This window comes from Stigmatopora nigra, chromosome 4 (genome assembly GCF_051989575.1).
Source record: "Stigmatopora nigra isolate UIUO_SnigA chromosome 4, RoL_Snig_1.1, whole genome shotgun sequence".
NCBI classification, from domain to species: domain Eukaryota; kingdom Metazoa; phylum Chordata; class Actinopteri; order Syngnathiformes; family Syngnathidae; genus Stigmatopora; species Stigmatopora nigra.
In genome coordinates, this window is record NC_135511.1 from 10,971,077 (window position 1) to 11,032,221 (window position 61,145).

General features: G+C 39.5%; 10 protein-coding genes across 15 annotated transcripts; 2 read left to right on the forward strand and 8 right to left on the reverse strand.

Annotated features, from left to right (window-relative positions):
* Positions 1–5,401: 5,401 nt before the first annotated feature.
* LOC144195302 (coiled-coil domain-containing protein 42-like) lies at positions 5,402–8,542 on the forward strand. Of its 2 annotated transcripts, none has more exons than XM_077714841.1 (7): positions 5,402–5,691; positions 5,760–5,922; positions 6,390–6,482; positions 6,851–7,042; positions 7,110–7,331; positions 7,399–7,557; positions 7,626–8,542. In XM_077714841.1, the coding sequence occupies exons 2-7, from the start codon at positions 5,806–5,808 to the stop codon at positions 7,710–7,712; spliced, it is 870 nt and encodes a 289-aa protein (XP_077570967.1). In that variant the 5' UTR covers positions 5,402–5,691; positions 5,760–5,805; the 3' UTR covers positions 7,713–8,542. The 2 variants fall into 2 exon arrangements, with proteins under 2 accessions (XP_077570967.1, XP_077570966.1); XM_077714840.1 differs by having other exon boundaries at positions 5,402–5,662.
* LOC144195300 (dynein regulatory complex protein 10-like) lies at positions 8,245–12,091 on the reverse strand. Of its 3 annotated transcripts, none has more exons than XM_077714839.1 (5): positions 11,970–12,091; positions 10,281–10,941; positions 9,843–10,064; positions 9,683–9,754; positions 8,245–9,042 (listed from the first exon to the last, which is right to left on the reverse strand). In XM_077714839.1, the coding sequence occupies exons 2-5, from the start codon at positions 10,932–10,934 to the stop codon at positions 8,752–8,754; spliced, it is 1,239 nt and encodes a 412-aa protein (XP_077570965.1). In that variant the 5' UTR covers positions 10,935–10,941; positions 11,970–12,091; the 3' UTR covers positions 8,245–8,751. The 3 variants fall into 3 exon arrangements, with proteins under 3 accessions (XP_077570965.1, XP_077570963.1, XP_077570964.1); XM_077714837.1 differs by lacking the exon at positions 11,970–12,091 and adding an exon at positions 11,616–11,770; XM_077714838.1 differs by lacking the exon at positions 11,970–12,091 and adding an exon at positions 11,121–11,574.
* LOC144195298 (two pore channel protein 1-like) lies at positions 11,320–20,070 on the forward strand. 2 transcript variants are annotated; one of them, XM_077714835.1, is made up of 27 exons: positions 11,320–11,586; positions 11,795–11,889; positions 13,469–13,605; positions 13,979–14,155; positions 14,238–14,351; positions 14,430–14,560; positions 14,868–14,956; positions 15,044–15,078; positions 15,178–15,236; positions 15,307–15,406; positions 15,552–15,668; positions 15,745–15,869; positions 16,451–16,499; positions 16,570–16,633; positions 16,699–16,743; positions 16,817–16,873; positions 17,082–17,135; positions 17,258–17,330; positions 17,421–17,528; positions 17,601–17,762; positions 17,857–17,972; positions 18,173–18,219; positions 18,284–18,352; positions 18,422–18,518; positions 18,589–18,722; positions 18,792–18,884; positions 19,482–20,070. In XM_077714835.1, exons 2-27 carry the CDS (start codon positions 11,796–11,798, stop codon positions 19,623–19,625), a joined length of 2,490 nt encoding a protein of 829 aa, XP_077570961.1. In that variant the 5' UTR covers positions 11,320–11,586; position 11,795; the 3' UTR covers positions 19,626–20,070. The 2 variants fall into 2 exon arrangements, with proteins under 2 accessions (XP_077570961.1, XP_077570960.1); XM_077714834.1 differs by lacking the exons at positions 11,320–11,586; positions 11,795–11,889 and adding an exon at positions 12,963–13,404.
* A 533-nt stretch (positions 20,071–20,603) lies between these two features.
* On the reverse strand, positions 20,604–28,345 carry LOC144195299 (mitochondrial sodium/calcium exchanger protein-like). Its single transcript, XM_077714836.1, has 15 exons — positions 27,888–28,345; positions 27,098–27,250; positions 26,691–26,743; positions 26,381–26,438; positions 26,189–26,294; positions 25,961–26,128; positions 25,448–25,561; positions 25,308–25,379; positions 24,391–24,521; positions 24,175–24,316; positions 23,802–23,923; positions 23,578–23,731; positions 23,414–23,494; positions 23,243–23,307; positions 20,604–20,796 (listed from the first exon to the last, which is right to left on the reverse strand). The coding sequence occupies exons 1-15, from the start codon at positions 28,050–28,052 to the stop codon at positions 20,614–20,616; spliced, it is 1,767 nt and encodes a 588-aa protein (XP_077570962.1). The 5' UTR covers positions 28,053–28,345; the 3' UTR covers positions 20,604–20,613.
* A 183-nt stretch (positions 28,346–28,528) lies between these two features.
* On the reverse strand, positions 28,529–32,069 carry LOC144195577 (acyl-CoA dehydrogenase family member 11-like). The gene is made up of 14 exons (XM_077715306.1): positions 31,789–32,069; positions 31,398–31,621; positions 31,202–31,301; positions 30,852–30,969; positions 30,630–30,772; positions 30,407–30,559; positions 30,209–30,303; positions 30,032–30,131; positions 29,792–29,932; positions 29,642–29,734; positions 29,405–29,512; positions 29,153–29,324; positions 29,025–29,091; positions 28,529–28,949 (listed from the first exon to the last, which is right to left on the reverse strand). Exons 1-14 carry the CDS (start codon positions 32,059–32,061, stop codon positions 28,829–28,831), a joined length of 1,908 nt encoding a protein of 635 aa, XP_077571432.1. The 5' UTR covers positions 32,062–32,069; the 3' UTR covers positions 28,529–28,828.
* A 1,522-nt stretch (positions 32,070–33,591) lies between these two features.
* Positions 33,592–41,565, reverse strand: LOC144195860 (ATPase MORC2-like). 2 transcript variants are annotated; one of them, XM_077715714.1, is made up of 28 exons: positions 41,496–41,565; positions 40,889–40,996; positions 40,454–40,507; positions 40,343–40,377; positions 40,198–40,266; positions 39,968–40,058; positions 39,737–39,845; positions 39,416–39,575; positions 39,111–39,222; positions 38,884–39,009; positions 38,732–38,811; positions 38,558–38,640; positions 38,367–38,452; positions 38,132–38,272; positions 37,888–38,042; positions 37,082–37,210; positions 36,903–37,008; positions 36,605–36,737; positions 36,435–36,521; positions 36,046–36,288; positions 35,711–35,968; positions 35,411–35,485; positions 35,064–35,169; positions 34,756–34,894; positions 34,504–34,671; positions 34,344–34,437; positions 33,813–34,001; positions 33,592–33,725 (listed from the first exon to the last, which is right to left on the reverse strand). In XM_077715714.1, the coding sequence occupies exons 2-28, from the start codon at positions 40,954–40,956 to the stop codon at positions 33,657–33,659; spliced, it is 3,165 nt and encodes a 1,054-aa protein (XP_077571840.1). In that variant the 5' UTR covers positions 40,957–40,996; positions 41,496–41,565; the 3' UTR covers positions 33,592–33,656. The 2 variants fall into 2 exon arrangements, with proteins under 2 accessions (XP_077571840.1, XP_077571841.1); XM_077715715.1 differs by lacking the exon at positions 35,411–35,485 and having other exon boundaries at positions 41,496–41,564.
* A 257-nt stretch (positions 41,566–41,822) lies between these two features.
* On the reverse strand, positions 41,823–44,131 carry LOC144195861 (transmembrane protein 248-like). The gene is made up of 7 exons (XM_077715716.1): positions 44,009–44,131; positions 43,493–43,659; positions 42,926–43,181; positions 42,747–42,840; positions 42,523–42,664; positions 42,309–42,449; positions 41,823–42,219 (listed from the first exon to the last, which is right to left on the reverse strand). The coding sequence occupies exons 2-7, from the start codon at positions 43,649–43,651 to the stop codon at positions 42,199–42,201; spliced, it is 813 nt and encodes a 270-aa protein (XP_077571842.1). The 5' UTR covers positions 43,652–43,659; positions 44,009–44,131; the 3' UTR covers positions 41,823–42,198.
* A 485-nt stretch (positions 44,132–44,616) lies between these two features.
* Positions 44,617–47,521, reverse strand: LOC144195436 (putative phospholipase B-like 2). The gene is made up of 12 exons (XM_077715075.1): positions 47,285–47,521; positions 47,108–47,201; positions 46,873–47,031; positions 46,682–46,782; positions 46,370–46,584; positions 46,086–46,180; positions 45,812–45,972; positions 45,613–45,708; positions 45,464–45,535; positions 45,236–45,388; positions 44,991–45,153; positions 44,617–44,906 (listed from the first exon to the last, which is right to left on the reverse strand). The coding sequence occupies exons 1-12, from the start codon at positions 47,494–47,496 to the stop codon at positions 44,736–44,738; spliced, it is 1,692 nt and encodes a 563-aa protein (XP_077571201.1). The 5' UTR covers positions 47,497–47,521; the 3' UTR covers positions 44,617–44,735.
* A 112-nt stretch (positions 47,522–47,633) lies between these two features.
* On the reverse strand, positions 47,634–53,374 carry LOC144195968 (putative RNA-binding protein 19). Its single transcript, XM_077715892.1, has 24 exons — positions 53,238–53,374; positions 52,591–52,773; positions 52,388–52,501; positions 52,270–52,299; positions 51,931–52,159; positions 51,567–51,814; positions 51,423–51,482; positions 51,237–51,315; positions 51,080–51,151; positions 50,816–51,022; positions 50,604–50,734; positions 50,364–50,485; positions 50,179–50,275; positions 49,976–50,086; positions 49,695–49,895; positions 49,557–49,626; positions 49,327–49,478; positions 49,188–49,248; positions 49,011–49,090; positions 48,865–48,920; positions 48,561–48,677; positions 48,369–48,474; positions 48,157–48,277; positions 47,634–48,082 (listed from the first exon to the last, which is right to left on the reverse strand). Exons 1-24 carry the CDS (start codon positions 53,271–53,273, stop codon positions 48,000–48,002), a joined length of 2,766 nt encoding a protein of 921 aa, XP_077572018.1. The 5' UTR covers positions 53,274–53,374; the 3' UTR covers positions 47,634–47,999.
* Positions 53,375–53,641: 267 nt separating this feature from the next.
* LOC144195440 (solute carrier family 2, facilitated glucose transporter member 11-like) lies at positions 53,642–60,591 on the reverse strand. Its single transcript, XM_077715083.1, has 13 exons — positions 60,477–60,591; positions 59,266–59,481; positions 58,706–58,804; positions 58,417–58,577; positions 58,009–58,133; positions 57,805–57,934; positions 57,169–57,317; positions 56,908–57,101; positions 56,349–56,459; positions 54,689–54,790; positions 54,519–54,594; positions 54,294–54,421; positions 53,642–53,973 (listed from the first exon to the last, which is right to left on the reverse strand). The coding sequence occupies exons 2-13, from the start codon at positions 59,347–59,349 to the stop codon at positions 53,785–53,787; spliced, it is 1,548 nt and encodes a 515-aa protein (XP_077571209.1). The 5' UTR covers positions 59,350–59,481; positions 60,477–60,591; the 3' UTR covers positions 53,642–53,784.
* Positions 60,592–61,145: the final 554 nt, after the last annotated feature.

A 61,145-nucleotide genomic window follows, 5' to 3' on the forward strand; every position in this document is an offset into this window, starting at 1 on the left:
ATTGGGAAAGTTTCAACTACGTTAAGATTGCGACCTGGTTTTCTAAATGGTGCATTGGGATTTTAGAATGTTTTTGGGAGGGCAAGTATATAATATAAAGAATAAAACCACACCAGTCCAGATGCGTGTTTGCATGTGTAATCAATCAGAGGATGACTTTCCCATAGACTTTGAACAGTAGATTGATGGACTTTGGCGATCAAAGCGCTTAAGTGGTGCTTATCGTTATCTCTCACTCTTGAACACACTCTTGAACACATGCACATATCCTTGCATTTTTTTTTCTAATGTATCCTTTTTTTCCTGTCTCCAAATTCACGAATGAAGAAATAAGCATATATTTTATACTATACTATAATATTTATAATATATGACATTTAACAGTGTTGGCACTTTTTTACTGTTTTTGCAAGATGGTATGTTATTTATTTATTTATTTTTGTTAGATTATTTATAATAATTATATTGAACTGGATATCTATCATTTTAGTGTAAATCCTTAACCTTAAATGTCATCCCATGACTTTTTAGTACGTAAGAATTCCAGTTTTTAATGTCAACTTTTCATTAAGAGACAAACTATAATACAAACGTTACTTGGACCTGATGTGACAAATACATAAATAATAATAACAATTATATTTTGAATTATTCGTTATATTTCCGTTTTAAGTCTCACAAAATGATACCAAAAATGTAACCTACAATGTAAATGATTACTATTGGCCATATAATTATGACAAGAAATTTCATTAAGAATAACTAACGTATTTGATTATAGACTAAAGTGTTGTCTGAATATATAGTAGTACATATTGATGGTTTAGCAGGCGGTAAAGGACTTTTGTGCACTGCCCCTCATTAATGATGTCATTTTGGGTAGAATAAGTGAGTCGAGATGGAGTGTAATTGCCAAAATTTCATTATGGTTCAGCATCCTCTGGTGACGGTCCTCTTTTGTCTGGGCGCAACAATACATGACTTTTGTATGCCGTCACAATGGAAAAACATTTGTGAGGATTATCATCTACAAATCCATGAGATGCCTCATGGGCCCAACCTGGAAAAGAAGGCATTTTTTGTTTGTCTTTTCTGTACAAGACCTTAAATATACAATAGTTTTACAGTGGATACATCTGCAATAACAATAAGCATGTCTCTAAAAAGAGGCTAGTTGATTAGAACAGTACAATCCATCCTTGCTAATATGTAAAAGCCACACAAACGGGCTAATGCTGTTAAGCGGAGCGCAGCCACAAGACTCTGAGGCAAACTAATTCCGCTCCCAAATGAGAGTTTATGGCTGAAATTGCCTGGAAATCAGCCACGTACATCTTAATATGAACATCGAGGCTGTCAAGGAAAAGAGCTCAAGAGGCACGTGTGTACGTCTTGTATCTGAGAGACGAAGGGTCAAGGGTTAAAGGTCAAACCAACAGCAGACGGGCCAGTGAAGGGTCAGAGTTCTTAGACTAACCTAATGACTAATGGACATTTATCTGCCTTATTGAGCCGCTTTATCGTCGTATCTCTCGCTGAACTCTCACTTTTCCATCCAGCCGGGCGGAGGCGTCGGCGTGTCGGATTTCTTCGAAGTCGCGATGTGGTGAGAGCGCACGGTTGATGGGCACGGGAATAATTGCTGGGGCTCCCAGCATACCGCCGAGGTCTACGACTGCTAGTCAAACTGGAATAACAGCGGAGGTGCTGCCTTCCTGGGTCGCGGTGGGGGTTGCGGGCCGTCGTGGAGCCAATGTCCCATCTGATTACGAGCAGAGGACTGGAGAGGCACGCTAATCCGTCGCATACACACATGCACGTCCACGCACGCACTCACACACACAAAGAAAGACAACCAAGGAGAGCGAGACATGGCTACTGGGACACCTACCACGTCGGCCCACATTTCCAGACAGCACATAATGATATCATAGCAGCAGGATGTCACTGTGCTCCTTACAATCCAGAGCAGCGTAATTAAGTGGGTTTTAGCTAGGAATCCGCACATTGTAAAAGCAGAAAATAAGTTCTTAGATTTATTTGATTCGCTTCATCACACATTGAAAAAAATGAGGCCTTGAAACTGTAATTCATTTTGTGTGACCTGTAAAAGTGAATCAAGTGGGTCTATTTGATGTTTTGTTCTATGATGGCAAAACCAGGGTTTCCACAGGTGATATTTAAGATTTTAAAAGACGGTATTAAAAATAATAATAGAGTTTCATGCCCCTACCAGGGAAAAGTTTTCAGACTACTGCACAAAAAAATCTGTAACTTCTCCAATGTCAGAATTTCATGCAATTGGAGGAATTTAAGAGCTACAAGATAAAATTAAACACATTTTTAAGACTCTTTATTAAGATTAGTATTGTTACTATTTAAGAAATGTAGATTGTCACAATTGAAAATGTTGGGCTGTTTCAAGATTTATTTTCTGATTTCCAAAACCAGGTCAAATCAAGTCACATTCTTTTACATAGTCTATAATTACAAACAATGTCTCAAAAGATTTCTCTATCATCTTGTGATTATGTCAAAATATAAGAAAATCAAACAGATTTTGCAGGCATGATGGCTATGTGAGGAGAAACTGATTTAAAACATTTTTTTCTGAAAATACAGCAAAGATCAACAATTACAGTAAGAGTTACACATGCGAATTCTTGCCATTGCTGTTACGATATCCCAAATTTTAATGTGCGACTGCTGCACATCCAGGGGTTATTATCCGACTTTCATTATAAGGAGTGAAGCCTCTCCAAGTTAGCCATTCCATTGTCATGAAAAAAAATAACATAACAGATGATACTTATGAATTTTGTGCTCATAACAATCCAGATGACTATTTTTCCTTTTGCAAAACATCTTTGATTTATAACATCAGTTCATTTCAGAAGATCTTGCATCTCCAGATTCTCTGAAACATTTGATATTATTGATTGTTGATGACAATTAGTAAATTTAGTTGATTTTTAGCTGTTAGACTTGTTTTTCGTGTTACAGTCAACTAAATGCGATATCAACATGTCAAAGTTACCTTTTCATCTCATTAAATTAATCATCCAGGCACTAACTGTTAATAAAAAGTTTTTTTTTTGTTCCATTTGTAACATCTATATTTATAAAGTCCTTGTTATTTTCTTCCGATACATGAAAACATAACACCATATGGTATTTAAGTGGAGCCTTTTGGGCCTGTTTTCAGGTTGACTTCCTTTTAGCGTGAAGCCCACCAAAAGAGCCTTGTACTAGCTCATGTTTCAACATGTTTGCAAACAGGCCAAACAAGCCCACTGCTGTGAGACAAATACAAAACACAAACATCAACACACAAACAAATGATTCTTCCTATTCTTACACTGCAATCCCTTGAGTGCACACCAAGCCCAATTTTATGGCTCTCACTCAGCTTGCTGTCAGCCTCCTTTGTTTTCCGGCGGCAACAATACATTTTGGGTCCCCACACTATGCATCTTTGCCAGTATAGCTCATTAATAAAAGATGGTGTCACGGACGCCTTGGCCTCTCTGTCTGACAATGCATTTGCATAAACATAGAGTTCCTCTCAATATCACTTTGCAACACACTGTTGACCATCAATTATTGATGCCTAAATATTTCCCGCACGTGTCTCTGTGACGTTTTCACCCTTGAATGAGAATCTCAAGGAAGCATTTCAATGGAGCGGCATGTTGGATGAGTGGATATGGCGCCGACTGCACGGTTCTGAGACCACAGGTTTGATCCCAGGTCTGCTTTTTGACTGTCAAACAATTACATTAAGAGTTTGATCTCGCACTATAAGAATGAAAGTGTCAACTGTGATGAATTAGGACTCTACCCTATAATTATACATCCGTTAAACCTGCGGTCCCTAACTTTTTGTTTTTTAACCTTTAATGTGTTTAGATTAGAGCCAGATTTGTTCTGTCAGGGTCATGTCCTACATGAAATTCTCTAATAATAGGACAAATGAATTTAATACAGCTGGGTTAGATGTTAGTCGGAAAGGGAAAGGGGATTTTCCGTGCTTTTATCGCCAAAATGTTTGATTATATGGAGTTCTATTGGGTTTCTTCCATAGATGCCTATGGAAATGATGTGTTGTCATATTTGCTGGCTGACAGTGTTCTCTTAAGACTCTTCAACAGAGTCAAAGGTTGGGCAAGCTTTTTTTGTGTGTTTCCTCTTTTTTAATTGACTCGTGATAATGCTCACTAAAACCTATGACAAACGTTTCCAACTACTGTAAATCTGTGACAAAGCTAGGCAAAGAAACAACCAATGCCTTTGAGACTTATTAAGGACTTTTCTTCGAATCCATTCAAGAATTTTTTTTGCGGTGCTTTATTTCCGAATCATATGTGGCTGATTAAAAAGTGCTTTTAAATATTAAACGACTCCATTTTTTTTCTAGTGAGGAGAAAACAGGGTAGATTTTATTATATATTTCAAACTAAGACTAGGTTATCAGTATTTCAAATTCTTCCAAACAGTTTGCATCAACATATAATATATTTTGACTTATCTTCTTTTCCCTTTCAGCACTTAAAAAGGTCTTCTGAGGTTGACACGGGTGTGATAGCACCACTTTCTCAGTTTCACACTTGGCCCATCACCTCACACAACATGCTTTTTATTATAATAGCATTCTCCTCCATTAGTATTAATAAAGTACATTCTATGAATTTCCCTGTGTGTAGTAAGTAGTAAGCTGTCCATTCATGAAATATAGATATAGAGGCATCTCAGTGTGTTTTTGTTTTTCCTCTTCATTGCTCTTTGCCCAAGCATGACTTATTTCTCCAGTGCATGTGTACATATTAAAATCATTTTAAGTCTGCAGATGCATTTTTCTGGTTCTTCTGTCTGCATCACCATCGCCGTGTCACCTGGTCATTATTATGGAAAAAGCTGCACATAACAATTCCATTATGTGTTTGAATGCAACATTTTTTTGTATGTTTGGAACCGTGTAACTGAGGTGAGTCGCATCACTCTGAGAGGTGAGTACAAATCTCAAAATTTATTTTAGACATACGTATATTATATTTTCTTATGGTTTTAATGCCCTCATTTTTTTGCAGGTGGTGGCCCGGCAGTGGAGTGGTTAGTGCATTGGCCTCACAGTCCCGGGATCCTGGGTTCGATCACAAGTCGGTCCTCCTGGGCAAAGTTTGCATGTTTTCCCGGGGCTTGCGTGGGTTTTCTTCGGGTACCACTCTAAAATGTCACTAGCTATGAGTGTGAGTGTGATTGGTTGTTGGTCTTCTTGTGCCCTGTGATTGGGTGGCCACTCAGGGTGTCCCCTGCCTGATGTCAGCTGGGATAGGCTCCAGCACCCCCAACGACCCTTGTGAGGTTCAGAAAAGCAATGAATGAATGAATGAATGATGGCAGGTTGTAAATATATTTTTTCCAGTGCAAAATGTAAAATCTCAATGGAAAATGCAATAACAAAAAAATCGTTCTCATCAGGTCCAAGTCGAGGTTTTTGTTTGCGTGAAAAACTTAGCGACCGTCTAATGGTTACCGTAACAACGAGCGGAAGCACCCCAGACTTGGAAAAGTGACGCCAATTCTGGCCAAAGTACACCATCAAGAGTCAACCCTCGAATTGATGATCATTACTTAAACATTGGACATCGTTTTTTAAACATATGTGAGCCTTCCAGAGGAGAACATTTCATTGTAAGTGATCTCGAAACTGAAACTCAGACACGCTTAACATTCTTTCAATGGCGTGTCGTTTGTTCAAGGGTGAAGTGCGAGCAACATGTCCGAGGGAAGAAACGCTGCTTTGTGATGGCGAGAAGGAGCGACTTTGAGGGGAACTACGGCGGGACCGATACGCTGTTTGAACTCATAAAGGCTCGCCTCGAGGAAGAACATCTAGTGGCCGCACTGGAGCAGCGCGCACAGGTGGTTCAATCCAAGTTCATCTCATTCACTCCAATCTCCCACTGTCATTGAATGCGGTCAGATGGAATTGGACGTTCATGCCGTCAATGGCATTCAATGAGTTGATACAAAAACACTCAATAGTATATTTTTATGTATATTATACAGATGACTGTATATGAATAAATGTCAAATTAACATAATATCAAAGCAAATATTCATCAATTTTGTTTTGCAAGTTGAATTGAATGTTTTTATTGTCATTATACAAGTATTGGATTGGATTGGATCATGAATTTAAAGCTTTCACCACATAGAGCACAAATAACAACAGACAGACAAATTCATAATAAATAAATAAGAAAATAAGACGTGGATTTTTACTGACAACTAAAGCTATCTATTGATATATATTTATATTTTTGTACATATCTATTATAAGAGCAAAGGTAATGACTCATGTAATGTGCCTTTTGTTTTCTATGTAGAAATTGGCCGATTTGCGACGGTGCGAAGATGAGCTACTGAATGAAAGGAAGAAGGCCAAGAATTTACTCTCAAACATTCATCATTCTCCAAAGGTACATTAGTCACACAAATGTTTTACCCAAGACGTTATCATAATGCTCAATATATAATATAATAACAATTGTGAATTTTTGGTGTTTTTTTCTTCTTGGGGCCCTAAATCAATTGCAAACGATACAATAGTATAATGACATTTGACCTCCATTTCACCCTTTCTATTTTTATGAGTTAAAACATTCTGTATCAATTCTTGGTCAGGTAAGCTATAAGAAAACCTTAACTGACAATTTAAGATCAGTATAGATTATCCTCCAAGAGCAAAGATAACAGTTGTTTGATTTACAATACACAGTACCAAAATCAATTTGTATTAACTCACTGTCATTTGTGGGTTTTGAATTACTACTGTCCCCCTGTTAAGGAACACGCTGCAAATGAAAATGTTCAAAAAGCAGAGAGAATGAGGAAAGAGGCAAACGAGAAAGAAGTGGAGGTGAAGATGCTTAAGGAAGAGTACGCTCGACTGCAGGACACAAAACAGGAACTCTTTCTTCACATGCACCGTCACGCAGTGCATCGGGACTTCCTGCGGCAGGTGGTGAAACTAACTCGGGTAAGTTGACCGAGTCACACAATGTGTTAGTTAGTTTTCTCTCTAACATGTTTGTGTACGTGAGCAGTTTGAAGATGAAGCCTCGCTGGCAGCTCATCTGGAGAATCTTCTGCGCATCAGAGAGCAGCTTTGTGAGAAGCAGAGGTTAGCAGATGATCAGGTGGACCAGCAGAGGAAAGCCCTGCTGACCATTAACAGCCAGCATGACTTGGCGCATCTGCACTGCAACAACCAGCTGTCACAGATGCACCACAAACTGGACAAGGCACAATCTGAAGTGGAACACTGGGTCTGATGTTCATGAACGGGGCCTCCATATTGAATGTTGTCTCATTTTTCTTTTGCTCATTGTCCAGGAGATAAAGTGGAAACACATTCAGAGCACTGCCGCCAAGGAAACGCTCCTGCTGGGATTGATCAAGATGGCAACTCTCAACCTCTACGAGTCGACGGGTGGTGACATGGACGGAGAGAAAGGCGTCCCTCTGAGTGACACCGACACGCAACTGGAGAAGGTGTGTACCCTGACGGGAGTTTTGGTAGCAGCAGATTAGATCGACGTGTTCATCTGTGTTTTCTGTAGATCAAGATGTTCATGCAGGACCACAAGGACATTGTCAGACAGCGTCAAAGTAGTTCACACAAGAATGATGCCGAGACCACTATTTGATTTGCACTTTTATTGCATTCATGTTTAGATCTTCTGCTAACAAGATTTCTTGTTTACATAAGAAATGGTGGAATCACATAATCTAATTATGAAAAATAATTCACTTTTTTTTTTTACAAGATATATCCATTTAACTTGCAATTTTATTAGAAAACAGCACTTCTATAGGACAGGGGGATTTTTTATTCATGTTTGATCTAAGTATGATCCTTCCAAATGAAAAAAATATACATCCAAAATAATCTTCTTTGTCTCACAAGTACACAATCTTCTTAGCAGATTACTGAATTCTAACGAAATCTCAGTTAATCGACAGTTAAGAGAAACAAATAGAAAAAGGAATTCAACATAACATTGTAAAGAACAATCCAGTCGCTTAAAACTACTTTCACAGATATACTTGAGTTTTCGCGATGAATTAACAGAAGAAATGCTGAAAATGTCTAAAGTGTGCCTCATTAATTGTAATAATGTAAATACTTTGAAGACAAACCATTCCGTAACATATATTCAAATTGAGTGACTTTTTAAATTCAAGCCATTTCTGATCATTTTAATCAAAATGCAGTGGCATAGACATTTTGATAGCATTTTAAAAGCTGTTCCAACTCTGGAGTTTTGCATCATATTTTAGGAGATTAACGTTGGATGTCACTAGTATTCGACAATCGCATACTGCCATCATGTGATTAAACAAGAAAACAGCAACTAATAGGCCAACTCTTGTTCCACCATTGATTCATTCATTTACCTATTTTATTCTAAAGCAACAAATGTAGTTTAGCCACATAAATCAACTAAAAAGTGTAATAACACTTGATAAAGGTGTTTTTTTTTCCACCCATTTCTGGAATCAGACTAAATTTTCCTGCTTTCCGTTCCTTACTATTACCAATATTTCCATTTACTTTATGGCCTGTGTAATAAAAACAGTTCATAAGGGCAAATTTTCCTGGGTTTAAAAAAAAAAAGTGGAAAAGTTGAGTGTGACTTTGTATCGCACAGTAAAATCAATAATGTCTTTTTAAAAAAATCTGGACTATTTCTTCTTCTTCCCTTTTCCTTTTTTGCCTTTGGCCTTGGGTTTCTTGGTCAGACAAGGTATGATGGGATTGGCCAACAACATCTTGCGACAACAGTAGCCCCTCCACCATTTCTGACAGTAGATGGCAATTTTGTTCTTAACCTCCATGAGTCTTTTCTCATCTGCAATCCGCCGCTTCTCCATAATGTGGTCGTATTCCTTCTCCAGGTCGGCGTAAGGCTCCTCCAACCTTTTACGTTCTCCTTCTTCCCTCTCAACGTCCATCTGACATAACTCCAGTTCAGCCTGGGAAACAAAGTGGATTTGATCACTTTGTGGTTTGTCCAAATTCAATGTCCAATTCCTTTCTAATTTAGTTTACGTAAGGCTACAGTTAACCCTTTCAGGCTCAATTTATGATTAAAAAAACACTACAGAACACTCATTGGCTGCCATGGATGGCGTTAGACATCCAATTTATTTTAACTGGAAGAGTCCTAGTCATAATGAAATGGACGTCTCCAACCGTCAATGGCAGTGAAGCATAGGCCTTAATAGTATTTTCTGGTTCAAATTACTTAAATAACTTTAGACTGCTTGGCTCAATTTTGCATGCATTTCTATTTTTAAATTTATTTTATTAATTACTTATTGTCACGTGGGTCTTGGTCATTCATTTTAGTTTTTAAATGGAGGTTTTCACATTGTATTAGTGTAATATTTATGTATAAATAATTATAAAACATTTACAAATACAATAGTTAATCAAAAAATATTGCTCATATACTTTTTAATGACCAAATTGCTCTGTAAGTGGTTAAAAAATTGATGGTAAAAAAGTTATTTTTAATAATCAGAAATAGTCATTTGCTCTTGAAAGGGTTAAGTGTCAACTTTTGAAAAGTTTTCTATTATAAGTAAATGTAAACAAAAATAGAGTTTTTACCTGGTGCTCTTCGATTTCATCATCAAACTTTTGGATCAAATACTCAATTTCCATTTCCACATTTTCATTTATCTGCCCGAGGAGGAAAAACAGGAGGGTCATTCAATCCCGGCCACATAAAATGATGTCATTAAAAGCCATAAAAAAAGCACACACACACCTCTTGGAGCGTTTTCTCCCCCTCTCTGAACTTAAGTGTCGAAGTGTGGATTCGGATGTTGAGTCGGTCTATTTCCTGCTGGATGCTGGCTTGCTTCACCTGCGAAGTCTTGATGATGGACTGGCACTCCTCGTCGGCGAGCAGCTGCCAATCTACCGGTTCGATCTGGTTCTCTTTCAGAAGACGCTCCAAAGTTTGGATGTCATCTGTCTTCTCGGAAATCTAAAAATCCAATCCAAGAGTTGGGAGAGGTCACGCAAGTGTTCTGAGTCACAGCAATTTATTGCTCCTTTTAACTCGGGTTGACTAAACAGTGGACACAACCCAGTTCAAATACTTTTTTCCCCAAATTCTCACATAAAATGCTCTGGATGAAAGGAACGCCGTTGCAAAACATTGTTTCTATGGCAACATTTGATCTTTTACACCATGGCTCACCTCCAAATCTTTTTGTATGATAGCTGCTGCCGTTTCTTCTAGTTTGACGATAAGTTCTGTGTCTGGTAACACTGTTTCAAGGGCTAACATAATTTCCTCTTCTGGGGTGATCTGCAACCTCTCTATCATATGCACATGAAATTTCTTCAGTCCCGCCACCAGCGTGGACTCGGTCTCCCCGACGTTAATGGCGACCTCGGGTCTCACACCCCAAATGGTATCGGGGTAATTGCGGAAAAAGCGGAAAAAGTCCCTGACGGAGTGCTTGAATTCCCTCTGGAGTTGTGCTTTCCTTTTCCTCCTGGCACTTTCTTCTCCCGCGGGCCCGCACGTGATCTCCTTGAAGTCAATTGAAGATTCCAACTTTTTGTTCAGCTCGTGATGCACATCGAGAAGTCTCGTGTACTCTTCTTCTGCATCCCCGGATGGACAGGCGAAGTGGGAGAAGGTAGGCAGGGATGTCGCTATCTCTATTTGACTGATGCAGTTCTCCACAATGTTTGAGACTGTTTGGGCCTCCAGGGAAAGGAGCCTCTGTTGGGGCACCTCACTGACGAGACCGCCTTCACCATCGTCGTCTTGCTGCAGACTGGGGGACACAAGCGGCGTGCTGTCCTTGTCTTTGTCCCTCTCCAGCAGCAGAACGTCAGACATGCTGTCACTGATGGAGAGAATTGAATGCTCTTATTGTCATTATACTACTATAGTGAGATTTAAAGCGTCACCACAAAGTGGAAAAATAACAACAAACAGACACAAATAATCAATACATAAATAAACAGTCAACATATCAACAAACAAGCAGATAATCAAGAATCAAAAATTTTACTTGCAACTTACATTGATGTGTTGGCCCCCAAACATACTGTTGCTAAGATACAATCAACAACAATGGCGACCAAATTAAATCCTCTAAATGTTCACCCATCAACCTAATTTTATAATCACATTTATTCACTGGAGCCCATTCAAATACATGAAGGAATCAAGTGTTTATATTATTTTTTTTTTTACTTTTATTTTGAAAACACGTTGCGAGCGCGTGCCGCAAATCACTGAAATTGTCGCAAAATCAAAACAACACCCCATAACAAAATCCAACGTGTATAAGGAACTCGGTTTATTTGCATTACGATCGTTGGCTTAGTTACATATAAGAAAAAAAACAATCTCGACATAAGTACGGAATCGGACTATTTTACGAGCCTTCTACATTGTGAAGATGCCACGATGGACACAAGAGGACAGCTTGGCTTTATGACACGAGGCCAATTGATTTCCTGCGTGATAGAACACGATCAACACTGTAAATAGCAAACAATTGTTCTTACTAACTTAATAGCCATTGCTTGTTTTTCCTTTAAGTTTCGCTCGGTAGATCTTGTTAGCTCTAGATTAGCGTTAACTGCGTAAAGAGTACTTTCCCATTGTACCCACGTAGCAAGCTAGCTTGATCGAAAAGTATATATGCCCAATTATTTGGCGGTACGTAATCCTTTTTTTTGTGTATTTAGAATGGAAGTCGACGACGATGACGTGCCTCTCATCCTCACTTGGGACGACGCAAACTGCGATTTACTACACGAGGAACCGGAGAGGGGCGACGAAAGTGAGTGTATTAAACACACAAATATTGGCCTTCTTCATCCTCCAATATACCCCCAGATTTTTCTAAATAACAAAAACTACCTGGATAGAATCAATTGGATCTTGATGATTTATACTGAAGGTTGATCCTATTTAAAGCAAGTGGCAATTTTCAGTAGTTGTGAAAACTAGATAAAATTACTAATGAATTAATTAAGTAAATTAACCCCCAGGGCGACCCGGTAGGGTGAGTGGTTAGCGTGTTGGGCTCACAGCTCTGGGGTCCTGGGTTCAAGTCCAGTCGTGGTTTTCCCCTGGGTACTCCAGTTTCCTCCCACATTCCAAAAACATGCATGACAGGCTGATTAGACACTCTGAATTGCCCTTAGGCATGCCCTGCGATTGGCTCCAGCACCCCCATGAAAAAAAGCGGCTCAAAAAAATAAAAAGATAACCCTATTAACATGGATTCGTTGGACGACTCATTCATATTTTTTTATATGGCAGGTTGATTTTTTTGTAATTTGGTTTTGCCAGTAAACTGTATAAGTAGAACACATTTCAAATAGTTATTTTTAGATTTCACATTGTGTTTAGATTTTTATTTACTTTTTGTGACATCTTAGTTAGGTAGTGCACTGTTCAATATTAGTCTTAATAAAGTGCTGGTTTAGTTCATTTTTTCCATCACATCCCAGCACCCGTGTTGCTGTCCTTAAAAGTTACATAGTGACTCATCAGAGGGGAAAAAAAAGTGTTCCTCAGCAGTATCGTCAGCCCCGCCTGTGTAGCATGTGTGTGAATTGATTCTGTGTGCAGTATGCAAAGTGTATTTTGGACAGGAAGAGGAACCGTTGTTTTGCAGAATTCCAAACACTGAAGAATGTCTGATTAAAACAAAACATTTTGTTAATGGGAACTGTCCTTGGGAGATCATCGCCGATCTAGAGAGGTCATGAAATTGGATTCCTTGAAAGAGACTGCAGTGCTTCCAAGTCATAAGACAGGTCACATGATACCATTTAGGGGTGGAGTTCAGGGATCATAGCTCTTGTTTGCCATTCCTTAGATCACTCACTGTTTTCTTCCAAATGCGATTGTTACCTGACAAATTATGGATTGAAAAAGCTCAAAGCGGACACTACTCGTAGTCCTTTCCGCATCAAGGCTGAAATGGAATTTGAGCTTCACACTGCAGTGTCACAAATGGACCACAAAAGGCGGTCGGTGCCTGCCTCTTTTAGATTGGTGTGTTTGATTGTGACAACATTTCAAGGCGTTACGCTTGAATCGTGGAAACAGTGAGCAGGCCTCCAGCTGGAGAAGAGCAGCATGTGTGTTTGTGGAATATGCGTGTTGGGAGGATGAAACTAGACTAGCACTGCAAATAACATGCTGTGGACTTCAACCATGGAGGCGCACACATGTACATTAATGGAGAACAACAATATCACTTCTTTGCAGCAAGATTTGAGAAGCAATGACATGCCTTTGGTGCTCTCCCCCTGTTTTTTACAGACACAGTTGGATTGTCCTGGTAGGAGCAACTTGGGTCTACAAATAGAACCTTGTTAACTCTGATTCTAAACTTTCTCTTCCAGATGGTGATGTGGGAAACAGTGACATAGCAAATAGTGGCGCGGTGTCGACAGCCGGGCCTCAAACGCACCGAACGCCCAATGCGACTTTACGGCAAAGCTGGGAGATGAACTACCAGGAGGCGGCCATTTATTTGCAGGTACAGTAATCCCTTGATCATGGCGTCTTCACTTACCGAGAATTCACTACTTCCCGATTTTTTCCGCTATTCATAATTTAAAAAAAAATAGTTTGCTTTATTATTAAGTTAATAAAAATGTGATTTTCCAGGCCGAGAGCAGAAGCCACTTTTGCTACGAAGAATTGTCAAAATTGTCTTTTATTTTTTAAGAGTTCAAGAATCAGTTCAGATGTTACAAATATGAAGACAGACTTTGTTAAAAGCCAAAATATGATTTGTCGTAACACGTTAAGTTGAGTCAGAATTATAAGCATTGAAATGCAATTATTGTCGTACTATGTATTTAAAATGGAATTATTTTTTTCTATTTTTTTGTGACGTTCGCTGCTAGGAGGGAGAGAACAACGACAAGTTCTTCACGCACCCTCGAAACACCAAGGCGCTGGCAGCGTATCTGTTTGCCCATAACCATCTCTTCTACGTGATGGAGCTGCTGACGGGCCTCTTGCTCATGACGCTGTCGCTATGCGAAGCTCCTGCGGTGCCTTCGCTGCGCCTGGATGTCTACGTAAGAGAAAACACACACACACGCACACGCATGCACGCCATTGTAAAACCATTTTCTGAGCACGTTGGATACCCCCGTGCAGATTCACGCCACGCTGGAGCTGCTCGCCTTGGTGATCGTGGCGTTTGAGCTGTGCATGAAGCTCCGCTGGCTGGGCTTCCACACCTTCATACGACACAAGAGGACCATGGTGAAGGTATGGAACTGATGGATTCTTAGTCTTGTTAAAAGTAGTACAAACGTTTCATCTTGCACCCCCCGTCTTTTTTCCCAGTCGTGTGTTTTGCTGCTGCAGTTTGTGGAGGCTATAGTGGTTTTGGTCCGACAGACGTCCCATATGCGAGTGACCCGAGCTCTCAGACCAATATTCCTGGTGGACTGCAGGTACTGCGGTGCTGTCCGCAGGTAAGATGGTTTTGATCTGTTTTGAATGGTTGTTAGGTTCACCCCCATTGTAACTTTTTCTTCAGTCCTAGTAGCAAAAGTGTCTTCCGCCAATGAGTTTTTTTTCATGGATTTTCACATTTTTACAAACTTAAAATAAATAAATAACATTTTAAAATAATTAAGAACGGGTAAAAAAAATTACGCTAAGTGAAGAAGATGTGATAATCAAGGGATTACTGTAATCGGCCCTGAGTTTTTCTAGCATTACCATCGGTCAAATGTTTTCCTCCAAAGGTAACAAACAACATTTCTCTCATCCAATCAGAAATTTGCGGCAAATCTTCCAGTCCCTCCCACCGTTTATTGACATCCTCCTTCTACTCCTCTTCTTCATGGTTATATTTGCTATCTTGGGTAAGTTTCAATCGATATCTACCCATACATTGACCTCATCACTCACACTCTTTAAAATATTCAACTGGTGTTTTGGTTTCAATCCAGGATTCTGCCTCTTTTCTACAAACGCAGCCGATCCGGTAATTTGGCCGTTTAATCTCTTTTGCCAATACGCTGGCTTCAAGATGTTAGTATGTATACAGTGGTCACATTCTGAGCGCTTTTTTTTGTCACCGTAGAACTTCAACACCTTGGAGAACAGCATGGTCAGTCTTTTTGTGCTGCTGACCACGGCAAAGTAAGCACTGAAGCATCACGTGAAAAGCAAATAAACAAAAAAACACAATCTATTGGCCTTTTCTTTGCAGTTTCCCAGATGTGATGATGCCAGCCTACTCCAAGAACCGCTGGTCTTGCGTCTTTTTCATCGTTTACCTCTCCATTGAACTCTACTTCATCATGAATCTGGTAGAGCCTTCTTTTAAGATGCAGAAGCGCAAAATGAGCCATAAAGTGAACCAGGAATATGAGAAATAGTTTGCTTTGCTCTACCATTAAAACACGTATATTTCACCAATGGTTTACCAAGTTTTATACCTGCTGGGTCTTCTAGCTCCTGGCAGTTGTGTTTGACACATTTAATGACGTGGAGAAAATGAAGTTCAAGTCCTTATTGCTTCACAAGCACTCTGCTGTTGACCACGCCTTCCAGCTCTTAGTCAGTCGCCAGGTATGATGATAGCAAGACATTATGTGCTCAGTACCAATAAATAACCTGCCTTTCTACTTTTTTTTTTTCAATTCAGAGGCCGACTGGCGTCTCCCTCAAACAGTTTGATGGCCTGATGCGTTATTACAGACCGAGGATGTCTGCAAGAGACCGTTTTCTCACCTATAAAGCTCTTAACACGTCTGGGGCGCCTATGTTAAGGTGAATGGATGACTCAACCTGCTTCACTCCAGATCAAATTTTTCAAATCTTTTACTTTTACTGTCATTGACAGCAATAGACAAACCAGTTTTGTTTCAAGAAAGATCTGATGTCAAATTCATAACAGCATAGATCTGGCATATTATCATTTACAACACTGAAACTAAGGAAATTGATCAAAAACTTTATGTTGCCCAGGCTTTAAAATTTGACAGTTTTTCATTATTTGAGATATATATATTTTAAGTATCAAGACAGCGGGCCAACCACTTGTCCACCGTACTGCCTGATGCTATGGGTTAGTGTCAAAAGTGTGTCAAAAATTCAAAAACGTGTATAAATTTAGCCTGTGATTGCCTGGCTCCATCTCCTGGCCAACTTAGAACTTACAGGCAACAATAAGTCTCAGACACAAGATAATTGAAATGGGGCTCTGTTAATTGATGCGCATATGTCCTGTAAATATACCTACCTACGAATCCCCCTTTCCCTTTAATTCTGATCTGTGTACCAATAATGGAGTTTAGATGGATTTACATCTATCTTTCTCAAAATGAATCAGATGTTTGTCTCTTTTGTAGTCTTCAAGACTTTTATAAGTTCTATGAGGTGACAGGCCTTACGTGGAAGGTAATAAGCCAACACACATTTAACTTTTCTGATTTTGTGGACGCGGATATAAAAACATTGTGTTTTTCAGGCACGGCGCAGTGGAGAACATTGGTTTGATGAACTCCCACACACAGCCTACATTATTCTGAAAGGTAAGCAAGTTCTTTCGTCCCTTTTATTAATGCTCACAGTCCTCCATTAATGTTCAGTTTTGCAGGTATCAACTTGCTGGTGAAATCTAAAGCCTTCCAATACACCATGTGTAAGTATGTAAGGATTTACGAGGCTTGAATTGATATTGTGGACGTGGCTCTCTTGACGCTTTCCCATTATAGATGTCGTCGTGGCTATCAATGGTGTGTGGATTCTCGTGGAGACATTTACTCTTAACAGTGAGTCACTTTTCTTAAAAGGGACAGTGGTCTCCTCAGATTTATTCAAAAAATAGTATTATTATACAATACATACCAGCAACATAATACTACTATCGGATGGCAAATGGTGGGCCGCAGGTTTGAGACCACTGGCCCAAATGAAATGACTTGATAAGAAATCCCAATTGGTACATAAAAGAAATGCATCTCTAAATTTCTCCTGCAGGCAGCTTCTCCTGGTCCAGATTGGTGCCATGGAGTTACATTGTCTTCCTTACAAGTGAGCAGAATCCACTGATGCTCTTCTAGTCATCAATTAAGATCATTCTCGAGGCTCTCACCTCATTTGTTTAGTTTTTTTTATCAATCCACCTTTTCTAACACTACTCATTCCACATGTAGTTTATGGTGTGGAGGTGCTATTGAAACTATCCGGTTTGGGACCAGTGGCTTATTTCAGTTCTGGATGGAATCTGTGAGTACTCAATCGTACAATCTGTGTCACTTTTGCAATTTAAAGCATGACTTTGAATTTGGATTGGTGTCTTTTTTTTTTTGTATCTAGCTTTGACTTCTCTGTTACCGTGTTTGCATTCCTGGGTCTGATCGCGCTGGCCTTCGACATGGAGCCTTTCTACTTTATCGTTGTACTGCGACCCCTTCAGCTGCTAAGGTGGGTGCTCGTCTATATTTTGCACGTGTGGAGAGACCTTTCGGACTAATTTCAACCGAGGTGTCACCGCAGGTTGTTTAAGATCAAGAAGAGATATCGCAACGTGTTGGACACCATGTTTGAGCTCTTTCCCAGGATGGCAAGTCTGGGTTTGACATTAATTATCTTCTACTACTCCTTTGCCATTGTGGGCATGGAATTATTCGCCGATGTCGTTTACCCAAACTGCTGCAAGTAAGTCGGTCAACTTGTATTAGTATGTTTTTCATTGAGATTGGTTTAGTGCCTTTTTAGGAAAGATGTTTGTAACGCGTGTTTTGATTGGCAGTACCAGCACGGTGGCCGACTCCTACAGGCAGATCAACGTTACACATGGCAACAAAACGGTGTTGGACGAAGGCTACTATTATCTCAACAACTTCAACAATATTCTCAGCAGTTTTGGTAACCATTTTTTTCATCTTCGCCGTATCACCACACTTTCAATGATCATCTTCAATGATTAAAGCTATATTTAAAAACTAAATTTTTAAATATACCTTTAATCAATTGGAGATAAAAATGACTTTTGAAAGGACATTTTCTAAATGGCACTACATGTGATAGAGCATAACACAAAATGAGCTGAATCATTGTTCCTCCAGTGACTCTTTTCGAGCTGACTGTGGTCAACAACTGGTACATCACAATGGTGAGAAATGGATCCCTTACCACTCAACCAATATGGCTACTTGACCACTGCCCTCCTTTTGCAGGAAGGCGTGACCTCCATGACGAGCCACTGGAGCCGTCTCTACTTCATGACCTTCTACATCGTCACCATGGTCCGCCTCCATCTTTCGCCTTTCACGTGACTTTCTTTTCACTCACGACATTGTCCCCCCCTCTTTTAGGTGGTCATGACCATCATTGTGGCCTTCATCCTAGATGCGTTTGTGTTCCGCATGAACTACAGCCGCAAGAACCGGGAAACCCTCGACAACCCTGGAGGTGAGACGTTTTTGATGGATCTTCCATATTTCCTTTCAAGGAGAAGATGCTTAACTGGCGTGCTTTGCAGATGAGAACGGAATCATGTTTGAAGTAGAAGTCAGCCGTGCGGAAGCTCTGTCCACTTTAGAGTTGTACAAGCAGACATGTCCGGCGTCGCTCGGCTCGCTGGTGGCGGTCATCCAAGTCATGGACCGCGTTGGGGTAAGCGGAAAAAGCACAGCCGTCACGTTTTCATCCGCGTGATTAAGCGCCCTTTATTTTCATTTTTAGAAGGAACAAGACTCGTCGTCTATGTTGTACCAAGGACGAAGGTCGAGGACAAAGTGTGACCTGAGCATGAAAATGTATGAGGAGGAGATGGAGGTAGGAACTGTCAAAACTTGTTTAGAGAATGTGATGATCACATATTTTTAAATGCCAGTGCGAGCCACCTGATTTTTTAGATCTGCTAATGTACAGTCCTGATCCAATACTTCAGAAATGTTAAAAAAAAGCAAGTCTTGCATTCCAAATTGTTCATTAGTGGTTATTTTGCCTACCCTGGGGAAGTTACTTAAGTTGTTCTCTAATATTGTACTACTTTATTAATCAAGATTCTTTATTCTAAGATGCACTTAAAACGAAAACAATTGAAATGCATAATAACAGAAATACATGGATCTCAATAACACTAAGTTGATTTATATTTTTCAATTTCATAGTATTTAACCCAAACCCACTGACAATAATAGCCATCCAAAATCAATTTACACTGGGAGAAATAACTGGACAAACACCCTCGAAATTTGATTATTTTCAGTATTTATTTTATTGACCAATGACAATTATGTCATATAATAATTACATTGAGTCAAAATTGATTGGTCAATGGCTTCCAATGAGTCAAGCGAGTTCCCCGCTACAGGTTCAATCCTGCATACTGTTGAACTTGCATTTCCTGACAAGTCGTTCTTCTCACAGGAATGGTATTCCGAGTATTCCAGGGAAAACCTGCCTCAGCCAGACCAAAGTCGAGAAGCCGACTCGGACAGTCCCACCTCCAATCCGCCTTTTGTGCCTGCGCCTCAGCTAAATTCACATTTTAGGCGTTACACTCTCAACTAACTCCATTACACCCCCACCTCCCACCCCTCATTTTGGGCCTTGCTGGAGTCTTTTGAACTGATAAGAGATGAGAACACTTTTCTGGACAGACGAGACCACCGCACACAGACTTGCAGGTGGTACGGTGGCTCAACATTTAACAAAATCCTTCTCTCCTAGTAGGCCGTGAAGGGAAATAACACAGGCGTATTTTTGTGAGTGCGCTCTGATCTCAACAAAGTTGTGCTGCTGTAGAAAATATCAATTCAAATAGAACTCATTTCTGAAAGATGTTAATGAATAATGATCTACTAGTGATGGTTTTCTAAGCGAGTCCAAATAGGATATCCGTTTAATGTAGTAATGCAGTAATTCTCTTAATGTGGAATTACTTGTCGTTAAATTGGTTTTGTATGGTAACTAAACAAATCTTTGTACTGTATTAAATTATATTATTTCTGTGTAACACTGCGCCTTTGAAATTGGTGATTATAAATCATTTATTTCATCCAAATGCCTTTATATTAGTGGCTTATGGAAATCACCACCAGGTATGAGTATCAACCCGTTTTCAGTCCACAAGCACTTACTGCAAAACATTCTTTTATAGAACAAGTTATTGGTTAAATCAGTAAAGAGATTTTAATCAGACCCATTTTTTTTTGGCTGGTGGTAAAATAAAAAGACAAAACAGTGGAAAACACATCACATGTTGTCCCGATACATAATTGTCACGTACAGTGCAGGCAGTGACTACAGACTTTAAAAGCAAAACTCCTGTATTGATTTGACCCATGTCCTTATTAACATTACCATTACAGCTTAAGACAAAAATATATATATTTATATAACTGGCTTTTTCCGGTAAACAGCGCTCATTTCAAAATTTATAGGCATAAAATAAGTGGAGTACAAAAACAATGCTTTTGTGCTTCCAGTGTGTCTATTTCACTTCCCTTGTGTGAGACTGGCCTCTACAGAAGGAGAGCCACCCCCCCCCCCCCCCAGCTTAGACCACGTGAAACTCAGCCAACAGGGCAACGGAGAGGAAGACGGCGTAGAAGATGAGGAGAAAGACGCCGTAAGGCCGACCCAGGTGGAAGCGGCTCAGTGGAACGATGAGGAAGGACAGAACCAAAGACAAACCCAGAGAACCCGCCAGGATCCATGTCAAAAGTCCCTCTGGTTCCATCTGAGGAGAACAAGCGACCATGAAGTCATTGGACCACAACAACCTGATTTTGTAGGTCAATGATTTTATACAATTTTATTTGGAATGACCTCTGATTTTCAGAGCTTGTGTAAAAATGATCCAAGTTTTTGAGTGTAACGTTTGCCATTCCTATCTTTTCAGGTTAAGGAAAGTATAGTAAGGCTTTTTTTTTGTAAAAAAAAAACGACATAGTATAGTAAGGTTTTTTTTCGTGAAGTAGTCAAGAACTCCCAATGATGACAAAAAGAAGAGTATAAAAATAATAATGTGTGAATATTAGTCAATTTTGCTAAGTTATTCAACGTCAAACTTTTCGCCCTCAGGTCCAAATGCCAAGTCCTAAGTCTGATCTGGGAGTGAAAAGAGACAAAACAACAGATACCACTGCTAAATCCTGTAGAGTAGTGGCTCAGTGGCTAAGTCATCAGTCTTCCACCTCATTGGTCTTGAGTTCAAATCCAAGTACATGCAAAGATTTTCCCAATATTATTCAGGTAAATGAATGAGACAAAAGTACAAGTACTACTGCTTTCTCTCACAGGGTGGTGGCCCAGTGGTTAAGTTATCAGTCTCCCACATCTGAGGACCTTGGTTCAAATCCAAGTGCATGCAAAGATTTTCCCATTATTTTCAGGTAAATGAATGAGACAAAACTACAAGTACTACCACTCTCTCTCACAGAGTGGTGGCCCAGTGGTTAAGTCATCAGTCTCCCACATCTGAGGACCTGGGTTCAAATCCCAGTGCAGACAAATATTTTCCCATTATTTTCAGGTAAATGAATGAGACAAAAGTACAAGTACTACCACTTTCTCTCACAGGGTGGTGGCCCAGTGGTTAAGTCATCAGTCTCCCATATCTGAGGACCTGGGTTCAAATCCCAGTGCAGGCAAAGATTTTCCCAAAATTGTTCAGTTAAAAGAATAAGTTCTAATGTCTAAGTGTCTAACTAAATAAGTATTCAGTGGTGGATGAAACATTTAGTCAAAAAAATGACTAAGTGTTTACGCCCATTTCCTTGGATAAAACGTTTCAACACCCATGTATAAGTGGGGCACGAGTTGGTGTAGTGGGTTGCACACTCGCCTTTGCACGGAGAGAACGTGAGTTCGCTTCCCGGTGTCGGCGGTTCACTGACCAAGCAAGCGGTCGAGGGTCGGCCGAAGGCCGACCCGAGAACGCCTTTCGCACAGACAGGTCCCTCCAACATTCTTCCGAACTGCCGAAGGCAGTTCGGAATATAACCTTTTGCTGAAAAGTATGACTAAGTGTTTAATATAAATTAAAAAGTTTTTTCTTTTTTTTTCTTCTTGTTCCATTTTTTCTTTTTTTTCTTCTTGTTCCATTCCATTTACCAAGTCTTCTTTCCAATTATTTTCAGCCAAAGGACGACAGCGAGAATCGAACCCAGGTCTCCCAGACGGGAGTCCAGTGATCTAACCTCTGCGCCAACCAAGTGACTACACTTTCCTTAGTAATCATTTGAGTGTCTTTCCAAGAAGTACACAGAAACAACTAAGTGAAAATGTGTGCCGACAGCGGGAATCGAACCCAGGTCTCCCAGGTGGGAGACCAGTAATCTAACCTCTGCGCCAACCAAGTGACTACACCTTTCTTTGTAATCATTTGAGTGTCTTGAGAATAAGTCCACAGAAACAACTAAGTGGAAAAAGTGTCACGACCGGGAATCGAACCCAGGTCTGCCGGTCGGGAGTCCAGTGAACTAACCTGTACGCCAAACAAGTGGCTACACTTTCCTTTGTCATCATTTGAGGTTCTTGATTACAAGAACACAGAAATAACTAAGTGAAAATGTGTCCCGACTGGGATTCGAACCCAGGCCTCCCAGACGAGAGACATGTGAGTTAACCACTAGGCCACAATTTGGCCACAATTTCCTTTGTCATTATTGAAATGTCTTGACTACAAATATATAGAAACAATTAAGGGAACTTGTTTCCTTACCAGGATTCGGACCCCAGTCTCCCACATGGGAGACAGGTGAGTTAACTTCTACATCACGAATTGGTCACAATTGGCCGGCAATAATGATTTACTTTCTTGGGCCGCTCAAAATGATGTGGCGGACCATATTTGGCCCCCGGGCTGCCACTTTGACACCAAAAGCAGTACATGGTGGTTTTTTAAAATCCTATTTGCAAAGCCACCACTTTTACAGCTGTGCAGTACACTGGCGGGAGGGGACCAACTGTCTTGTTGTCCCCGCTCCCTTCTAGTGTTAGAAGAGCAAGTGTGGAAACACACATTTCAGCCCTTTTCTTAAAATCTTTAGAGCTAAGTCCTAATTGTTTTGTAGTTGGTGCTTTCTTTGCAAAATTAGTGAAGAAACTTAGAGAAAACTGTATAAGTAAAACTTCAATTCTATCATTTCTACCTGTGGTTAGATGACCTGTGTGTGAGTTACCTGCACTTCCATGTGTGTTTTGATCCTCTGCACCAGACAGCCCAAACCCACCCCAAACAACATATCTGGTAGAGATGGAGTTAAGCATTTTTTCTCTAATCATTTTACCCATCTATTGTCTCCTAATCATCTTTTGACATCAAATTCCAAACTTGTGGACATAAAGGATACTGAAAATAATGCCTCCAAAGCAGGCGGATATGGCCATTCTGGGGTAACCCTGTCGGGCGAGGGTGATGTCTGAAAAACAGTCTAATTTGACAGCGCCAAAAAGGCTTAATTGGTGATTTAAAAACAAAACAAAAAAGAATCTTAGCGGCACGGCAAGTGCTCACCTCCGATGCTGTTCCCCCAGGCCAGGAGAGTCAAGCCCAGGACGGTGTTACTAAGACTAAGCACCACGCCCAGCATATGCAGGATACTGACCACTTCGGATGCCGCCGCGCTGATCAACACGGCGCTTACCACGAAGCCCAAAAGGGCAAAAATCTGTTGCAAAAAGTGCAATCTTAAATCTGTTCAGGTGGCGCAAAAAGCCCAGAAAAGGACACACACTCACCGGGTGATATTTGGGGGGGCACTCATTGGTGGTGCTGCAGAAGACGATAGCAGACAGGAAAAGTCCCAATAGAAAAGTCAGCAACCACACAGGAAACTGGCCCTCGATTAGATAATTCCCAACTAGACAAAGCAAAGAATGCTCAATGTTGAGATATGGACCAACAACAAAAAAAAGTCACTTGAAATTTTTTCAGCTAAAACATGCTGAATATTTGCAATACACCTCATTTTCTTTCATTTATCCCAGGTATAAAAAAAAAAAACATTGAAAAAACAGCCAACAAAAAGAATGGCTACTTTGGAGTAAGTCATATTTTTTTTTCATATTTTCTTTTTTTTTATAGTATTTACAAAGAGTTCATTGCACTTACGCATTCCCGACTGTAGGGCGAGGATGCACACGAGCGGCGCTGTGAGCAGATGAAAACAGTTGAGCGGCCGTCTCCAATTCTTGTCGTCCTTGTCGAGATCTACAACGGGAATGCACAGCAGCAGCATGACCTCCGCGGGGGTCTGAGAGGCCGAAACCGCCCCTTAATAGCGCGTTCACAGCGTTGCCACTTTTTCCGATCGTGTGGTTGGCGCACCTTCAACACTTTGACAGCTCGCCACTTCCAGTTTTTCCTCCTCCACTTCCTGTTGTCCACCGGGTTGATGGAGGTCAGAAAAATCTGCCAGGTGGACTCGGTGTACTGCAGGAGCGGCCTGTACTCAGACTCTAAAATACAAAAGATACGAACAAATATGTGACTGATAAAAAAAATGTTAAAATCCAATTTCAACAACTAAAGTCAGGCTATTTTGGAATTGTTTCTTGTATGTTATTTTGGTTGTGAGTTGAATCGATTCAGCCTTGCCGTGTAGACAAAAGCATTTGTCGGTGTTTATTGTCGTGCTGGCATGCTCTTTTGCTTTAAATAAATAGTGTTTGAACAGATTAGTTGTGTTTGTTTGCTTTGGAATCCACTATCAGCATTTTGGCCACCAGATGGGAAGTGGCCACTGGAGTCTTCTTAGTCATTGCAATTTTTCATGATTTAGCTCTCACCCGAAATAAACCAGTTTTTTTTTTCTAGCATATCAAGTCTATTTTTTAACAATATACTAATTTTCTCAAAAAACAAACGAGATATAGTTTGTTTTTGCACATGTACTAACAACAGTAAACAGTGAACTGAGGGAAAAAAAACTACAATATGTTACAGCTGAATTGCTTTAAATATATAATATTTGTTCCATGTAATAAAGCACCCATTTAAATGCACCTTTGGAGTATAAAACCTGAATTGATCTTTTTGTTGTTGAGAAATTACATTATGGTGATACATTTAAAAAGTATCCACCCCCAATTTTTTTTTTTAAATAAATAAAATAGAAAAAAAACTCTTTGGCTGCCAATGACGCCAATAGACATTCAATCCACTGAACCAGAAGGTTTCGAATGGATGGGACGTTTAAATGTATGCATTTATTTAAAGCTACGTGGTTGGACATTTTTCCCTACCATAATCCTGTTGGTCTGTCCCAGCGAAGAGAGAGGGAACATTATCGTACGAGTCCGTCGACTCAAACGCCTCTGCAAAAGGGGAAAAAAAAACTTTGAGTGAACTTGTCTCGTTGTCCGTGTAATTTGGACGTGTCGACCTTGAATATGCGGAATGCTGTCTATCGTGCCGTTTCGCAGGCGTTTTTGCCGGCTGTAGACATAGGCACTGATGATGACTGTCAACACGTAAACCACATACAGGGACAAGTATCCTGCCAACACCAAATAAACACAAAAATTATGGACGTCAAGTTCTGTGTGTTTTTGTAACGCTGCGCTCCGTTAAAAAGACGGCAACATTTTCTCATATATGTGGTGATCATTTTAGAATCACTTTTTGCAATAAGAATCACAATATTTAGCAATATTTATTTCTAAATAAGTGCTAAATCTAAACCGGATTGGATTTAATATATAAAATTTACATTTAAACTTACAATTTAGATTTAGCATTTATTAATGAAGTTCCAAAATATTGTAGTAAATGTGCAAAAAAAAGTAATTTTAAAAATTTCACACCACATATAAAAGATTGCATAGCGCTAAATATGAGAAAGAGTTGCCCATATTTTTAATCAAGCATAGCTTGACCAACCGTGCCCCTAAATTACCCAGCGTTTCTCCTAGCGTGGTGGTCCCCCTGTACAGGATGAGGTAGGTCCAGAACACAGCCACCATGTAGAAGATGACGTCACGCAGGAAAGGACGAGATGCCACAGTGAAAGGTTTGACCAGGGCCACGCCGCCCGCGACCACCGTGGTGACAAATATACCGGCACCTGGCAACGAGGCCAATCATTAGCACGGGTGAGTGTTCGGCTTCCGATCTCACAACTTACCGAACAAAGCTCCAACGGCCAGCCCGGCGGTGTGAGGGTGGGAGAATGCAGCGATGGCACTGAAGATGTCCGGAGCGCCGTTTCCAAGAGCCAGGAAGGTTACGCCCTTGGTACAAACATTAGTCAAGGAATATAGATTGAAGATAAAACCATTCAAGGGCGTTTTATTTTTTGATTTTGAGCAAAGGATACAGCTACGTTGTGAGTCAGACGTAGACTTGTGGAGATGGCCGACAGATTGGGACAGAAACTAGAGGGAAACACACAGAAAGGACTTTTAATATAGCAGCACGGTCAATGGCCTGACGTAGAAAATAAAGGAACAAAGTCCACTTTCATAATGACACATGTGAAGTGAAACAAATGAAAACATTACAGTCTAATGCTCATGTGACCCGAGCAGTGGTCAGACAATGAATGGGTCAATTCACAGGCTCTATGGCTGGACGGAATCAATATGGAATATCATATCTGGGGCCCAGAAACTTAAAGAGATACTTACAATTTAGATGCGATGAGGCCGAGTATGACGAACAAAAAGAGCAGCCACACAATCTGTGGAAAAATAAGAAGGAAGAAATATCAGACATGGTCGATTTTCTTTCCCAGGATGCAAACATTTGTACCGTATTTTCCGGACTATAAGCCGCAGTTTAAAAAAAAAAAAATCTTTAGCAGGATTTGTGACTTGTGTGAAATTCAATAAATTATTCATACATTATGTAATTTCACATTTATCTGTACAATGAATGGCAAGAAGGCGCTCCAAGCATCTGCTGATCATTTCAACACTTGCTTAGAGTTTGCCACAGGAATGACAAGATGGAGGAAAACCCCATTGTTGATAAACTGAAGTTCTCCAACTTGCTCAAATGTACCACACACACACACATATATGGGGGGGCTTACACAGAGGATGACTGTGAGTGGTGTAAGTTTTGGGGGAAGCAGACAGAAGACCAATTGAAGGTAGTTGATGAAGCCATCTTCTATGCTGCAGTCCGGTGTGTTCTTGACAAACGTGCAGCGCTCTGCAGCACTGACGTTCATCACTTTATCACACTAAAAACACAGATTAACACACACTGTAAATACCAATTTTGCTTTTTTTCTTCTTCAGACAATCTTGTCGTTGCAAGATATCATATTGTTATACATGAGTCTGCAAAGATGAGATTCAAGGAACTTTGAATGATTTATTACAAAATTATGAAAACTTAGCTGAAATTTACATGAAGCATAAAAAGTGCAATCAGTTTTAGTTTATTATTATGCTATTAATACAATTCAATAAATGTACTTTAACTGAATTTTTTTGCAAGGCAGATATTGATCTATTATTATTTTGAACCATTAAATTTTTATACTATACAATAGATTATCTAAAATGAATATCCACACACCTAAAGTGAGTTATATCTAATATTATAAAAAGATTATTACAGCAACCAATTCCTGGTATTTAGTGTACTTTGAATTTGGAGGTTTGTTTACCATTTTTTGCCAAATAATGTACAAATGGGTACATGATTTCAACAGTCGTTGCTCGTGCCTGCAAGTCATGTGACTAAAACCTGCTGACATTTTGGCATCAATTTAACACGGATGTTTTCCCTAAAGACAGTTAGGAGACATTTTCTCCCTATAATCTCCCACGAGGAGTGAGTGACAGTTCATGTGCACTTGTTATCTCACCCACCTCGTCGTTGTTTATCGGGGGAGACATGACGGCGAGTGAAGCGTTTAGGGACCCTCCGTTTACTTCAACACCTGTCCCACTCTTGTAGTACACAGTCAAGTTCGACGCGGCTTGCTGGAACAACGATGTCGCGATCAGAAGAAGCAACGGAGTAGTCACAAACATGACTATTTTTTTGGTATTGTTGTCGTCTTCGTCTTTTATCCAGGCGCCACGTCCATTCTGTTGACAGCTTACATGCAAGACGACAACAAACGTTCCAAACCTAAGCAGTTTTCAGCTAAAACTGAACCAAAGACAGTGTCGATCAACATTAAAATGACAAAAAATACCAATTTCCGTAAAAAGGAACATTCGCACGGAAATCTAGTTTGATTCTTTGACTGTCTTTACACACGCGACTGCTAAAAAAAAAAAAAAGGAAGAAAAAAGGTCCGGGAATTTGCTACGCTCGAAGGTCCGCCCATCACAACACCATCTACGTATGCTGCATTCAATGACCTCTTGTAATGTCCAACCTAGCTCGCTTCACTCACTGTACTTTCTATGTAGTATTCCATAGTATCTCTATAGTAACTATAGAATGATTACTTCTAACTCAGTACTGAAAGATTTTATGTTTTATTGTTGGTGATGAAAACATTGAGCAATATTTAATATGAAACAGTATATCATACAACAGTATATATACTGAAATACTTTCATTTATTGGCGGCTTTTACTATTTGCATGTTTTCAAGTTGTTGTTGTTTTTTTTTTTAGATATCATGGCTATGAATGAACATTACCATATAAATTAACCATGTCTCCTACAATACTAACTGCAATGATTTCCATTGGTTACGCAATTAAATATAGATTCCATTTGTCAGATGCGCCTTAAAAAAGGGGTGTGTGTATGTTAATTACCAAAATAGAAGAACAGCAGCCAACATTGTGTATCAGTTTCCGCCTTCCGTTTCCTGGTCATACACAAGAACTGAATCAACACCGAGTGAGGTGGCATCGTAGTGTCCTCTCGCATTATTTGATGCCACCACACAGAGATTTTGTTCACACCACCTGAAGAATCAACATAAAAAGATGACATATGCTTTAATCTTTCATTTAGTTGTATTTCTCACTTTTTGTTTTTACCTGAGCGCTGCATAGACATCAGCTGGAGACGCTTCATTCCAACTTGCGTGGTCAATGAGAAGGGCACCTACGATCAAGAAGGCAAAAGTTGTGATGTGAATGTATGATTGGATTTTGTGTATCTGTACCCATATAGATGCGAGCCAGGGTGTATGCCAAGTCTCTGGCTGCAAGTTCCAGGTAGCCTGGCATCTTGTTGGTTGCCTCCTGGACAAATCCTTCTAGTTGAATTAGAGCCCTGTGGACTGTTTTCACAGCTGGATTCAGAGAGGACACACTGGAGGCTCCTGCAAGCAGGGTCTACACACACAACACATTTTTGTCAGGTCGGTCCGGTTTGTCTAGTTTACAGATTTGTTGGTGCGTTTTTCCAATTTTACCTTGCAATGAGTGAAGTAAGCTGGCAGAACCATTCCTGAGCTTCGAGCCACACATCGCAGAACATCCAGGGATAAAACATTGGTCGTACCTTCCCATATGCTCAGTACCTAAAAACAAAAAAAGCATAACATTTGTTACATCTATGTTTGTGACATTTCTTTGATGATAGATGAAGATGATAGACTTTTTTCATTATACAGATTTATGTACATTTGAAGGTGAAAAAAAAGTGTTACCTGTGCGTCTCGAAGTAACACAGGTAGCCCGGTGTCCTCAATGTATCCCTGCCCACCAAAGCTCTCCAAACCCTCCGACACCACCGCAACCGCCTGAAATGAAACATGATATCAGGAGTCCTGATTCCCATTCAAGGAATAAATGCTCACCTGTTTGCCAGTGTAGAGTTTAACAACGGGCGTGAGCAGACGTAAGAGATGAGCATCGAGCTGAGTGGCGATGCCGCTCTCTTCTCGTCCCAGCAAACGGCACACGTCCATCACCAGGAGGAAAGCGCCACGAGTTTCGATCTGTGCGCGTGAATGGGAGCCATACCATAAGCCCTTGTGTTCTTCTTCTTGTGTGACCAAAGAATGATGGAGGATATTGCCAACTCATGGCCATCTTACCTCCATCCTAGCGAGGGTCTGCACGTGCAACGGGTGCTCTTTGAGCAGCTTTCCGAAGGCAGTGCGGCGAGTTGCGTAGTCACATGCTAATTGGACCACCCTGTCAGCAAATAAGCATCACAAATCAGTTCATTTGGAGTAAAAGAGAATCCGCTTGATTAATATGAGCGCTTGTGCCTTCTCATTGCCGCTGCTGCAGAGATGCTGTTGTGGATCCTCGTTATAGTCAGCATGTTCGCTATGGAGGCCACACCTCTTCCTTCTTCTGATAGCTGGTAGAATTTTTGGGGAAATAGATGGCAAAATGTTAATGGTTTTATTCAGGAAGGCGTAGCCTCCATTTGGATTCAATTTAGACCGCCGTCAGGATTTGACCTTGTGTGCTCGGAGGCCGTCCAGCAGCAGCTCGGCCGTGGGCATCTGTCTGGTTCCCAGTTTGTCCTTCAACTTCTGAACCTCAATCCCGCTGAGACGGCCATCGCGGTCTCGGCTAACCCCCGCGTAGAACAGGGACAAACCTCTGCTGCCCTGACAAAGACATAAGTGCAACCGTCAGTGAAATGTCGTCCATCACAGTCATGGTATGAGTTATACCGACCGGTGTGGTTCTTCCTGATTGGTCACATGCTCTTGCCAGTGTGAGAGTCACGTCTGCATCAGTGGCGGAGGTGAACCACTTGTAGCCATAAAGTTTGTAGCAACCGTCTGTTTGGGGAACTGCCACAGTTTCTGTTCCACGAGCTGAACACATACACATAATAATAAGCAACACAAAAGTGGATATGCCCACAAATTACCCAGCATTTTAACTTCAACTCACCTACATCAGAACCTCCTTGTCGCTCTGTCATCCACTGTCCCGATGTCCAAAAATGCTGAGGGTCACGGCTGGTTAGTCGGTTGAAGGCTTCTTCTACAGGCCAAGAAATGCCTAGAGACTTAACATAAACAAAATCAGATAGATTGACTTGGAATATTTTTTTTAGAGTGTACATAATGCAGCATAATAAAAATAGGTTCACAAAGGTACATTAATTGTAGTAAATAAATTTGGATGATTCAAGTGATTTTAAGCATGCAGCAATTCAACTTCCTTCTCAATTTCTACACGTTTTCACAATCCCTGAGCAACATTACAAATCTATCAATCAGGAAGAGATAGTAGTTCACCTGAATGACTTTGGCAGCTCCATCAGTCATGGCCAGAGGACATGTGTAGAGACCAGACGAGGGCGAGAACATATACAACTTGCTCATTTGATAAACACGACTGGGGAAGGAAAAAAAACACACTTGGATCAATTCATCCTGTCAATGACTATCCTACTTGTTATTCAATTAGCGCAAAAGCTCGGCGGTCAAAAACCTCCATTCTGCATACGGCCTCTCATAAGCGATCGCGACCAATCCCTCCTGCGCTGATAGAGCTTTCATGCGTTTCCATGCGGCAGAAGTCACGATGTGGTCCACTCTGCGTCCCCAAGGGTCAAAGTTCACTAATCGCGGGGGAGTGACCTCACATTCTCTTCCCCACGCATCCACCTCTGTCGCCAAATGCTCCCCAAAGGCGCATAAATCTGCAAACACTGCCTAGAAAACAAAAAGTACAAGTCTAAATAAATGACCATTTCTATTGTAATTGTGGTCTAATTTTTACATTAGGCTTCAGAATTAAAATACCTGCAATCTTGTATGTGCTTTTCTATCAAAATCTCAGTCTGACAGTAATATCACATTTGAACATGGACTTTACTCACCTCTTGAGGAAGGTGTCTTCTCAAGTATCCTCTCAAGAGGGCATCCGCCAAAAAAGGGTTCTTGAGCACAGGCCGGTCCTGAAAAAACGATCCAAGCCTGGCTGCAGAAAAAGGCAGAGTTGCCGCTGTTTCACAGAGTTGCTCTTCCTGAGATGGTCTCGAGCCTGCTTTTAGGCTGCTCGTAGATCTGATGGTGCTGGGGGTGCTGGTGACACAGGACAGGACCTTCCAGCCACTGCAGCCTGTAAACAGGCATCGCTTTGGGGCAGACATGGCTCTCTGTCCACAGTCTGAAAAGTGGGAGGGATAAAATTAAAAAAAAAAAAAACTTTCATTCCTTTTTTTTTCACATTTTAGGCCTGAAAGGGAATTAACTTCACCATAGAGTTCCATTCATACATGCCTAAGGTCTGAGTGAGAGCCCTATAAGTAACCTGCTACTCAAACTATCCAAAAAAATAAATAACCCAGCAAGGTGCACAATAGCATTTCCTGAATGCATTAACAGGAAAATTGAATAATAATGTTGAATATGTTGCTTCATTTCATTGCTTGACTTTTCATCAATTTGATTTGCTCCAGATGATCAATGTGAAGATCAAAAAAACTCAGAAGTTAAACAAACACAATATTAAAATCTGGGTCAAAGTTTTAATTCAATATCGGGACTGGAAAAGATATTCCCTCTACCATTCCCTGCTTCTACTTTTTATTTTTACTATAGATGATGTTTAGTCGTGTTTTGGTTAGCCTTTCACACGAGTTAGCAGAAGAAATTCGCAAACAATTCAACTCGATCGAGATGCAAAACTACTTTCTGTACGACTTATTGTATCTATAGTGACAACTACATCATAGATAATGTGAATTTGTTTGGTTAAGTCTTTAAGTGACGCGTAAATATGAAGTTAGTAGTCAGGGAAAGTGTCCTTACCATGCAGAGAAGCAACTGTTGATTTTCACCAAACCTTTCAAAATAAGAGCATGGAGAATGTCGTTTATTATCGGTAGAGCGCCACATAATTTCACATTTCTCCCATTTACATTCAAAAAAAAAAATGTACATTGTAGTTGAGCCATTTTTATTTTTGAAGTAAATATCTTTCAAAAATACAGAACCATTTATTCCAACTTAACAAGAACACCAAACATGCAAAATTGAGTAAAATATTGACATGTTAAAATATGTTCAGGAACGAAAAGACAGGTAAAGATTAAAGTAGGAACACTCTACTTTTGCATTAAACTGAATTTTTCAACAAACAAACAAAAAACGTGTTAACTTTTATACTGATAAAACCCAGTATGCTTTTTATAGTGTGATATATTCAAAAGTTCTAGTCAAGCTGGCCAAATATGGAGCAGTAAAACGAGTAACACTGACATTTGAGTGTACAAAAATAATAGTAAGCATTAACATATGAACAGCAGTTCAGAGGATGGGTAAGACAACCCCAATTCTTAAAATACAGGATAACAACTTATCACTTGACAAAGGCGCAAAATAAACAACTATATTTTCCTCACTGCCTTAAAGTGACTAAACTGTGTCAAACCTACAAAGTTTAAAGCAAGAAAGGATTGTGACTGTTCAATTAGTACAGTAGAGTAGAAGCAGGTTCATAAAAAGTACTAAAACAAAATCCACATGCTAAATTGGGAGCTGTCCACAAACAGAAAAAGAAAAGACAAACACTAGAACAGAGTGTACGCTTACTACTAAATTAAGAAAAAGGGTGTATCCTTAACAAGGAAATATATTTGACACTCAATTTATGAGTGCCTGGAGAGATGCAAGTAACTTGGCTTTCAGTCATTTAGTGAGCACAATCTTCTTCCTTATTGTTGATTTATGCCGTCCATCTTGTTTAATCTCCTTTAGTGAGAAGGTCCTCAATGTATGCATCAAGCTCGTCGTCGGTATTGATGTCAATATCCTAAACGGAGGAAACGATGATTGCTTTACATTTGTCATCTCTTCCAAACCATCAATAAATAAATAAAAAATGAGTAAGCTGTTTAACCTCTTGAACTTTTTGTAGAAGTGCAACAATATTGGTTCGTAATTTTTGTAGTTTCTCATCCGCCTCCTTCAGTTTGACCTCTGTGCTGTTGCTTTTGTCTTCCACGGCTTTGGCCTTGGCGTCTGCTCGGCTCTGGTACGAGTTGCACAGTGACTGAAGACCCGATTCGTACTGCTGGAAATATTCTTTCTAAAGTTGGGAAAAGAATCACAAACAGTATGACAACCAAAGAACAGTACAACTTCACCACTATAGCTACAGCCATGATGTCACCAGTAGGTGTCATTTGCGTTTGACATAAACGGTGTAAATGGTTTAACTGTGCATGTTACAGTGTTAAAGTACTGTACTCTTAATGCGGGCCAACTATAGTGGTATTGGGTAAACTGTATTTTTCCAAGTGCTGTTTTGTGTACAAAGTTTGAAAGCAACTGCTGTAGAACATTGATTGAAGTTTTGCAATTGCAGCTACTTGAATATCTTATTTATTTGCACTTGTGCATTGTCTGCAAAAAGTGTCTTTAATCCCACCAGAGGAAAGGCCACAAGGTCCTCTGCCGTCATGCTGTTGACATCATCCTTAGGAATCTGAAAAGCTGGAGGGAAGAAGTAACGCAGCATTGTCCTGAAAAGAAAAGTGACCTATGTGTCAGTCCCATGTTCATTCAAGGTGAAGACAACTTCCACTCACCTCAACATGGTGACCAGGCTATCTGTCACCTCTCGACTGGTGCCAGGTTGCGTGGTATCTGGCTCCATGGCTGCAGACACTTTCTCATTCTCCTGCTGGGTGTCTGGCGTCTGGGTGATGGGAGATGCCGGACGCATCAGGCGGACTTCATCACTGCCTTTAAACACCCTTCACAATCAGACACACTCATGTTATTTGCCGGAATATTTAAAAAAATATGCATTTGTTAAACAGCAGACAAAAAGTTTTCACCATCTGTCTTTCGGCGTAGCTCGGGGGACATAGTCAAACTTGACTTTCCAGCGAACACTCTGTTTGTTGGATTCCACAGCGACGACTTTCCCCGTGAACCACTCCTTGTTGACGCGTACTTCAACGAGCAGTCCCTTATCTTTAGAAAATAGAAACAAATCTGTTAGGATTGTGTATTTGTGAATTTTTAAGCCACTGAATCATTTGAGATATTCTCCATGAAGAGCAATGATTCTTTAGTCCTCAATTGTGTATGAGGAGTGCATTAACAACAGTGATAAATAAACACAACATTCTCGATTTGATACCTTTCTGAGCATTCTTAACGTCATTTTCTTGTTCTTGCTGTAGAGCCATCTCTGGTTCCTTCCTTGATTCTTTCTCGGGCTCCTTTTCCGACACTTTCTCTGGAACCTGCACAGGAATATCTCACGCAAATCAAACCACAGCAAAGTGTGCAAAATGGATGTACAGACATGTTGAATTGAATCCATGTTAGTGGAAGGGGTGAAAGTACAGTCAGTATCATGCCGAAAAGATCTTGACTGCCAAACACGATGAATGGCATTATAATAACCATGTTACACAATAATGATTAAAAGTTGAGAAGAGCAGAAGCAAGCCAGCTTTAGGACCGAGCAGAGGGAAAGGCTACCTTGGGTTTAGCAACAGGGATCTGGCGTAGAGGAGTAGCGACTCCTTTCTTTGCAGTCTGTGAGTTTTTGCTAACCTGTTTGGTTCACAGCAGACAGGCTTTGTTTGAGCACCTTTGAATAATGGCGTCAGTAAAGTGTCTACCACTGACTGAGTTCTTTCTTTGATAGCTCTCTTCAAAAGAACCAATGGCAATGACAAAAAAGCGATGCTGCTTTGAGAAGTTTAAGCAAGGGAGGCAGTGGCAGACGCATGCACACATTCACTATGGTCAATGTCAATCACATTTCAAGATGTTTACCTCATCTAACTTGACACGTTTAGCAGGTGGGGGCTTTTCCACCACTTTAGCCCGGTTACCAGGTGCAGTGTTCATCTTTGACTTCTTTGTCAGAGGTGCTTCACTTTCACTCTCTTCACTTCCTTCCTCCTCCTCATCTTCTTCTTCTTCCTCCTCGTCCTCCTCCTCATCATCATCATCATCATCATCACTGTCCTCCTGCACAATTCTCCTGCGTTGTCCTACAGCGGAGGGCCTACCTGCCGCCTTAGTGGGTGTCTATTAAAGAAAAAAAAAGTCAATCTTTCTTCTTTAGCACTGTATTTCTAACTTCCAAAAATGACATGCATTTTTACCCTAGAAGTGCGGCTAGTTGGGGGTGTTCTGGAAGATTTGGCCACGGGCTTTCCTGCGGCTGACTTTGCCGTCGCTTTGGCTCGAGATGGCTCAACCTTAAGTGAAGTGGGGGGAGCGGCGGTTATCCGGGTGGGCCGCTGAGTGAGGGAGCGGGGGGGAGGAGTACTGTGCGGCGACTTGAGGTGAGCTGGCAGCGGCGGCGAACGGGGCCGGGCGATAGACCTCTCTGAGGATCGAATTCCCTTTGGTGAAAACAAGAATATTGCTAAAATACTTGTTGTTGGTCTAACTCAAAGCAGAGCTGCAAATAGTGTATGGGGAAAAATAACCTAAACTAGCCAAGTAAGTGGAGAGACAATTATTATATGAGTGCAATTCCAATGGGTACCTTAGAGGGGGTTTCTGCTGTGGGCCTCATGCTAACATCCAGTGGCAGCTTCTTAATGTCTGCCGCAGATTTGACAGTATTGGTTTTCTAAAAAGGGGTTTTGGAAAATTGGTAAGGTACACGTGAAGGCAAAAAAGAAAAATTCAGGCTATGCTGATTAAATGAGCTACCTGCAATGCCTCCAGTTTATCCTGCTGCAGTTTGATTTTCTCCTCAAGTTCTTTTTGTTTGTCTTCAGTTGTTTGTTTTTCTTTTTTCAGGATACCACAGGGCAAGTTGGGTTTCTTTTCTGGTGCGTCACATCTGTCAAAGTGTTACATTGCTAAACCCTTTGCAAATTTGTTGTATAATGACAAAGTCAATCCAATTTTTTTTGGTTCTCTTGAGGTTGTTTGGCAATATATATTGTGGCCAGTAAGCAGCAATTTTTAAAGAAAAAAATAGTTTTCAGGTTATATATATATGTACCTATCCTGGGTGCTATCTGGGTTCATCAAACACACCCAACTGTCCGGATAGCGTTTGTCCACAGCATCCATCTGGAATGGCAGCGTTCTCCACTTTAAGCATTTGTCTAAAATAGAAAACATTCATATAAGTGGCGTACGAGAACCTTTGTGGCAAATGTGTGTGGATCCTGGACTCACCACACTGTATGGTCAATGGAATCTCCATGGCACGACGTCTCTTATATCTTGTCTCCGATGAGGGAGGTGATGACCAGCTGGCCGACAAGTACCCAAACTCATCCCAGAACTTCACGATGCCTTTCTGAGCTGCATCACACAGAGTAAGCATTTCACATGGACACAGCACTAAACTCCGGACACGGATGAAGCATGCATGAACACCCCTTCATTTCAAAAGGAGTAGATGAACTCAACGTTGAAGATTTGAACTCCCGAAAAAAAAAGAATGCTTTCAGAATAACATCGTGCAAGAACATTATCGACATTTCATGAACACGTAAACATTTTTATTTATGATAGCTAACATGGATGGTTTCCAGGGAAAACGTTGTTCCTTGCAACAGCAACATTCACTTACTATCTTTCTCAAGCTTAAACATTACATTATCATCTCTGCTGCTTCCTTTCGAGGTGACTGGCTTGATGGAGTAACCTGTGTCAATAATATTTCAATGCTAGTCACTTTGCATGCAATTCGCTACAATACTCATTGCTTTATCTGTTGATAGGGCAGATGAATAGTTATTTATTTATTTTAAAATGTAAACTTGACCACATATGGACATCAAATTTCTATGATGTATATTAAAATGGATTGGACATCTTTTGGCGTTAAGGCAGCCTAAAGTCAAACATTAGCCTTATTGAAATTGTGCATGGTTTTATCACATCATTACAACAGCCCAAAATACAATAATATGCTATCAGTTCCAAACTAGTAACATTTTGTTGGATTGAGATTATGAAAGACAGATGTTCCTCACCAATGCTAGTGTCCTTCCAATACTGAGCCAGATGTTCCCCCATGGATTTAAGCAAATGCCGATACTCTTTAGCATCTGCAAAATCTTGCTTGTTGTGAGTAGGCTCCAGAACTAAATATGGAACATCCACCACACCGACAACACCTCCACAGGCCCTGTTTAATTTAAAAAAAAAAAAAAAATTATGTAACCGTTCAAGTATAATTCAAAACACAGGCTGACTTGGACAGTGCGCACTACTCACATGCCTCCATCCAACTGCGGACCTGTCTTTTCGTACATCTTGATAAGACGGGAACAGTTGTATACAAACATTCCATCCAGATCCCTCTGTTCAATGTTAACTCCAAATATGAAGTTGAGTTCCTTGGGCTCCTTTAACGCTCTGAGACAAGAACATGAGGTTTAATTTTTGTTTGGATTTTTAGATTTCACAAGGGGAAACTGTCTATCATTACTAGTAAGGTCATCTATCGTACTTCTGTTTGGACTCTAGAATTCTTTTCTTCATGTCAGCATCCCGCCTAAGCATCATGGAGGAATCCTGAGTTTTCCTCAGCATCGTCTAGAAAAAAAAAACATAAACGGACGGGTGTGTGAAGTGGGTAGTTAGCATTAGCAGCAAATTAAGCCACAGTCAACTCTGAAGCTGATTCCGTTTTTAGCTTACTCGAGAATCTTTTGACAAATCATCTGCAAGTCTTTCTTCCATGGCCAAACGCTTGCTTTCCGCCTCTCGGGCTTTCTCCTCCGCTTTATTTTAAATGACAGAAAATGAACCAGGTCAATACAAGAGCATCAAGAGGGCATGCTATAAGAACAAAAAGATATATCACCCACTGACCAATCTTTGCAAGGTGATCTGCTTTCTTGACCTCCTGTTCAGCACGGGTTTTAAATCGAGTCGATGAGTACTTATAAACCCTGTGAACAAAGAAAATAGGTAAGGCGGTGTCGCCTGACAAAAGGTTGTTTGAAGTACTTGCGTCACGTTACCTAGGTTTATATAGACAGCATGACAACCTCTTTGTCCTCACTTTATGACTCTGGATAAAAATCCTCATGCGTGGGTCGATGTACAAAACTGCAGCATATGCTCTAAATGACCTTCTCTCTGGTTTACTGTAAGTGAGGGATGGGTGAGATTTCAAGTACAGAATAGTAACATAATTTGGAGACACTAAATTTTTTCTTTACAAAAAAAAAACATGACACAAACTCACACTCCCTCAGCAAGCATTCCAGCCATCAGTATGTCCTGATGATCCGTTTCCACGTCCAGCTCAGGCTCTCTGTTGTCCATCAACTTCAGATTATAGATAATCACCAGGGTACCTTGACACAACATACACATGTCAAAAATGAGAAATTTGTGGTTGATAAATGACAGTAGGTTGTTGCCTTTTGTCGTATTGTTCATATTCTTTTCACTTTACTTCCATTTTTTTATTGAGGGTTTGAGGAAAAACCCAATTTGAATCTTCATTATGTATGCTAAGAAAGTTAACATTGAAAAGCGTGTGCTCACCGCTTGCACTTTCAATTTTGCTGAACTGCTCCATCAAGTCCTGTTCAGTTTTAAATGGCGAGTATTTGAATATCAGCTCTGTCTCAATGGCGTACTTCTCCGGGTCAGAAGTCATGGGCTGTTTAGTTTGCAAATTCCAGGACGGGAGAGGCACAATGACCTGTGGGCAAAGAAATGATAAAGGGCTATGAATAAATTTTATGATCAGAAAAAAATATATATTATACAAAATTCTATCCTAGGAAGTGAAACACAACTAAGAGCAATACAACGGCAATCCTGTTCACATTTGAAAAGTAAAATGGCATTCATTAGCCTGACCTCATCGAGACCTTCCTCTTCATGGAAAGTTCTTGATAAAAAAAGGCATGTAAGACTGTTGCCTCTCTTTGTAAACAAGATGAAGTCTTTTCCGATTCGCATGGATCCCCTATAAATAGACATACAAAAAATCTTTTATATACACTTTTGCATACCAGAATGACAAGTAAAGTCTGTCTATCCATCTATAAATCAATCATAAGCAGTTTTATCGTTAAAGAAGACGCTTACGATTTAAGCCCATTTCCATATTGTCCTATTTGTGTGGAATCAGGCGATCGTTTGCTTGACTTTCCAAATTGGATCACCTGGGTTGCCTCACCTAAAATAAAAAAATATTTTAAAAATCACAGATTTCAATATATAGGAAATGTGGCCAAATACATTGAGCTGATCTTGCATAAAACAAAAAAGGACTAAACATGACCTTGAAATGTCATTTGTAATTTAAATCTACTTACTTGGCTCCATTCCAGTCCCATCATCAAGAAAACATAGCATGTAGCCACCCCGTAGTTCTGGCCTTTTTTCTTTTAACACATGATGGTGTCAAGTTAACTTAGAGGCAAAAAGCAAACATTTTTTTTGTATTTAATCTGAAGTTACCTGTGTAGATGTCAATTCTTGTGGCATTAGCATCTCTAGGAAAGGAAAATCCTTATTTAGTCACATATCAAAGATCTTAAGCTGTTCATGAAGAAAAAGCAACAGAAATACCTGGAATTGTCCACAAGCTCTGCCAAGGCTCCAAATAAGAACTCGTGGGTTGTTCTAAAATCACATGCCATTTATGTTATTACATCAATCAAATGATCATTCCAAATATCTAGATTCTCTTTTAGCCCACAGTTGATGATATTCATGATTTGGGACATCAGCTCACAAAAAAAGTAATTGGTCTTCAGTCAGCCTTTATTTTTTTCCCCCTGAATTAACGATCCATAGATGTCACTACAGGATAATAACAGAAATATGTATATTTATATCCTATAAATAGTAATAAACTTTTCACTGCTCACTCAAGTATTGCTGCAGTGGTTGGGACTCATTGAAGAATGACATTGTGAATACCACATTACATACCATGCAGTCCAAAGGGAATATTTTTGTTTTGGAAACATTTTTCATGGCAAACAGTAAAGCCTCACTTACGAGTTTGTATGCAGGTATTCAAAGGTAAGTTGAGCCCTACTCAAGTTGCTGTAGTTCGAGTAGGCCATGACCTCTGCACTAGCCTCTCGATGGCCAAATGTTTAGGTCCTGCAGAAAAGACAAAACGCAATCTGATGAGATAAAAATGTATTTATAGCAAAGCCTCTGCAACTATAGTGACTGCTACGTGATTTCCAGGATTTGTGGTTGAAGTGCATTTTCGAGGGAAAGTATTGTTATGGTTCATGTTACAAGACCACATGACCGGTACGTGTACAGGTCGAGGAGGTTTGTTGCCACATTTCGTGCAAAGCCAAAGGAAACGAGATTGTTTGTGGTTTGAATGTATTACACATCAGACATTGGGAGTACATTGATAGACGTATGTAATGTAACGCTAACGTAATAGCTGGCCTTAGCATAGTTGGACATTGTTTATCAAATAGCAGTAGCTTCCCAGCGAACGTTAGCTTTATTGATGAGCATTTAAAGAATGACACATGGCTGATATGTTATTTTATTTTAACATGTACATGGCGGCTAATAACCTATGTTGAGTTAAATTCATTTTTATTATGATACATTCGTAGTTGTTGTATGTGCTTACCTTACGATGTGAACTTGCTTTCCCTATGGCCTGCAAAGCCACGCCTCTGTTTTTCTTCTTCTTCACTTTTGCTAGTAGGAATTGCGTACAAGTAGCAAAACTACTTTGCTGCCACTTTCAGCTTTGGAGTGGAAGAGTCTTTAAAGTACCTTAAGGTTCCCCATATGAAATAGTAGTAGTATAGTTATTGTATTTTCTCTATAGTCAGTTTATTTTCCTTTGAAAATTTAATTTCTGCAGGTGGGTCTGTCATGGAGATACATTATATATAAAATGCATGGAGGCCCTGGCATGTGACCTAAACTGAATTGACTTGTAAAAACAAAGTCTCGTTTGCTATTTATTGTACTCGTATAGGATATATTCCCACAGTAACAGTAGAAACTGTGCGTCAATAATACAGTTTAACATTTAAACATCAATATAATATTCAAATCTTTAAATTAAAAATAAATAACAGAATTTCAATTTCACATTTCTCATCCACTAATGTGAATTTTTTTTTAACCCATATACATATTAATTACAACTTAACATATATTTTTCAGCTTTACATTCCATCTGGCACAAAGTTATACAATGCAAATACCTGAGACACTTGATAATAGTAAAAAAAAATGTTGTGCTCAATAGGAAACCAATAGCAAGAGGGTTGTTTTTTTCTCACATCTTGGGATCAAATCCTTCAACATTTTGTTCATTTTCAAGTGTCCAGCAAAGGTTCCTGCAACAAACAACAATGATAGCATTAGCAATAAAAACAAAGTTGGACATTCTCGACAAGTGCATGATGAGAGAAGAAGTGACATTTACATTTTGAAGATCCAGTCCCTTCCTGTGGTAGTTTTGAATCATTGAATGTGACAGGCTTGCAGCTAAACAAAGTATCAAACAAACTCCTATCAAACACACGCTAACTTCTATAAGATGTCTCACTGCCACCCACTGCTCCTCCTGGAAAGAAAAATTAATGGTTGACATGAGGTCTTTGTCAGAACAGGATACTTATATTTCTCCCATTTGGTACCTTTGTTAACATGACGGTAAGAGTGGGGTCATTTCTGAAGACGAGACTATAGCAGCCTTGGGTTGTTTGTGTTAATGGGTCCATTGCCTCCACGGGGATGAGTGAATGGTTGTTGCCAGATGCTTGACAGACTGGAGGAAGTCTACATGAAAAAAAAATGCAATACTACACATTAAAATGCAGGATCTTCATTTTAAAATACACCTGAGTGCACCCAAACTCACCGGCTCATGGGGAAAAGGGCTATTGGAGCTCTTATAGTGAGGCAAGTGTAGGTATCATTTCCAAAGTGGATATTCACATCCACAATCTCATTGCCTATCAAGGAAAGCAATTTCTCAACATTTACAAAATAGAATATTCTTATTAGATACAAAATTCAGTGCTAAAATGGAATACCAACCCCTAAGATGCAACTGACTGGCTGTTAAGGTTGTGGAAAGGTCAACATTTTTCCGAAGGTCATGAGCGGTTGTGATAGTGAGAGGAACCTTCAGATGCAAAGTGGTGATAGGTGATGTCAATTCAAGTGAAATATTTTCATCCTTTTTCTGTTCTGGAAGAGGATGTGGCACTCGGGAGACCAGCTCATCTGAACTCCAGTTTTTTCTTACACAAAAGTGGAACAGTGCTAAAGTAGAGAGGAGATGGTTCCAGTCCTATGAGAGAGAAAACAGCATTTGGGATCATCTGTAGGAAATACAGTAAGAGAGTATGGAAGTGCAATAATTAGTCATTATCTTATCAATTTGCAAATAGCATTCAATTTTCATAAACCTTGGAAATGTAACATTTCAAAAAACAATATTTCTACTTTTCGGTTTTTCTCCATAAAAGCAAACCTATCATCATTTTTTAATCAATAGAGGTGATAGTCACTGTTGGCTATTTCCTGGATATGTTTTTTTTTTTTTTTATCAGACTAAAAGAATAATTGAATTAGAATTAATTTGTATGCAAACAACCTTACTTTTTCCGAATCAGGATTAGGCAGCGTGTGATTTGTGCTATAAGAGCCGATGCAGATGAACGAGATTGCCAGTGTCAGCAGACACAGATAAAATGTCACAGCTGGTGGGTTCTGGGAGACAAAGTCTTTAATATTGTTTATTGGTTGCCAAGAAGCCATCACAAAACCTGAAATGAAACAAAAGAGGGGAATTCAATGTCACTTACAAGCACAAAGTTAAAAAGGCTGTTTACAAGCAAAATGAAGCTTCATTTGCCAGTGGTTGTGTAATACTACATTCCTTGCCAATGCACCATATTGATTTTAAATTCCCATTTTTTTACATTCTAAAGCCCCGTGTACAAGTATAAGTACAGCGACAGTAACGAGTGAATGGCCTATTTTTCCCATACATGCTGTTAGATGCAATGTTTTGCTAAAATACATGATGCCAGTTTTTAGCTTAAAAATTGTGTCAATAATTGACGACACGACTGCTACTACGTTGCTCTGAAGATACATGTTTAAATGTCATACCTTGAATCCGGGCAAGAGATTATAAACTCGTTGTTTGAATGTAGTTGCAAATCTTCGTTAATGAGGTCTAAATTCATAAGGTATAGAGAGCGTGTTTTTACGACACTTTGGACAGATTACGGCTATAAACAGATTGGGCGACTCAAACCACGTGACCAGTGACCTGTCAAAATACTTGACATCGGTGCGATGGTACTCAAGAATTATATTTTAATCGCCCATAATGGCGAATGGATAGTTGGTCTTTTTGACTGATTTTTTTTTCTTATAATGCAGTGTTTGCACACTATAAAATGACATTGATATGGACATTTAAAAATAAAGAGATCCACAAATCACAAAGCAATGATGAAGACAGTTTATTTGGAAATGTTTCCACGCAAAAATAAAGATTTAAATTCCAATTAACAAACCAGTATATGTAAAAAAAATAGTGGTTTAAACAAATCTAAAGAAAAAAACATTCATACGTGCAGACAAATAAATCAATGCAAGAAATACAATTGCAGTCAATTACTTATTTTCATATTCTTCGTATTCAAATCAAACTTCTGTGCCTAAATTGAGCACATAGTGCAAACGATACAGAAAATACAGAAAACATCATCTTCACACAGTGTAACTTCTGTGAAATGAAAATTAATTTAGTGTAAGCATTATTTCTTTTTGAAAAACAAACATCCACATTGCTTTCAGGGCACCATTTTTTTGTAAGGCATCATTGCAATCAAGAGGTCCAGGTCACTTTAACGGGTTTAAATGCCCAAATATCAGGTTGCCCCATGTGTAGCAGGTCCTTAAAAGGAGATGTGCTCCACTGGAAAGGCGGTACCTGGTCCCACGTGGGTCCACTTATTGCCAACATCTCATACCGACTAAACATCCCGTAAGATGTCATCTGCAAAAAAAAAAATAAACAGACATAAGATGAAGTGAATCTAAAGCCGATATGTAGACTTATCCAATGAAAAACGATAAATGCCTTCATATCTGTTCCTCCATGGGACCTTTGTCGTAAAGCGCCAAATGGGTAAGTGCCGTTTGCTGGGTTCAGGTCTGAGCGAGCTGAGATGGCGTTCTCGCCATTTTCGGTTGGATTGCAGCCTTGGCATCGTGATAAGGGGTCCGTTTTAAAATTATTATATCTGAACAGAATACAACAAATGAATCATTATTCCTGAAACATTTAAATATATATGCAAAATTAACATGTTGGATGGGGCAAACCTCATGAGGCCCATCATGGAGGCAACATCAGTCACGGTTTTGTGGTCTCTCTTGAATATCAGAGCCCGTGGATTCTGGTCCAGAGAGAACCACGAGCCAAACTTTTCCACCAGTTCATTGCAGCCACTAGCATTAAATATTTCTTCATAGTACCTAGCATCACATATGTTGAAAAAACAGTGTAAGTTGCAAACAAAGGACAGTCACATGATGTAGATGCATACTCACGGTATATTGTAACTTGCCCAGTATCCTTTCTGAAGCAATTCTTCAGTTTTATCAGTATAAACTACTCGACCCCTGCATATTTTTTTAAAAGAGTTGAATGACCCATTTGAACCAAAAATCAAAATAAAACGAGAGCTTCATAGACCTACGGAATTTGCTCCAATACGACAAATAGGCCCTCCTTGACCGCCGTCATGCCTGGAGTGAAGTGGTTATAGTCCACGATCATCCACTGGTTATTGTACCTTGACACAGCAAGTATCAGAACGTTTTTATTATATCGTTAACTCAGGATTCCAGATAAGATGTCAGCAACTAGAAAAGAACTAAAGAATGCTCAAAACGTACGTGCCACTGTTGTACTTTTGGAATATCTCTGCCCAGGCTTTAGCAGTCACTGCTAGTCGATTTGCTACAATGTTCCTAAGCCATTCCATCACGGTGCCTGTTGGTTTAACAGACTTCCACAGAGCAGGGTTGTTGTTCCCAATGGTGGTTTCCAGGGTAACCTGCAGCCAAGTGGTGAATTATTCAAAACATATCCATTTATTGTTGGCTAAAACCAATCAGTGTCCTGTCAAATGACTAACATGTTGTCATGACTACCAACGGGAGCTCTTACCAGGCCACTGCTAAGGATATAAAAGTCATCTCCAGAGAAAATAGATCCAGGGTAGGAAGAGAATGCCTGGACTTGTCCAGGAAGAATAAGATTGACTGGAGAAAAAAAAGAAAAAATGCAAAATAAGTGTGTTCTTATCAACTTCAAATTCAATTATAATTGCCCACAACATTTCCTATTATCTAAAATGATTGCTGTTCCATGAAAACAATGCATGTGACTCCAATCTTTTTCTAAACACTGTGTGTAAACTCATAATAAAGAACAGGAGTTTTTAAAAGTACCCAATGGAGAAACTTTGAAGGCAAAGGTGTACTTCTTTATGATACGCAACATTGACTGGTAGGTATTCCAGGTATCATGTGAAACAAGTAGATCCTTATTGTTTGGCAGCAGCTTAATGAGAGCAGAGCACGAGCCAGATCCGAGTGGCCGAGTCCGGCTGGATTTATTCAGAGCCGATTCTAGGTCTTCCAGATCTCCACCCATTTGGAAGAGTCTGGTTGATAGTACAAGGTGGGACAAGATGATTTGGTGGACTGGCTTTGTTTTTTTGTTTTTTTTTTATGGATAAAATGCAAATGACATTTACTTACAGGAAGCCAAATGGGTTGAAAGATAATGGGCCAGTCGGAAATGACAGTTCTTCATTGTAACTGTCCTCCAGACCTTTGAGCTGAAGAAGAGCCAGGCGAACCTGCAATAGAGTGACAAAAAAACAATTTCAAAATGTCTTATTTTTTGGAATGATGACAATTAGGATATTTCTGAGCACATCCAGCGGTACCTGGTGCCAGTATGGTGAATTTGGCTCATTCTCTATTTGCTTCTGAATCCACTGCAGGTTGATGGTTATGAAATCTTTAAGGCGATTGCAGTAACCAGAATCTTTCGAGAAGGGTCCACAGTAACCCATGAGTGTGTTCATCCAGTGCTTGTAGATAAGCTAAAAAAATAACATGTATACTGATTAGTTTCATTGAAATAACACATTGTCTGTAAGGACTAGTAACTACGCCGACCTGAGATGTGACTGCAGCCTCCACAGCTCCAGCTGCATACGACTGGATGCTGTCATTGTATCGACTGCTAGTTGTCACCTCCAAGAAAGCCCAACTGCGATTATGTAAACACATTAAAATCAAATGAATACGTCAAAATAATGTTTATGTTTTTTTTTCAAGCCTTGAGCAACCTACCCTGAAGTTTGAATGCCGTCGGTAAAGTTAGCCCAGGCCACAAAATCTTCCCTGTAACCTTCCACAAGAATGAGCTGGCCCGTGGTTTTGTCGATAATCGCTGTTTGTACTACAGCTCCAACCAAAGGATTGAATAAAACACAAAAACTTGCTAAAACGAGCAAAAGGCTCCCCAAAGAGGACATCTGGTCTGTTTTCGCTATGTCAGCCATGTTCAATGGAAAGTCACGTGGTAAAATCACCTGATGACAGCAGCCGAATTTAAACGTCAGTGCGTTCGCCATGTTGGATGTGGCGAATGCAAATTATTGCTATTAGGTTTCCTTTTGCAAGTAAAAAAATACAGACATATGTATATTTATTTTTTAATTCAAAAGAAACACCATATTCTAATTTAAAACAATGTTTTTCCATTTAAAATATTTCATGATTCTATACGAAAAATGACTGATCCATGGGCATTTTTTCTCGCTATAAAAGCACACGAGATGAAGACAGCAATACATGTTGTCATTTTGCATTTCAATCCTTTTTTAGGGGATAAAAAATGGTTCCAATGGGTAATGAAAGACGGATGAAATTCAGATCCACTTAGATGTTCAGATTGTTTCACAAAATATCGTAAATGAACTTTACGAACTTCAGTAGGACTGAGAAAAAAAGCCCGTCGGTGCATCAATTCCTTCTTTTCTCAACATTGGCAAAATGACCAGTTTTAGTCCTCTTCACCATCTTGAGTTTCCATGTTTTCCAGAATTCCTCCTAGCACCTCCGCTTTTCGTTGTTTTTTGCCAGCCACTAAAATTGAAAAGGTCGCAAGAATGATTCCCTTGATCCCTCATTCATCATCACACGTCACAAGCTATGTTTACCATGAAAATGTTCCGCTGTTTTCCGTCTCAGTGTCTCCACTGTTTCCTCTCCATCAGCCCACTCCAGCACGAGGCGCCTCCCGTAAAGATGGGTACTGTGGCACAAGGCAGCAAATGCTTTCTGGAGGTAAAAGCGGGCATGCCAATGTTAATAGTGTATGTTCATGACAGACGAGTTAATGAAGACAAAAGCATTGTTTTTTTTCTCAAACCTTGGCATCCTGCTTAGTGACAAAGTCAATGAAGCCAAAACCTCTATGACTCCCGGTACCTGCTGCTTTTTTTGGAAGGCGGGCGGTTTTCAGCTCTCCAAATGTACTAGGTTAAAAAAATAAATAAACTGAAGAATTAGTGGATGAATTCATTGTGTGTATGCAAAGTGAATAAAAGGTTTTGTTGGCTACCAGAATAGTTCACGAATTTCCCTGACAGTGGCTTGGAAGGGAATATTTCGCACAAGGATCTTCGATCCCGTTTGTTTCTTTTCTGCCTGCTTTTTCTTGCGTGACACTTCTGTTGTTCTGCACAAAGTCAAGACAAAAAACGTTTGGATAACAATAAACAATTGTCGGGCACAATGCATGGATATTCCAATAATATAATAAATTGAATAATATCTTTATTGCATTCTCTGCAACACTTCTAACACTATAAAAGAGCAAATCAGGGTGATATCTTGAGTAAAAAACATCACCAAATTGAGGTTACCTGGTAGCTCTCTCTGAAATCTTCAACTCTAGACTGTGTCCGTCCACACTGCAGCGCTGTTCAAAGTACAAGAGAAAAAGCTATCACATGACCACAAGGCAAAAACAAGTTCCAAATAGTAAGCACAAGGAAGGAAATCCGAATACCTGAAGTTGTCGCAAGGCTTTTTGCGCTGCTTCAGCTGTCTGATACTGAACAAAACCATATCCCATTGATAGCATTTTGCCTGCAAGTTTAAAAAAAATAGTTAGGCGTGCGAACGCCAAACGTGTGTTGTTTGATTGACGGTGAAAAGTATATGAGAACGCGGCGGTCATGTATACCCTTTTTGTCTTTTTTCTTGGAGATGGTGCAAGACTTCACCTTGCCACATTTTGAAAAAGTCTGGGGTGCAAAATAAAAATAGAAGGCAATTAAATCAATTATTTTTTTTCCACTTTCTTTCGAGTTCTGAAATTGTACCTCTTGAAGTGTTTCCTCCGTTGTGCTGAAATCTAAATTCTTGATGAAAAGAGTGGAACCCGGAACATTACTATCCTCTTCGTCCTCATCTTCATCCTCTTCCTCTTCTTCTTTTTCTTCCTTCTTCTTCTCTTCCGCAGCCTCTGTTCTCACTTATGCGGATTCATAAAATTATTATTCATTTAAAATAGTGACATGAATCAGTTTCACTACTGACTTTGGAATCGTACCTGGTACTGGTTTGGCTTCAACAAACACCCCTACAGGCGCCCACTCCAAGTACAGTGGGACGTGATGGAACTGATGGACAGACATACACCCAGTCACTTAATTTTCTCAATCAACAATTTGACAAAATGGAAAGAAACCTTGCTATAGGCCAGTCTGGTGAACGCTCGTTTGGCTTCAATGGGTTCCAGGAACTCTACGATGGCGGTGAGGCCGGAGGGCGGCAAAAGCACTCGGCCCAAAGACCCGTGAGGGGAGAAAATTTCTTCCAAATCCGAAACGGTCACTCCGGCCGGGAGGTTCTTTACCAAGATCACAGAAGTGCTCCTCCCGGCTGCTGCCTGCACACCACAACAAACCACTTTAACAGGCTCTTTCTTCTTATCGACACAGTTCTCCGAGTGCTTTAGTAAAACCGTACCTGACTAAAGGAATCCAAACTCACAGCGTTGTCTATTAGAAACTGGCGAGTCTCTTGGACAATCTGTGTCTCTCCCAAAGCCATTCGCACGGCAACACTTCCTTTTGTTTGCTGGAGAGACGGCAACAGAGAAAGGGCACAGCATCGTTTTGAAAGAGCGGTATCAAGTTAGATAATTGTAAGTAGACAGGATGAGAATTTACGTCGTCTAAAACTTGGCTTTTTGTGGTGTTGTATTTTTCAGCAATGACGTCGGCCACGGCACTCGTGCCCATGAAGAGTGTATTCCAGTTGTGTGAACTAAAAACCAAGACATTGAAGTCAACAAATTTAAAAAAGAGGAAGAAGAAAAGGAGGAAAAGGAAAGGGTTGATACGATTGACATTACTTTGAACTGGAAGCTTTGTTTTTGGCATCTTTTTGACGTTTGTAAGACGAAGAGCCATCCGTTTCTAATGATTCGTCTTTTTCCTTCTTCAGTGTGGATGGGAGGAGGTGAAGCATTCTGCCCTGAAAAGAGAATAGAACAGTCAACCTCCCCTTTTTGAACTCTTTGGCCCTTATAGTTAAGTATTATTTGCTGTAAAATGTATACACAACATGTTGTGCAACATTATGCCCAACTTACCTGAAATATGTGCCCGTCCAGCTGGGACAAAGCCATCACGGCATTTTCCGGAATCATGTATGTAATGAAAGCAAAACCTTTAGGCCTCTTTGTAAGAGGGTCAATAGGGGTAAGCACGTCAGCTAAATGACCTAAGAGTGAAGCAAAAGGCAAATGGGAATTATTAAATAGCACATAAACATATTCATCAGTTTTTTGGATATGCAACTCGCCATATTTAGAGAATAATTCCTTGATGTCTTCCTCTGTGCACGTGTACGGGAGATTTCGAACAAAAAGTCGTCCCGATTCCGCAACGTCCTCTTCTTCCTCGTCCTCCTTCAACTTCCTGGAAAAGTCTTTGTCCATTTTTTTGTTCTTCTGGTCATTCTTCTTCAATTTGGATGTATCCACTCGGAAAACCTCAATGTAGCGCCCTCCTAAAAACAAACACATGAATAGAAGCAAACTCCCACCTCTTATTTTCTAGATCTTACCTATATAATCCTTATTTTTCTTCAATGCTTTTTCCACATCTTCTTCAGAATGTAAATCGACATAAACGTAGCCTATAAAAGAAACAAGACTTTTATGTTGATCCAATAAAGAGACACAGTCAGCTATAATTTAAGTGCCGGAAATTAAAAAAAATACCTGTTCTGTTGCCACTTTCGTTTCTTCCAATTCTGATTGCGGCAGGCTTTTGAGGTACCATGAATTCTCTAATTTGTTGCTATTTTCAAAATCAGACACAGTCATGTTATTACTCAAAAACGGACAAATGTCACATTTTTTTTCCATCAAACATACACCATCCACAAATATTGTAAGTACATTCACCTCTTTAACAGTGAATGGGACGCCTCTTAACTTCACCATGAACTCGGTTGTTGGTCCCAACTAAGACCAAAAGAGGGAATAATGCACATTGAAATGCTTTGTAATTTACTGTAGACTGTAGAGTGAACCTGACGTATGAGTCACCTCTTGCTTTTTATTTTTCTTCTCTTTTTGCCATGTTTTGCCCTCAGCAGAACCTGAACTTTTCACCTCGAGAGTGGTTTCTAGGTCTCCGCTCTCATACGCGCTGTCGTTAACCTGCGTAGATCCACCATCTCTCTTTTTGCCATCCGCCTTCTCACTTTCGTCCATTGGGTCCTCAGTTGGTAACATTTTTGTGCGAAGATAATCCATGTCTGACAAATCAGACTTCAGAGCTTCTTTGGTGGTGCCTGTAAAAAACAAAATATAAATGCTTTTTTTGACCTGAAAAAACTAAATTACAAAGAATGTAGTAGTAGCAGCTACTCGGTGGAGGGAAAGTCTTGAAATGTTCACTGTTGCTTACCCTCGTCTTCACTGTCTCCTTCATCATCATCATCTTTTTCATCAAATTCATCTTCTGACTGGTCAGAGTCAAAGTTGAGGTAATCATCTGCCGCCACTTTTTTTTTGGTCTTTTGTTTGGCTTGGACAGGTTGGACCACCTCCTCCAATGCATCGTTGGCCCATGTTGTCACTTGTCTTCGATTCCGGTGCACGGACAAGAACTCCTTGAAGCTCTCGTCTTCCTCCACCTGAGGCACATGGGAATGTATACACAAACGTTATGATTGCAATCATGTAGTTTGGGAAACCTTGGACTGTACAGATGATGATATCAAAACAGAAATTAAAAGCAACTTACATCTTTCAGTGCACTTTTCTTTTCCTTTTTCTACAATTAAAACCAAATACAAGATCAAAATGTGATATTATAAAGGTGAATTTCATCTACTGTTTCAGTTGAAGAAACAATTTCCCACCTTCTTTTTGTCAGGTTCACTCGGTTTGGTTGGTTTGTCCGGTTCGGAGCTCGGAGTGTGTTTGCTCCAGGCTTTTGCTTTGGTGGGGTCCCCAAATGCCTTACACATCTCCACCTGCAGGGCAGCCCAAACACTGTCACATAAGCAGCGATGGCAGCGGGAATGCTTTCTTTTCTGATATTCCAAACGGGTCGATAACGTACCGTCACTCTGGACGTATCCACAAAGCTCCTGTGAAAATGCTTCAAGGCGGCGTTTGCCTCTTCCTCGCTTTTGAAGCCCACGAAGCCAAATTTGCGGAACTTGCCCTCCTTTGTGAACTTGAGAGTGCAGTCCGTGAGAGTCCCAAATGCTGCAAACAACCCTCGGAACCTTTCCTCCTTAATCTGAGCACGAGAAGTATCAATGTAACCATACTGAAATGTTGTATCTGAATGCAATATTTGATTATGAAAGTATCAATACTTAAATAATATTTGTTTTTGTATTCCCGCATTTGACCAGAAAGTAGATCTTATAGGGAAAATTTGTTTAGACATTACTCTTTTCAGTGATGTGCATGGAGGATATTTCAGCATTTTTTTATCCTTAACGGTCCTAAACGTCCTATCAATTTGAACTAGGAGGGCTGATTTCATTCGCTCCCAGATAAAAGGGATTGATGAGTGGAACACGTTAATGTGCGTCTATCATTGTTAATATCAATAAAAGATCAAAAAATCATTTGATGTCTTTTGTTTGTGCAGTATCACAGACCTTAGGTGAAAAAATGTAGTATTGTAACAACAGTACAAGTTACACGTTCAGATCACTGCAACCATAAGTAGTTTATCTGATTTTAATGACTTACCCCATTTGGGAGGTTTTTAACGATGAGTCTCGACATGCTTGGGTCTGCAAACTGTGATAAAGTAAAAAGTTGGATATTTAATATATGTCAACAAACGAACGTGGACAGTGTACTAGGTCGCCATGCTTTAGGAAATTTCTTCTTTGTTGTTGCATCTTTCTGTGGCTTCTTGAGATATACTGCCACCTATTGAAGTAGATAATAATTGCACACAGGGATCAATGTGTGAACTCCAGTGCTTCTCAAAAATCTTTTGATTTTGTGCGATGTTTTACTTCCTTTTCATCTAAAATATATATGCAGGTTTCTTCTTTTTTGTAATTTTTTAGTAAGAAAATGTCCAAAAAAATGAATCAAAGCTCTTTTTATATTTCTGCTGACAAGTGCTGAGAACGAGAACTTCATTAGAATATTTCAATGCATTTATTGAAACAGCAGAAAAATACATTTCAGTAACAAATGTTGAACTTTATATTACAATTCAAACAAGGCTATGAATAATAGAAAAAAATCTTCTTTACTTTAAAGTCAGGAGACACTGTACATGTCACATTGAGGTTGCCAACAGCGTCATACCCGAGCCATCGGCGCCAGGGTTTTTCTTCCCACTTTTAAATTCATTCTGGATTTCCAGGAAACTTTTGTTCTTGGTTTCAGGAATGACAAAGAAGATATAAAGAGCCACCAGTGTGCAGATGGTCATGAACACCAGGAAACAATACTGCCCCAGTCCAATCTGTGGAAACACAATACAAATACACACCACTTTTACACATTTCCACAAATGCCACAAGCACAGATAGCTGGCATTAGACTAAAGCACCAATTGATTATTTTGGCAACTTAGCTGTCAAACATAATTGCCCTACAGAAATTTGAAAAAAAATACATAAATGACAAAAAAACTACATTAAGAACTCCTGGTTTTAAGTATCAGCATTCAACATTGGTAACATTTGTAGATGTAACTTGGTGGCACCATAATTATATTCCTACAAAAAAAAATTGAAAGGTAACCAGCATGCCTGATGTAGGTTGACTTTTTTGGCCACTTACCACAATAAAAGGGAAGATCATGCTTATCAAGAAGAAGCTAATCCAGTTAATGGAACCGGCAATCATGTAGGCTGCAGGCCGTGAATTTTGTGTAAAAAGCTCCATGGTCAAAATATTAGTCACACCACCTTCGGAGAAGTCAACAAAGACACCAAAATTAATGTATTGTAATTAGCAGTCTCTGATGGAAGACATGACCTGGGAGGAAATAAAAAATAAAATTACCTGGCCCTAATCCAAAACTCAGAATGAAGGCAAAAACACATGCCATGCTGAGGTAAGGAAAAATTGGACCGTAATCCTGAGGGCCAAAAAAAAAAAGAAGACAGTAAGTCATATATAGATAGTACTGATATTTTATTTACCGTGATGAGTTTGTATGATGGGTTTAATACCTGAAAGGTGATAGTTAGAGTGAACAAAATGCAGCAGATACTCATGAGCGTGTATCCTCCGGTAATCAGCACTTTGCGTCCCAGATGCTCAATCAGCAAACCCTGCAAGACACGGTACACATGACAATAGTCAAATCAGGACATGAAAGGATTTTTTCTTGGTCTTGATCTGACCTTTCATGCTTATTTCCCCCCCCCTTTATTCCGTCCTACTGGACTGTGGTGATATGCGTTTTACTCAGAAAATATGTGACGTCAGTGCTGATGCGAGTGGAATCCTTATGTCTCGAAAACAATGACTTTCCAGCAAAGTAAAAACTTGTGATGTGAAAATATCCATACATAAGATTGGCAATTCAATTAGATTAAATAGCCATAGTTCGGTTGACTTGAGTGTTTTCTTCATGAATAAACAAAAATATCAATATAGTTATTTCAACAAAAACTCGTAAAATGTGAGTCATTGGATGCTAATCAGATTTCTTAATGTGCAATGAAAAATTAGGGCACAACACATTGTGTTTGTTCAGTGAAGAAACCATAAGAAGCTTTTCAACATAAGAATTTTCTTTAGATCAATACTTAAGAATATTAAAATATTACTTCAAAATGTTTTATAATGCACCATTTCACCGCGTTAACTGCAATTAAGCTGGATATTAGACAGAGTCGGGAAAAGATGCCTCGTGACCTTCTGTGGATAATCATTTTAGGGACATCTACCCCTGAAAGGGCAAAAGGCTTCACTTCACATTCTTGTCTTTTATTCATTCATCATTTTCAGGGGAAAAAAAACGTAACCAGAAGATGATACGAGGTCAAAAGCTAAATTAATCAAGCACAGGAATATTCCTAATGAATGAAAAGAATGCTTTTGTGGCATCCTGTATTAGTTCTTGTACAAACATTTGTTTGTACATTTGTTGAAAACCCGCTTTAACTAATCAACTGGTAACATGTGACTTTGGAGATGAGCCAGAAAAAGCGAACAAAAAGAGCATTGTTAACGAAAGCCTTTACTGAGCCATCTTCTACCATTTTAAATTCAATTGAGAAAAACTTATTTTCGTTAATTAGGCGGCGCGGTGGAAAAGTGGTTTGCTCGACCGCCTCTCAGTTCTCAGATCGAGGGTTAAATCCCTAATGTGTTCTGACCTTCCTGGGGGAATTTTTAAGTTTTTCCTAGGCTTGCGTGGGTTTTCTCATGGGAGTCCCCTAACTGATGCCCAAAATTGGCTGGGATAGGCTCGAGCACCCCCAAAGTTTTTTTTGATTGAGAATAAATGAGCCAAATAAACAGGTCTTGTACAGATGAAGAATTCTGATTGGATGATATGCTTTTGGGATAGTAACCCTTCACAACGACATGACGTTAAATCACATGTCGATTTTTTTTATGCTGCTTAATTTATAACTGTAGAAAGCTGGAAGTTACTGTATCACAGCTGATTTGGATCAAGTGACACAGCGGTTGCAAGCCAATGGATTGAACAAACAATCAGTCCCACTCAGATTTGCTCTTAGATTGATATCTCAGAGAAAAATAATGAAGTTAATGTGCATGTTTTTGTGATTCTGTAAAGACGATAAAGAAACTGCACACAGGTATATATATACACTTGGACAGGAAAACTCGAATTTAGGAGAGTAAAATACTTACACAGGTCAAAGCAGTGATGCATTCACAGGCACCAGTGCCAACTGTTGCATAAGGTATTTTCTCACTGGGAATTCCTGCTTGTGCAAACACATAATCTGCATAGAAGTAAATCTGCAGCAGAGAAAAAAAAGATAAGAATGACAAATTCAGGTATTAGCCAAATACAGTGTTTGCGAGAGCCGCGCTCTAATTTTCAGAATGAGGTGAACATTTAGAGATTGTAAAACTTAACCCACTAAACCTAAACATGAAGGTCTGCGGGGGTTTTATGGCTCACTTTGTAACTCATTCATACTGTACATATAAAATTAAATGCTGGATTGTTGTTGTCTTTTTGAGTGGGGTGGGCAAATGAACGAAGAACCCGGTCAAAATGGATAGGACGTCTAGAACCATCAATGGCGCCCATTGAGTGATCTATTTATGTATGAAAATATACTGGTCCTGCTCACATCAAAGCCATTAATGTGGGTCGCAAAGAAAACGGATTTTGATACCCCCTGGTTTGGAGTAACGGACGCAAGGTCCACTGTGGCGGAACGTAAATCACATTACGTACAGCATTGATCCCATTCAGCTGCTGAGCTGAATTGAGAAGCACGATGGTGAGAAGCTGCCAACGTATGCTTCGGTCTGCCAGCAGCTCCCATGGCTTCTTGGCCTTGAGTCCGTCCTGGTCCAGGTTGTTCTTCTCCTTCTCCATGTCTTCCATCTCACCATCGCAATCGGCCGGACTGTGGAGCTGCCTTAGGGCTTATACCATAACATATTTATTGTTTTAAGTCCTATGCACAGGAATGTAAGTATAAATGAGCCTCACCTTTTCTGCATCCCTCGTAATCTCCTCTGTCAATGAGCAGGAAACGTGGACTCTCTGGAAACCAGGGTAGCATTAGAAGCTGCATGACTGCTGGGATGCATGTGGTGGCAAGCAGGAAGGGCCAGTACTCTTCTTTACCCAGAAGTTCACTTTTTTTGAAACAGAGAAAGATGTAAGAGCAACATCCTTCTTGCAGTCTTACTTTAGAGATACAGTGGAGTGGTGCCATGAGATAAGAGTGAGCCAATTGATGCATTTATTGGTACGATTAAGTATGTTAACAAGGTTGCCAAATCAGAAAATTGGGTCCAATTCCCGTCGAGCTTAAACACATCAGATTCCAATTGATTCCAGTTGATAGGCATTGTGCGTCTATCAATTGGATCAATAAGTCCAAAAATGTGATGCATTTGATTGCATCATTTATTTATGTCTTTAGATGCTATGATATGAAGCGCTGTGTATTAGTTACAAATACCAAAAGTTTTTTTTCTGAACTGAAAATGATTACTATATTGATATTCTCATTCACTTCAATTTTAAAGGATTTCTTGAAAAGAATAGTCTTATGCCAAGGCACCAATCTATTACAATGTGGCAATAATTATCAGAAAATTAAAAAAATATATATTTTACTTAAGACCCATGACTTGTCCGGTAAAAATTCCACCCGTAACAAAAACAGAGGTTCCCATTCCCATGAGGCCACGGATAGATGTTGGAGCAATCTCCACCAAGTACAAAGGTTGAACACAAAGACCAATTCCTATTCAAACAAAACAATATTAACACATAGAAATGACATACTATTTTAATTATGGTATAATTGAAAGGATTTACCCGAATTTAATCCAATGAGAAGACGCCCGAGGATGATTAGTTCAAATGATCCCGTAGGGTAACTCAAACCCATCATCAGGGCAGCAATTATGGCGAAAATATTATTAACCATCAATGCCCCTTTCCTGTAGCAACAGAGAGAAAACCTGTATTAAAAGCTCACATGGCATTGTCACTTACAGTTTTAATGCCATTATTTTGCCAATGTTAAGAAGACAATCACATGACTCATTCAACAAAAAGAATTGAATGGAGATGTGTTTTTTTAATGTTGAAAATATAATATGAATCAATCAAAAGTTAATATTGTTACACTAGTAAAGACTGAATTGTTTACACATCTTAAAACCAAATTAAGGGTACACATTCATGATAATAAATGTAAAAGAAAAAAGGCCCTAAGAATACCTTCCCAGCTTTATAGAAAGTGTTCCTCCAACTGACGCTCCTATAAATCCTCCAAGGGTAAAAATGGCCACGATAGTAGACCACATTAAAGTGAGAACACCAGGAGAAATTTCGCTTTGGTAACGCTCGGTCCAAGTTTGGTTGATGAAACTTTGTACATACTGCAAACATGTAAACATGTAAAAAGATACAAGGAAACACATGCAGACAGACAATAAAGCCTGAGCCCAGATTTGACTGTGAAGCAGTTTCGATCACAATTTTAAAACGTAGAAGAAGAAATTATTACTTTGGTTGGTGCGTTAATTACAGAGACGTTATACCCATACTGGAAGGTCCCTCCAATACAAGCGGAAAACATAGCCAGAAGAAGGGTTTTGTTGGGAACCTGCCAAAAAAAAAACCGCAGAAATGTGAAAATAATAATAATAACATACAAAACAATATATGTTGCAAAATGTTTTTTCATCAGAAACAAAAACAACAGGTTAACTTAACAATAGTAAAACAGAAAACAAGATATAAAACAAGAACCTGTTAACATAATAGTTTTTCTGATAACTATAGCCTAAAAAACAACAGGTTTTTGGTGGTCACAAATAAAAAAGTATATATATATATGTCGCTCTTGAGTATTATTTGCAGGCCCAACCAAACTGTTAAAAAGTGTGACTTACAGTCCGGAAAATACAGTCTATAAAATGTACTTGAAAGGAAAATACATCTCAAAATACACTGAATTCTCAATAGTACAGTTTCTCTATGGGAAAATGTATGGTTATTCTTAAAACAAATCCCATGGTCCTAAACAAATCACCCAGACATAATTCAACTAAACACTTAACGTACCTTCAAAGCCCGTTTTGTCTCTTCGGGTTCTTTAATTAACAAAGGGGTATATTCATAGTCATTATCCCAATTTTCTTTCGACATCTTTGGGCACGTTGCGTTGATCTAGTAGTGTCCAAAGTGTCTGTTGTGCAGCGAGCGTCCTCCTCATGAAGACTGAGCTCGACTCTAACGAGGGCAAAGGTTTTAAACTGGAACGACACGGGGTCCTCGTGCCTAACTCAAATGCAGCATGGGAAGAATTGACATATCTTGTCACTTAAAGAAGTCTCGCATGAGGCCATGAATTATGGACGCGGGGCAGGTGGATTTCCTCAAAATGATTGTTAAAGTAAACCAAAAATGATCTTTTTTTTATAGAACAATTACACACTCACTTGTGTGAGTCTTAATAGAATAAAAGTTCAGTGACAAGTGAAGTTGTAGTTACACAACTATTCCAGTTCTGGCAGTAGGATCATCCCATTGAAAAAGTAGATTTAAAATTCAGAAAAGAAAAAAAACAAGGCATACATGTCATTCCAACCATTTAAATTATTTTGGTTAATATGCGACTGTTCCAGAATTGTAGAAAATCATTTAAATTGGTCAACATAGCAGCCATTGACTGAAAAGCTATTATTAAAAGTCATTATTTTCATTCATTCCGGTAGGGCATATTGACCAGCTATTAAAGTTTTAGGCCTCAATATTTAGTAGTATTTTCATATTAAAATGACAATGTCCACAATGCAGCCATTTTATGCAGAACACAACCATAGTTTCTTCAAGATAAATATGAAGCAAGTTCAATGGAGAGCTATCTTTGTTGTGATTTTGTTGACTTTTTGTAAGCAATGGACAGTTTCTCTTTGTTCTGCAAAGTTTGTTTCAGTAAATCTAAATATACTATAACTTTTAACCAGATTTATCATATGTGATCCATAGTTAATTTACATTTGTCATTATTTTATTTTATATTTTGAATGCAAAAAAAACATTTAAAAAATATTAAAACACTCTATTTCTGAGGATAATTGTGTGCATGCCAACAATTCCAAGACATTTCAAGATGATCAATTGATTAGTGATGGGAAAAAAAGATGAATAAACATAATGGTATGATGTATATTATCACACCTTGAAGCTAATTTCATTTCATTAGTTTAAAAAAAACTATCTACAGTGTCGATCATTTTGGCAATTGCAGTACATTGGAATGTTTGACTTACCCTTTTGTTTGATTCCACAGGTGCTTCTTCGCCGATCTCCATGATAAAGTATTGTTATGTATCACAATCTTTTGTTTTTGAATTAAGCGTTGAAAATGAATGTAGCACCTCGAATGAAAGTCTTGCATAACGGAATTCTGCAGCAAAGTGTAGCATATGATCCCTGCTCCCATGAGGGGGGGAGTGGTCCGGTATCCCCCCAAGTTGCATTCTTGGCGCTTGTGATTTCTGACCTAGATTCAAAACACCCCAAAAGTTATACATTTTTTTAACTATGAAGGAACACTATGCATTCTGTCCTGCAGATAATTCGTAAGAAAAACAAAGCAATTGCATGCCAATGATGTTGTTTTTTGTCCAGAATAAAACATAAAATGAAGAATCTACTGATTGTCATAGTGCAGAAAATAATGCAGTTTCATCGGTGGAGTAAACTGGGAAGGTCCAGACTGCAAATTTTCTTTAAAAATCAGTCGTTTGAGCACCTAAAGAATTCTCCACAAGTGCTATAATGAAAAGACCAAAAAAGTAATGAATCAATTCATTGGAACATTTGTAAAATACCATCTGGACATTATTAGCCAAGTTTTTGCAAGGCAGTCGTGTTTCTCAATAATCCCCATAATCCTTTGGGAGGTTATACGTTAAAACCCACTCCAGATTTTGAGT

What these genes read in the sequence shown, in the direction of transcription:
- LOC144195302 (XM_077714840.1), top strand. An exon ending in ACATTCATCATTCTCCAAAG is followed by an intron (nt 6,483 to 6,850) that starts GTACATTAGTCA and finishes CCCCCTGTTAAG; the next exon opens with GAACACGCTGCAAATGAAAA. An exon ending in CCGACACGCAACTGGAGAAG is followed by an intron (nt 7,558 to 7,625) that starts GTGTGTACCCTG and finishes TGTTTTCTGTAG; the next exon opens with ATCAAGATGTTCATGCAGGA.
- LOC144195300 (XM_077714837.1), bottom strand. An exon ending in TCATACAAAAAGATTTGGAG is followed by an intron (nt 10,065 to 10,280) that starts GTGAGCCATGGT and finishes TTGGATTTTTAG; the next exon opens with ATTTCCGAGAAGACAGATGA. An exon ending in ATGAAATCGAAGAGCACCAG is followed by an intron (nt 9,043 to 9,682) that starts GTAAAAACTCTA and finishes TTTGTTTCCCAG; the next exon opens with GCTGAACTGGAGTTATGTCA.
- LOC144195298 (XM_077714834.1), top strand. Translation starts at nt 13,260, where the DNA reads ATGCTGTGGACTTCAACCATGGAGGCGCACACATGTACATTAATGGAG. An exon ending in GGTTATATTTGCTATCTTGG is followed by an intron (nt 14,957 to 15,043) that starts GTAAGTTTCAAT and finishes GTTTCAATCCAG; the next exon opens with GATTCTGCCTCTTTTCTACA. An exon ending in TGTATGAGGAGGAGATGGAG is followed by an intron (nt 18,885 to 19,481) that starts GTAGGAACTGTC and finishes TTCTTCTCACAG; the next exon opens with GAATGGTATTCCGAGTATTC.
- LOC144195299 (XM_077714836.1), bottom strand. Translation starts at nt 28,052, where the DNA reads ATGTTTGTGACTACTCCGTTGCTTCTTCTGATCGCGACATCGTTGTTC. An exon ending in CACGCTAGGAGAAACGCTGG is followed by an intron (nt 25,562 to 25,960) that starts GTAATTTAGGGG and finishes TGGTGTTGGCAG; the next exon opens with GATACTTGTCCCTGTATGTG. An exon ending in CAGCATTCCGCATATTCAAG is followed by an intron (nt 25,380 to 25,447) that starts GTCGACACGTCC and finishes CCCCTTTTGCAG; the next exon opens with AGGCGTTTGAGTCGACGGAC.
- LOC144195577 (XM_077715306.1), bottom strand. Translation starts at nt 32,061, where the DNA reads ATGTCTGCCCCAAAGCGATGCCTGTTTACAGGCTGCAGTGGCTGGAAG. An exon ending in AGACCCTCGCTAGGATGGAG is followed by an intron (nt 29,933 to 30,031) that starts GTAAGATGGCCA and finishes TCACGCGCACAG; the next exon opens with ATCGAAACTCGTGGCGCTTT. An exon ending in TGTTACTTCGAGACGCACAG is followed by an intron (nt 29,513 to 29,641) that starts GTAACACTTTTT and finishes TTTTGTTTTTAG; the next exon opens with GTACTGAGCATATGGGAAGG.
- LOC144195860 (XM_077715714.1), bottom strand. Translation starts at nt 40,956, where the DNA reads ATGGCCTACTCGAACTACAGCAACTTGAGTAGGGCTCAACTTACCTTT. An exon ending in CCGCAGTTGGATGGAGGCAT is followed by an intron (nt 38,043 to 38,131) that starts GTGAGTAGTGCG and finishes TAAATTAAACAG; the next exon opens with GGCCTGTGGAGGTGTTGTCG. An exon ending in GCTACGCCGAAAGACAGATG is followed by an intron (nt 34,672 to 34,755) that starts GTGAAAACTTTT and finishes CTGATTGTGAAG; the next exon opens with GGTGTTTAAAGGCAGTGATG.
- LOC144195861 (XM_077715716.1), bottom strand. Translation starts at nt 43,651, where the DNA reads ATGGCTTCTTGGCAACCAATAAACAATATTAAAGACTTTGTCTCCCAG. An exon ending in TTACCGTCATGTTAACAAAG is followed by an intron (nt 42,450 to 42,522) that starts GTACCAAATGGG and finishes TTTTCTTTCCAG; the next exon opens with GAGGAGCAGTGGGTGGCAGT. An exon ending in AGGGACTGGATCTTCAAAAT is followed by an intron (nt 42,220 to 42,308) that starts GTAAATGTCACT and finishes TGTTTGTTGCAG; the next exon opens with GAACCTTTGCTGGACACTTG.
- LOC144195436 (XM_077715075.1), bottom strand. Translation starts at nt 47,496, where the DNA reads ATGGCTGACATAGCGAAAACAGACCAGATGTCCTCTTTGGGGAGCCTT. An exon ending in TTCAACCCATTTGGCTTCCT is followed by an intron (nt 46,585 to 46,681) that starts GTAAGTAAATGT and finishes ACTATCAACCAG; the next exon opens with ACTCTTCCAAATGGGTGGAG. An exon ending in ATGGAGGAACAGATATGAAG is followed by an intron (nt 44,907 to 44,990) that starts GCATTTATCGTT and finishes TTTTTTTTGCAG; the next exon opens with ATGACATCTTACGGGATGTT.
- LOC144195968 (XM_077715892.1), bottom strand. Translation starts at nt 53,273, where the DNA reads ATGTCGAGACTCATCGTTAAAAACCTCCCAAATGGG. An exon ending in AGAAAAGTGCACTGAAAGAT is followed by an intron (nt 52,160 to 52,269) that starts GTAAGTTGCTTT and finishes CATGTGCCTCAG; the next exon opens with GTGGAGGAAGACGAGAGCTT. An exon ending in AACAAAGCTTCCAGTTCAAA is followed by an intron (nt 50,276 to 50,363) that starts GTAATGTCAATC and finishes CTTGGTTTTTAG; the next exon opens with TTCACACAACTGGAATACAC.
- LOC144195440 (XM_077715083.1), bottom strand. Translation starts at nt 59,349, where the DNA reads ATGTCGAAAGAAAATTGGGATAATGACTATGAATATACCCCTTTGTTA. An exon ending in TTACGAGGGATGCAGAAAAG is followed by an intron (nt 57,102 to 57,168) that starts GTGAGGCTCATT and finishes TTATGGTATAAG; the next exon opens with CCCTAAGGCAGCTCCACAGT. An exon ending in AGCTGAATGGGATCAATGCT is followed by an intron (nt 56,460 to 56,907) that starts GTACGTAATGTG and finishes TCTCTGCTGCAG; the next exon opens with ATTTACTTCTATGCAGATTA.